The following is a 72,089-nucleotide window of genomic DNA, read 5'->3' as shown; positions in this document are numbered from 1 at the left end:
GGTTGTCAAGATGTTCCGACAGCTCACTTTGAGGCACTCTTATTGAGCCGTCTGAATAAACAGTCGACCCATCCGAATGGTAGAAAACTCCATCGGAGCTACACTGCCTTGCCGTTCTTTTGGTTCTGGCCATAGTGTCCTGCACAAACACGGAAACGGTCGGATTCGGAGAAGTTCGCAAAGCAGGGTCGTTGGCCAAGCATTCGGCACTGCTAGTTCTAGATTCAGCCGTCCCCGGTGACCGGCTGATCACTATCCTACGCAGTGCCGCATGCAATTGGGGAGCCATTTTTCGAAAAACAAGAAAAAATGAAGAGTAAATGAAAAAACAGGCGTTACCTTTAGAAGAAGGGTGAAAGACGCTTGGTGTGCTGAAGAACAGTCGGACAACTGGCCGAGTGTCGAATGCTTGAAAAGTTAAAACACTTTGGGAATTTTGAGATTCTCTAAGTTAAAAAGTCCAAGATTCTCCAGAGATTCGCAAAGGTGTGAATCTAAGGGGGGGTCAAACCTCACTATTTATAGGGGGGTAAAACCCTAATTTTTCCCCCCAGTAATTTTTGAATCTGACCACTCAGATACCGACACCTGTCACAGTAGTCACATGCAATGCACGTGACCTAGTGAGGGGCAAATGATTTGGGTATTTTATACCCGGCCAGGTGGCCCAATCAGAAAGCGCCACGTGTCCTCCATATAGGTGCCATTTGGACCTTTGGAATGATGACACGTGGAGGGTGGACTCTTCTCCGTCCTACGTGGACTGAAGGTCCAGCAGGGACCATTCAGGTGGCGACACGTGTCACTCAACAGGCGCTTCAGAATCCTTCTGAGCACAGTGACACGTGTCACTCAGGCAATAGGCCCTGGGATGGCAGCCTTCTAAAGGCCCAAATCCCGAGGCACCGCAAAACGGCGTGACCTAATTCCTAGGTCACCAAGATCCTAGGAGGGGCACACTTTGGAAAAGGACCCTATAAATAGGGATATTCTGGCATTTATGGCAGACAAGTGGAAATACACCGAAAAAAGGAGAGAGAATATACACGCAATACGAGACAACACGTCACTTCCCACAAAGCTGTCGTTTTCAAGGAACACACAACACTTTACCTGAGCTTGGAATCCAAGCAGATAAACTTTACTTCCGCACGTTTTATTTCCGAACGTTTACTAACTTAATCTTCGGAGGCGGACCACCGACCATCCGGCGGTCCGTTTGCTTTGCAGGTACAGCCATCCTCAGTCGAATCCAGTTTTAGTGTTGTAACTCTCCCAAGGGACAAAAAACCCCCGAAACAGAATGTATAAAGTTGGATGTTCATGTTCATTTTTTGTGACGTGTTTACATTTTTATACTAAATGTTCAGTTTTTATAAAGTGTTCATATTCTTTTACTAAATGTTCATATTATAGTTGTAGTGCACTAGACCTGGCAATCTTGACTCAGACCCGATGACCCGACCCGAATGACCCGACCCATGACCCAAAATCAGTGACCCGAAATTGACCCAAAACCCGAATCAACCCGACCCGACCCGAAGTGGAACTGACCCGACCTTGACCCAAAACCCGAAATGACCAAACCCGAAACGACCCGACCCGAAGTTGACCCGAGACCCGAAACGACCCGACCCGAAGCTGACCCGAGACCCGAAGTTGACCCGACCTGAAAATGACCCGACCTTTAACTTCTTTTAGTAAATAATTGTATAAGTTATAAAAAGTTTATATTAGGAAATTATACATTAAAATTGACCCAGCAACATCTTACATGACTACATTGACTTTCATATAATAGCTAAAAAGACGGTCAAAGTGAGATGTGTAAATAGTGCAAAATGTCAAATCGTTAAGAGTAATTTGGGACGGAGAGAGTATAAGAATAATTCAAAGAAATTATTACAACAATGACAATGATAATAAGAGTACGTATTAAAACTAAGATCAATAAGAGAGTGAGGTATAACTCAATTAGTTAGAGCATCCCTCTTAGTTTCAGGAGATCCTAAAAGTGATTCTCAATCTAAACACACAAAAAAAAGGTAAATTAATATGTCCAATTTATATAGTGTTTTACCCCCGTCCCATGGTCATAATTAGTAGTGTTTTTGGCTCTTTAGGGCAACTTTTATTACTAATTTGTGTTTTCTAGTGTTTTTGTAGTTTTTCTTAAGTTTTGTAGGAAATTGCACACTTTGAGCGTTTTCCAGGTTTTTCACGAAGCAACTACGAGCGTTAGGAGGACACGACCATCCTTAAAGCCCAGGACCGGTGAGAGCCGGTGATTAAGGGCTCGGTATGTGATACCGGGGCAATAGGATCAAGTAATCAAGAGCCGATGAGGAAATCCGGATTGGGCTGAGGAATCGAGCCCAATCGAAATCCAAGCCTTGAAGAAGAAGCCGGGCCCGATCGGGCGGGCGCGCGCAAAGCAGCATCAAGGAAGAAGCTGCGCCCGATCGGGTGAGCATAGGCTCGATCGGGCGCAACACACCAGCAAGGGCGTAGTAAAAAAGGCGGGCCTTCGCCCGATCGGGCGCGTGTTTTTCTTAGGACCTGATTAGTTTTGTTTAAGGATTTGTTTTAGGGATGTTTAAGTACGAATTTTGTACGTAATTTTTTATTACCTTCTCTTTTAGATTTTCTCTCTCTACTTAGGATATTTTCTCTCTCTTAAACTCTCTCTCAACATTGTTCTTAATTACATTCGTTAATCCAGATTTCTTTTGGTAACAATTTCTCCTCTTTTAATTCCAATTATTTTATTTAATTCTTTCATTATGTCTTGATTTATTTATTTGATTAGTTTAGATTTAATTATGCTTGAGTAGTTTTATTTCTAGGGTTTATGGGGATCTAATAAATAATAGAAGGGATAAATTTGTGATTGTTGATTATCAATGCTTGGTTAATTTCCTATTGATTGATTTAATGCTATGCAATTAGGTTTGGCCAAATTTAATTGTATGAGTTTAGCAATATTAATTCGAGATTCGACAGATGAGAATTGATTTTTAGGCTTAGTTTCAATAGGCGAACTAATTTATAAATGGTTAAGTCGAGATTCGACAGATGAGATTTAATACCGGTAAATTAACTCTGTGATTATAATACGTAGCGAAAGCCCTTTATAATCTGATTAATCAATGCTTGATGATTGTTTACTATGATTTGCCCTGGAATATTGTTTATTAGTGAACCTATGCCCTAGGCCTTTTAATATTTAATTTCTCCCTACTTTATTTTCTCTGATCATATTTTTCGTAGTATAGTCTTTAATTACAACAACATTGGTTACCTTGATAATTTAGATTATAATAATTAATTAGGAGTAGAAAGACTTGTTTCCCTGTGGATTCGACCCTACTTCCCTATCTGCATTAGTTAGAGGATTTAGGTAATACTTTTGATTAGGGGATACTTCTGACCCTTAGGTGCGTGCCTATTTTCCGGAGGATTATATCCTCCTTCTCCCCCTTTCTTTTCTTTTTCTTTCTTACTTCTTCTTCTCTATTCACACTTTCTCTCTCTAAAACCTCCATTTTCAAACCTTCAACCTCATTTTCTTTCCAAGATCTTCTCAAATTCATCCATCAAAACCTTAAAATTTTTACATATTCTTAATCCTTACACCTTCCTCTACATTTTCCACCCACTTTCTCCCACTTTCTCTCATAATTTCTTAAAATCCTTAGAGAGAGAAAGCTTTAATACCCAAATTTCTATCTACAAATGGATTCAAAACGTTCTAGACAACAAAAGGGGCGAAAGTTCGAGGCAACAACAACCAATGGTCGACCCGGAGCTTCAAATACCGGGATGGGAGGAGGTTGTTATCACCTCGACGGAACAACGGGCAAGGATGCTCAATCTCATCGAGAGGCAAGTAATCTTTACCCGTTTTGTTCATCATCATACATTATCTAGATTAGGTCTTGATAAATATGTACAGAAATTATTTAAGGGTATAGGCATGAGTGGTTTCTTCCAAATGCATCATGATACTTATGATTACTTGACATTAGAATTTATTTCTAGTTTTAATGTTATTAAAATGAATGCTTTGATCACTCATGTACAATTCCGATTACTAAACAACGATGTGCGATTAACTCTAAAAGAATTTGGGAGGTTGTTTGAGCTAAAATCGAACAAACCTATCGTACCCTCTCAAGACCAAATTGTCGTGGTCTACAAGAAACTCACCGGGGAGAGTTTGGTTAACCTCCAACACGCCAAAGGGACGTGGATTCAACATCCCGTCCTAAAGTTTTGGCAAAGGTTTGCCGGCCTCACAATTTTCGGGAGGCATGAACCGGCAAACGTGAGGAGGGATGAACTAGAATTATTGGCATCCTACATGATCCCTAATGATGAGAAACATACCCCATAGGATTGCCAACCACTTTCAAAGGGCGGCCAATGCGGCCGAAACGGGTAGGTCTAGGGTGCCTATCTATTTTGGGGGGTTGGTGACCCATATCGCTATTAAACACCTAGGATGGAACCCAAATGGGCATAGGAAAGTAGTGGGCTCAACCCTCATGGACCTAGCTTACTTAGGGAGCCTAAATTGGGTGCAAACCATGGGCGGTGAGACTTGGTGGATAGTCCACCGGGAATCAGGTAGGAGAGACCAAGCTTTTACCCTACCCAACCCCGCCTTGACCAAATTTGAGAAGGGGAAGCCTTATTACACTTCGAGATAAACGGTCAAGGCGAGGTTCTTCACCTTTCACCACAACCCCACCAATCACCCCAAGACCATTCACCACACTAACCCCAACCACCACCTCAACCCTTTACTTATAGCATGCCCACCTCCTCCGTCGATTATAACATCGACCCCAATGCCCCTTATGACTTTTCGGCTTTTCAGAGCCAACTAGACCGTATAGAGATAGGGCAAGGGAGAGTAGAGGGCATGGTGAAAAACCTAGATTCTAGGTTAGGCACTTTGGATAGTCGGGTGGGTCATATAGAGAGGAACCTCAGGAGGGGTTTATACCCGATGTACGGTGACTATGCACGCCGAGGGGCTATTCCCCCCGAGGCCTTAGTTCCCAATTGGTTCCAATACCCCCAAGGTGGGTATTCCACCCCGGAGCTTTTGGTACTTATGTGGACTACTCTTCAGTCCATGGATATGGGGGTGATGCTCCTTTTGGGGGTATGGGGGGAAATGTGAACCCTAACTACTTTGCAGGTGGTTCGGGTTTTGGTGGTGCTGGAATGAGCCAGGGTGGTGCCGGCTTGAGCTACGGAGGAGGGTACGAGAGGATGGATGATGATGAGGAGTAGCTTCTCCTAGCTACCTTCCCAAGTCAATGAGGGCATTGCTTAATTTGGCTTGGGGGGAGATTTCTTGTATATATGGTAACTCTCTTTCTCTTTTCTCTATTTATTGCTTTCCTAGTGTAGTTTTTATTGCTTTCCTTTATGAAAAAAATACAAAAAAATTTGAAAAAACAAAAAAAAAATCAAAAATACGTTCCAATGAATTGTAAATCATGCTTCCCTGTGTCCCATACTTAGAAAATATTGTTTTGATTCTTGGTATATGATAATGAGCTTTGTGAATTTGTTGATCATGATTTGAAGTTTAATTGTTTGGATTCCTAAACATGCGTCATGTTTAGGGTAAAAATACCCTAGACACGTGGACCAATGAGAGGAGGCCACGTGTCGAGTTCAGGATGGCCCACGTGGCTTAATATCCTCTTGACACATGGCCCCCTTAGATACATCCCTGAAATGGCGGCCTTCAAGGACCCAAATCCCAGGAAGCGCCGTAAAACGGCGCAGCCCACTGAAATCTAGGTCAAGTGACCTAGATAGGGACACGTCCTCCAATGACCCTATAAATAGGGAGATATTTCCCCATTTTGGGGACACATTCAATCATTTATTACACCTACATTCTCTCTCATTAGAAAAACACCTGAGCTTGGAATCCAAGCAGATCCCCACCTAAATTTCCGTACTCTTTATTCCCTTTCAAGTTACTAACTTGATCTTCGGAGGCGGAGCTCCAACCACCCGGAGTCTCCGTTGTTTTGCAGGTACTACTCAGCCGGACCAGACTTCGTGACGTAACTCTCCCGAGGGACAAAAACACCCAAAACATTTGGCGCCGTCTGTGGGGAGACACATCTGTAATGGCACAACGGTAGTGGATCACCGACTCAAGAGGGGAGTCTCCTTTGGGAGGCAGCAGGCGTCATGAGGCCTGATGTCTAGAACATCAGTCGTCGTGAGGTTGAATGTCAAGAGTCAGGCGGCCAAAAAGGCCGATCAAACTAAGTCATGCATTTTTGAAGGTTAAAGGGCAATGCCGTTTAATCTAAATTTTATTAGGGGTGAGACAGCTAAATTGGCCAAATCCCCTATTTAAATCCAACTCATATAATGAGTCGGCGGCATGCTACACAGCCGGATGCATACAGCCGGCATTCTACTCTATCTATAGATTCCACTAGTTTTGACAACTAGTGGAACAAGCTTATTTATCTATTGTAAAAAGGAGAAATAAAAGAGTACAGGTTTTTAATTAAACCAATAAAGTGTTGTTAAGCATTATCCTATGCATGCGGCAAAACCTGAACAATCCTCCTTCATTATCCATGAATGATGGGGAAGCTGCAACTTGTATAAATACAAGTGGCAATCTTTTTACACTCAAGTAGCTGCCAAACGGCATTCTCATGTGCCGCATGAGTACAAGCCCACCAAAGCACAATTTTAAATTCATATTACTTATATTATAATCATAAAAGTCTTACTTTTATAATTATAAAGGTAAGAACAAGTTTAAACTCCACTCAAGCGGCATTTTATCATAATAATTTGCATGAGAGCTTGGTGGAAAAAGTTGCCAGGCGGCAACAAACTATCAAATGGGGATTAGCTACGTACTCCACTTGTTTTAATAAGGGTAGCCGGCACTATAAGCTACTCCACCATTTATGTAGTAAGCTTCTCTCTATGAACGCAAGCGGCCAATATTTTTTCTTGTGTTAGCATACACAAGCGACCAAGCTTTCTTTCTTGTGTTAGCATACACAAGCGGCACCATTGAGCTGCTCCGCCATTATTATACAAGCGGCTTGGAAAATGTTTTGACAAACAAGTCAGCCGGTCACCATCATCAATGATGTCAGCCGGCAACGGTGCCCGGATGACCATGTCTTTAGCAAGCTAGCTCACCTTAGGAGAGCAGCCTCACTTACCAGCCGTAGGGGCTGCTTGATTCATCTTCAAAGGGGTTGCAAACGCTACCATCATCATGTACTTGAGTGCATACAACCATAATCAGCCCAACATTGTTGTAATGGAGGCGGCATGGGGCAGCATTGCTCGTCAATTTAGCCGGCTGAAGGGGCTTCTTTGTTCTTCAATAAAGTCCGGCTGCAGGACTACTTTTCTCCCAAGATAAGGCTAGTCGCAGGGCTGTTTTGTTTATCAATCAAGCCGGCTGTGATGGCTGCTCTATTCTTTAATCAAAAGTCGGTTGCCGTAGTTGCTTTGTTCAACCTTAAAGTCGGCTGCTGCTATATTATTCATCGTTATTATGATATAGCTGCTCCATTTCTTCTTCTTGCCTTAACATGTCAGACTCGGCAATTATAGCTAACCAGCAGAGGTGGTTAGCAAAGATGGATCTGGTCAGCATCATTAAACATAGTCGGTCAGCGTTATTAAAAATGTCAGCCCGCCTGTGTTCGATTTAAATCTTGTACAAGCGGCAAGAAGCGTTTGGTGTGTGCTTGGCCTCAAACTCCTGTGAGTATCAATAGGGTCAGCCGGTTACAATCATCAAGTTATTAACCCGGCTGCAGCATTGGCTCATTGAGCTCGAACTTACTCCAAGCCGTTGGGGTCGTAATCAATCAATTTGTAATTTTTGCACTCCATACCGCCTGGGTTGTAGACAACTAAATCCGACTGTAGGAGTTGCTTTATTCATCTTCAAAAAGGGTTGTGAAGTGAGCTAGCAAGAGCTCGATTGTAAGCTTGTTCAAGCGGCAGCCAACCTAAGCAAGGGTCAGGCGGCATAGTAAGCCGCATGTGTAATCAGAGCAAACCCACATCTCGAGCTCTAAATTTTTTACATCTCATGCCCGCTTATCACAACTTGAAGAGCTCATTCTCATAAATCAAGCAAGGGGCAGCTTCCCTCGCCACTTTACCCCGGCTGTAGTGGCAGCTTTGCTCGTCACATAAGCCGGCTGTGTGGGCATCCATGCTTATCAAATTATCCCGGTTGTATGGGCACCCAGGCTCATCAACTAATTCCGACTGTAGGGGTTGTTTCTTGCCTCAACAAAGCTGGCTATGTGGCTTCTTTATGCCTCAACCAAGCCCGGCTACGGGGCTGCTTTGTTTATCCTCAAAAGCCGACTGAAAGGGCTGTCTATGGTCATATTTTTACCCAAAAATTTAAGGGTGAGCAAGGTAGTGAGTCGTGCCTCAATACCGGTTGTATTATCATTGAAGAACTTCAATAATGTTAGCTGCCTTAGGCGGTATCCAATACCGTATCAGCCTTGAGCCTCACTACCTTGCAAAAATTGGAAATCATTATTATGATTTTATAATAAAAATTTTAAAAAAAAAAGTGATTTACCCGTCTAACTGCTCTTTCATTTGTATGTACATACATATTTTGGTGGAAAAATCATGCAGCATTTAGTATATAATATACATAAGTAGCATACTAAAAGATTATTAGCCACATTCGACACTTTGACAGCAAGACAAAGCTCCTTTTGATAGCATTAGGTGGCAATCCAATATTAAACCTCTCATTAATTATTCTCAGGTACGAGAATAATATACAATTCACTCAAAAAGCATTCTTAGCTAGAAGTTCTCTTGAGACGGGCAGCTGCTTCAAGGGGATTATTTTGAGGTTGTTCATCAAAGCTATTTCCCTGTATAAATTGTCGCATGTATAACTAGCTTGAAGGAGAACATGGAAAACAAAAATGTCGGGTCCTTTCCTAACCGACTAGCATACGGCAAAGCTTCATTTGAGGGCATGCAAACGACTATCAAGCCGGTTGTAGGGGCTGCTTTGTTCAAGCGGCTGACATTGCAAATTACTCGATGTATGCGGCTGTGGCTATATGTATGTCGTCTAAGTAGTGAGCAAGCAATCTCTAATTATTTACTTGAGTTCGAGAGCTTGGTTTTCAAGATTGTTCTAGCAGCAAACTTCAATTCCATATCTCATTAGTTGAGCTCACTCATTCGGTAATCATGGAGCCGCTCGACCTCAAATATAGCAAGAAGCTCACCTTGAGAGAGCAGCCACACCTACCGACTGTAGGGGCTGCTTTGCTCATATATCCATCCCGGCTGTAGTGGCTTCTTTGTGCATCCTCAAAACCGGTTGTAGTGGTTTTATTGTTCACCAATTAAAGCCGGCTGCAGGGACAGCTTTGTTCCTCGATCGAGCCCGACTGCCCTCAAACGGCTCTAAAGCCAAATTGAATGTGTTCGCCTGTGTTCGCAGGGGCTTCTTTGTTCATCACTGTTAAGCAAAATAACCGACTGTGTAATCAGTGATCAAAGTCATTCTTCAAGCTCAGTTGCTTGACATCCCAAAGCCGGCCAACCTTCAAGAACTTGTGTTCAAGAGTGTATAAGCTAGCACAGGTGGCAAGCTAAGTTCAAGGCAAGCGACATGAAATGACAAATGCTGCCTGGCACTACAATAAGGAGCTTGCAATATCTCAAGTTCCAATTCTTAAGCTTTCAAAGCAATTCAAAGTTGTATCAAGCATTTGAATATTGGAGGTAACCATATAATATGATTTTATTCCCTCCAGTAATATTAATGCATTAAGATAGTAATGATAGTCTTCATTATTATTATTATTATTGTTATTATTGATTCATTGATTGAATTTCAATATAATCTGACGGACCGTCCAAACTCCAATATTAAACTAAGTTTGAAACTTAGTAGCTAAACTAACGTCCAAGTGACGTGAGGCCAATGGTCAGATAATAAACTAAGTTTGAAACTTAGTAGCTAAACTAACATCCAAGTGACGTGAGGCCAATGGCCGAATAATGAACTAAGTTTGAAACTTAGTAGCAAATTCAACGTCCAAGTGACATGCGACCAATGGCCAGATAACTAAACTAGGCACAAAACCGCTTATTGGCTATACATCCGGTCTCAACCTAGACCATAGGTCAATGGCCGGACGGTTGTTTTTTCATAAAATCGCCTGTCCCAACATGGACAATGGCGTCCGGCGACACCCCTCCAGGTGCAGTCGTCGCAGAGAGCAGCCTACCTGTTTGCTCAACGGACCTATGTAGACGGCAAAAAGTTGAATGACCAAATTGGTCAACTCATAGTCGTTTGACCAGAACAGTCTAAAGACCGACTAAGTTTTCGGAACACCGGATGTCCTAAGACATCAGTCGGTGACCGACCGAAGTTCTTACTTAGGCTTTTCATTCCAAAATTGCACAGACTCTCCCATTGGGGGAAAAAGAGTTGTGCAATGGCTATACAACCATCTTGAAAAAGACATGAGGCCAATGGCCGGATGGTTATACATTTTTGTAAATTCGCCTGCTCCAATGTGAAATATGGCGTCCGTCGATACCCCTTCAGGTGCAATCGTCGTAGAAAGCACTCTATCATTTGCTTTACGTACGCATGCAGGCGGCAAAAATCGAACGACCTCATTGGTTAACTCATAGTTGTCTGACCTGGGTAATCTAAAGAGCGGCCAAGTCTTCGGGAACCGGATGTCAAAAAGACATCAGCCGGTGACCGACCGAAGTTCTAACCTAGATTACCTTCCGAAATTATACAAGTCCTCCCAATGGGGTAAAAGGACATTGAAAGTATAATTGGATTACAAACACCCCAGGCGGCCATTTGCCTCCTGCCCTATGAAGAGTCAGGCGGTTTGCCTCCTGCCCCCAGGTGGCCATTTGCCTCCTGCCTAATCAGGCGACCGTTTTCCTCCTGCCTTATGGGATGTCAAACGTCTCAAAAATATTCTAAGTCACCCCAAGGTCATATGACCACCATAGTGGGGCTAAAAGAAATAAAAGTCGTCATCTGTCTAGTTCAGGTGGCAATCATTATTATGATTGATTAACTTAGAAAATATCATACCCTTTAAGGTATCAAATTTTCCAAGTTAATCTAATCTCTCTCTTTTATTGAACTAGACATATGCCGCCCATAGAGCTTTCAAACAAGCGGAAAAGAAAGCCTTGATTTCAAAAGGAGTAATTCCTCTTAAAAGAGAAATTACCCCTTCCGAGGGGCTAATGTTTGGGGTAAAAAATACCCCCTATATATGGACCAATGCCACCGCGACACGTGTCCGCAAGCTCAGCGCTCAATGAGCCAATTAGAGCATGACACGTGTCACTCAATGATAGAAGGGTGAAAATGGGCTCTAAGCCCACAACCCTAAAGACCGTAAAACGGTGGGAAGCCAATCTACTTAGGTTAAATAACCTAAGAGGCACATATCCCAATGCTCTATAAATACTGATCATTACATCAGTTTCAAGGGATCGAATTCTCTCTAAAGGGCAATGCCCCCCACATTTACTCTCTCTTCTCTCTACTTTCTCTCTCTAAAATACATTATTCCGGTCACTGACTTGATCGTCGGAGGCGGACCTCCGGCCCCCCAGGGTCCGTTGTTTTGCAGGTGATCGGGCCATTGGAGTGTTGCATTGCAGATCTGTCTCCCGAGGGACGTACACACCCTCCATTCCGGGGGACCTGCTGAGTGACCCTTCGCCGGCCTCAGCATCGCCGGCTTCATTAGAGGAGGCGGCTCCCTCGTCGTCTACCTCTCATACCCTCGAGCTCCCGGAAGTAGAGGGAGCCTCTTCATCAGAACCACTCTTCTCCAAATCCCTCTGTTCCCCGTTGGGAACAACCTCATCGGCTGGCACTTCTATAGTGCGCCGGCTCCTAGACCTTCTGGTCGTCTGTTTCGTTCTGGCCATTGTGTCCTGCACAGAAACAAAGAGGGAGGAATTCGGAGATGAGCATATCGGTTCCGACAATCCAGAAAAGGCACCCCCTGTTCTAGACTCAACCGTTCCGGGGGACCGGCTGAGTGTCCTAGGCAGTGCCAAGTGAGTGGATTGAGAACTCATCTATATTTTTCTAAAAAACTATGTATACAAGTTGAAAAAGAGGAAAGCTAAAATGGTACAGGCGGTTACCTTACTTTTACTCTGAAAAATCTGAAAACCGCTACAACCGGTAAACCGGGTGTTGAACTTCTAGCACACGAAAACTTGAAACTGCTTTGATGTAGATGGAGGCAAAGAATCTCTCTCTAGAATATCTCTTTTTCTCTCTCTAAAAAGTCAAATGTGAATAAGGTGAAGAAAAAGGGGGAGGTAAACTTCTATTTATAGAAGGTGAAAACGGGGGAAATCCTTGTTTGAAATTCAAATTTTACTACCCGTTACCGTTCACCTTTGATAGGTGGACACGTGTCACATGCCTCACGTGAGCCCTGTGAAGGGCAAATGTTTAGGGTAAAAATACCCTAGACACGTGGACCAATGAGAGGAGGCCACGTGTCGAGTTCAGGATGGCCCATGTGGCTTAATATCCTCTTGATACATGGCCCCCTTGGATACATCCCTGAAATGGCGGCCTTCAGGCAGCGCCGTAAAACGGCGCAGCCCACTGAAATCTAGGTCAAGTGACCTAGATAGGGGCACGTCCTCTAATGACCTTATAAATAGGGAGATATTTCCCCATTTTGGGGACACATTCAATTATTTATTACACCTACGTTCTCTCTCATCAGAAAAACACCTGAGCTTGGAATCCAAGCAGGTCCCCACCTAAATTTCCGTACTCTTTATTCCCTTTCAGTTACTAACTTGATCTTCGGAGGCGGAGCTCCAACCACCCGGAGTCTCCGTTGTTTTGCAGGTACTACTCAGTCGGACCAGACTTCATGACGTAACTCTCCCGAGGGACAAAAACACCCAAAACACGTCAATTTTGCCAACTATTTGTGAATATAGTGCTTGACTAGTTGATTTGGTTAGGAATGTGTGATAGTTCCTGGTATGTCAATGAATTTGAGTATTGGTTTGCAACTATTAGTAATGTTTATATAGCTCAATATTATGCACATTGAGGAGGACGAAGGCATTTGTTCTCTTAGGAAGCCTTCAGACGATATTAGATACATTTGTTCCCTTCTTGTTACCCATGTTGTTGCTTGTGCCCTTTTATTGTTTATTTAGCCACATTACAAGCCTATATGAGCCCCATTGGTTACTAATCCCAAGCTTGGCTTGGGGGAGCTATTAGTTAGTGAGGTGAGGGAGTTGTGGTGTGCATATCATTTGCACAATGTGGGAATAAAAGAAGAGTGATTGTTCTTTGATATTATGATTGGAAAATATTGATGTTTTGTGTTACAAAGTTGAAAATTTCCAATATGAGGTAAAAAAGAAAAAAAAAAAGCATAGAAAAAAAGTTGTTTCATATGTTCAAATGTTCTATTTGAAGGTTGCTCAAGAAAAAAAAAAAGAAAAAAAATTCAAAAGAAAAAAAAAGTTCAAGATTGAAAAAAAAAAAGAAAGAAAAAGAATAAGTAGTTCAAAGTTTGTTTTAATTCGCTCTATTTCATATTATCATATTTTGTGAGTGAATATGTAAATGTTGGGATTGTGTTGTGTATATGATTGTTTGGTGAACTTTTGTGGAGTTGAGTTGTGATTGGAGATGTTTTGGTCATCACTTGTTGTGACCTTGGGTTTTATTAGGATATGGCTCCCTTAAGCATGGCTCTACTCTCACATTTTCCTAAATTTATCCTACCCTTTACCCTAGCCTTACATTACAAGCTTTAAAGACCTTCCGACCTTTGTGCATAAGAGTTGTATGAATGTGAAAGTGTTGTTTATCAATGCAAGTTATGATTTGACATATTTCGAGTCGACTAGTAGGTTGAGCGTTCATTGTTTTAAACACACGAGAGTGTGAGTTGGGAGGGTATTGTTCACAAATAAAGGGGTTGGTTGGAGAGCGATCGAGAACATCTTTTACTCGCCACATAAATGAGAGTTGAGTGTGTGAGCTCTAGTCTTGAATTCTATATGCTCATGTGGTTTGCTCTACTTGACAATTGTTGGGGATGAAGGATGATTAGATGAATGAGATTGATTGACATTGAAGCATATCATTAGATTTATCTTGAATCGTTTGTGCTTGATTTTGTTTATTGGGATGAGGCATGTTTTATATGTTCATTGATGAGCTCTTTGCTTAGGGACAAGCAAAGGTTTGGCTTGGGGGAGTTTGATATGTCCAATTTATATAGTGTTTTACCCCCGTCCCATGGTCATAATTAGTAGTTTTTTTTGGCTCTTTAGGGCCACTTTTATTACTAATTTGTGTTTTCTAGTGTTTTTGTAGTTTTGCTTGAGTTTTGTAGGAAATTGCACACTTGGAGCGTTTTCCGGGTTTTTCACGAAGCAACTACGAGCGTTAGGAGGAAACGACCATTCTTGAAGCCCAGGACCGGTGATTAAGGGCTCGGTATGTGATACCGGGACAATTGGATCAAGTAATCAAGACCCGATGAGGAAATTCGGATTGGGCCGAGGAATCGAGCCCAACCGAAATCTAAGCCTTGAAGAAGAAGCCGGGCCCGATCGGGCAAGCATACGCCCAATCGGGCGGGCGTGTGCAAAGCAGCATCAAGGAAGAAGCCGCGCCCGATCGGGTGAGCATAGGCTCGATCGGGCGCAGCACACCAGCAAGGGCGTAGTTAAAAAAGGCGGGCCCGATCGGGCCGCCCTTCGCCCAATCGGGCGCGTGTTTTTCTAAGGAACTGATTAGTTTTGTTTAAGGATTTGTTTTAGGGATGTTTAAGTACGAATTTTGTACGTAATTTTTGATTACCTTCTTTTTAGATTTTCTCTCTCTACTTAGGATATTTTCTCTCTCTTAAACTCTCTCTCAACATTGTTCTTAATTACATTCGTTAATCCAGATTTCTTTTGGTAACAATTTCTCCTCTTTTAATTCCAGTTATTTTATTTAATTCTTTCATTATGTCTTACTTTATTTATTTGATTAGTTTAGATTTAATTATGCTTGAGTAGTTTTATTTCTAGGGTTTATGGGGATCTAATAAATAATATGAAGGGGTAAATTTGTGATTGTTGATTATCAATGCTTGGTTAATTTCCTATTGATTGATTTAATGCTATGCATTAGGTTTGGCCAGATTTAATTATATGAGGTTAGCAATATTAATTCGAGATTCGACAGATGAGAATTGATGTTTAGGCTTAGTTTCAATAGGCAGACTAATTTATAAATGGTTAAGTCGAGATTCGATAGATGAGATTTAATACCGGTAAATTAACTTTGTGATTATAATACGTAGCGAAAGCCCTTTATAATCAGATTAATCAATGCTTGATGATTGTTTACTATGATTTGCCCTAGAATATTGTTTATTAGTGAACCTATGCCCTAGGCCTTTTAATATTTAATTTCTCCCTACTTTATTTTCTCTGATCATATTCTTCGTAGTATAGTCTTTAATTACAACAACATTGGTTACCTTGATAATTTAGATTATAATAATTAATTAGGAGTAGAAAGACTTGTTTCCCTGTGGATTCGACCCTACTTCCCTATCTGCATTAGTTAGAGGACTTAGGTAATACTTTTGATTAAGGGATACGACTTTATCCTATCATTAATATAAGTCAAACAATTACTATATTCCATGAAAAAATAGCCTTAATAAATATAATGAGTTTTGCGTCAATAAATAAATAAATAAATATATATATACGGAGTTGAATTTAACCCAATGAATCACCCGAATATGACTCTACTCGAAGTTGACCCGATCCGAAGTTAACCCGAAAATTGACCCGACCCAAACTGACCCGACCCGAAAATTGACCCGACCCGAAATCGACCCGAAGTGTTGACCCGATACCCGACCCGACCCGATTATCAGCCGACTCGAAATCAACCCGAAATGACCCGACCCATACCCGACCTGAATGACCCATTTGCCAGGTCTAAAGTGCACCTTATGGTGCATACAATAACTATTTAGTACTAGGTCTGGCAAAAGCTGACTCGACCCGACAACCCGACCCGAACCCAACCCAAAATAAATGGGTTTTGAGAAGGATTTTCAACCCGTTTATGTAATTAGGTCAACCCGAACCTGACCTGAAGTTAAACGGGTCGGGTTCAGGTTGAAAATCCCAACCTGAAACCAACCCGCTTAAACCCGTTTAAGTAATTGGGTCAGTTTCTGTAACACCCCAATAATTCTCCCTTTTCCAAACCAATTACTTTAAATAAAAATAGAGGAGAACCATTGGCATGTTACCGCCACGTGTTAAAACGTTAAGGCTTTATCAAAGTATTGTAGCGGAAATCCAACTTACATCTTAAAATAATATAATTTAGAAACCCAATAAGTCAAAGCTTACAAATTGGAACCATAAAGGCCCTTATTAAAACCAAACCAATAATCAAAGTCCCAAAACATAATTAAAGTAGTAAAACATAAATAAGTTCAACACAAAGAACGAATACTCTCAATCACACCACTCCCTTGACAATGCATATGTCAAATCCCCGAACTTCACATCATCAAGCTAACCTGTGCAATACTGCTCCCCAATAATACAAGTGTAATAATTGGATCATCACAGGGTCATTGAAAGGCGAAGGTCATGACCAAAAGAAAACACACAAAAGCACGCAATCAACAAAGCTGAGTACAAACAAGCTACAACGTACCAAACATAGCATGCTCAACTAATTAAAGTAAATAAACATACAACACGAATTCATTAATCAAGACTCCACACTTAAACAATTCAATCGACTCAACATACTTGCTAATCAATTCCAAACATTTGACTCTTTATATTTAATTTAATTAATTTAATTTGGAGTAAGCAATAGACGAGGTTGTCCAATCCACCAAATCATTTTGGTCCCAAATGACCATTTGAAATAAAAGTTTAGCGCGATGCAAGAATGGGCGCGACTCCATTCTTACAAAGTTAGTCTAGGATCCCATCTAACTTTCATTATAAAATAAAAATGTAAATACCAAAAGAAAAGAGGACATGTTGATCACACAAGCCTCGGAAAGCCACGGGCTACCACCGTGTACCCCAACTCATAATTGTCAATACTCTAGAAGTGCACGCTTTCTAGAGTTTTATTGCTCATCCATGTTTCACTTTACGTGATTACAATTTTAATTAATAGCCGACTCAATCCAATAGACCATACATAAAAATCATACATCAATTTACTTTTAATCTTATTTAGGACAATGGTGATCACATCACAAATTGACCTTTAATTTCATTAAACCTCCAAATTATCCAAATTGTTGAACATAGTCAACTCACCTAGCCATTCGGCTTAATCCACCTTTACTCAACATACTAACGAGTCGTGATTGAGTAATAAATAAAATAAATAACAACCTTGTGGAATAATTAATAAATTCATTCCACTTAAACCATTCAATTCCAATCCTTTAATAAGCCAAATGTGGTTAACAAACCAATCCAATAAAATTATGCTTGTATCAACATTCCATAAAAACAATCAATTAATCAAATATAATTCAACATGTTTGCATCCATAATTCCATACAAACATAATCAATTCACCAAAACATGTCTCATAAACATAAGCACATGAATTAATTACATGTATAACCAAACAATTTTCATCCAAGTGTTCTCTAATCATGAAACTAAGTTCTTTTCTTTGGTACCTAAACATGATACTACTTACAACGAAGTAGACATGTACGTACCTCGTATAAACAATCCCTTGTGCCACTTTTAATCACTTAAAAGTCTCCTAAGAAATAATCACTTCCTAGAAAACAAGCAACAACAATAAATTAATACTTAACCAAATTTCCAGCAATATAATTTAGATTAAAACTCCTTAAAACTTCATTAAAAACATGTTTTTATGCTTAATTAATCAATAGAAATCCAATAGGAACAAAAGCCCCAATTTAATCAGTCATAAGAACCCTAAAATCCCAATTTAAATAAATTGAAACCCTAGGTTTTAAAATTATAAAATCTGAAAATTTATAACACAATTATAATCTGAAATTATTAGTTTAAAACATCAAAGACATGATTTTGATACTAAAAATATAATCTTTATACTACAAAAATCAAAACCCAAAACTAATACATTTATAATTAAACAAGTAGTAAAAGCAAAGGAGGAATAAGGGGAAGGAAGGCCACGGCTGGGCCGCTGGTGGGCCGGCAGGGTCGCCGGCGGCGGCGGCGGCAGAGGGGGTGCGCCGGAGGTGGCTGGGCGGCAGGTGGTGTGAGTGAGGGTTTCCTCACGTGAAGGAGGAGGAAAGGGAAAGAAGAAAAAAAAGAAAAGAAAAGAAAAAGGAAAAAGAAAAGAAAAAGAATAAAAGAACAGAAAAATAAAGGGAAAATAAGATAAATAAAATAAAGAGAAGAGAGTTTACTAACCTTTTTGTGTGGGGAAAAAATTTGGGGATGTATGGGGTATTTATAGGAGAGAGAGTGGTGTAGGGTAAGTAGTAAAATTGGGCCTCAAAAATTAATGGGCCAATCAAGTATGTAAAGTGAGATTGGCTTTGATTGTTTGGATATAAATATAGAATGAAGGTATGTATAAAAATTTGTACCAAAATAATTTTCGACCCAAAATTAAAAATTGAAACTTTTGAAATTAAATTCCGAAAAAATACAAATAAATATTATAAATAAAATATAATTTCATTTATAATATATTTAAAAATACGGGGGATTACAATATACCCCTCTTAAAAGAAGTTTCGTCCCGAAACTTAGCACAAAATCCGTTAAATTGCAAAACATTTGCATAAAATCCTTTCAAAATTTTCAAAATTATGTTGCTGGAATTCCAATTGTGTCATAATATTGACACTAATATCTTATCACCATCCCAATTTACGCACTTCACTAGATACGTAGATAATAAAATAGCTATGAAAAGCATGAAAACACCATAAAATAACATAAAATAGGGCAAAAAGCGCGAAATGATACGCGTTTCAGGTCGGGTCAACCCGAACCCAACCCGCCTAACCCTGTTATCAACCAATAAGTTTACATAACCTAATTTTTAAATATGGGCCAAGCCCAATTCATCAAATGACAAAAAGTAAAAAACCCTAGCTAATTTTACACCCTCATTCACGCCGCTTCAATGCTTCACCTCATTCTCTTTCTCTCTCCTCTCTTTTTCCAGTTCCAGCCTTTCCTCTCTCTTCTCCTCTTGTTTTTCATTTTTTTCATAAAAAATCCCTAATTTTACACCCTAATCTGCTAGTGAATCTTTATCTCCACATTATCTAAGGTAATTTACTTGCTAATCTATTCACTTTACCTAACTTTGCTTTGTATTTAGGCGTTTAAATTCTTTGATGTCATCTTAACTTGTTTGCGATTTGAGTTCTTGAATTTCATCTGATTTAATCTCGTGTTTTTGTTTGAAAAGATCTTATTTAAGTTCATTTGTTATTATATGTTTTGTGTATGCAATTATAATCTGAATTTTTCAATTTACTTCTTTTAATCCGAATTAATTATGCGTGAGATGTTTGCTTATGAGTTCATGAGTGCTTATGTGACCAAATGTGCACCAAATTTGCGTTTTGTTCTAATAAATCTGATTTTATGAGTGAGGTTATGCTAATTTATTTGATTTCTTCATCAATTACAACTTTCTAAGTCGCATAAACAACCCGAAAGTCTAATATATGGGTTTTATATATAATAAGTCTGATCTAATAAGTCGCATGTTAATTTTGTATATAATGTTTTGGTTGTAGCTAATTTATTTGATTTCTTCATCAATTACAACTTTCTAATATTTCTTCTATCATTACATACGTTTTATTTCTGCTTGTTTATGAGTTTATTTCATTATCTAATCTTTACTTAGTTTTGTTGTGTTTATGCGTTTTGTTTAGTTTCTGCAATTAGAAGATCTATGTGGAAAAATTATGGGGATGAAGATGAATAATGAAGCCACCGATACACCGGAGAGTGTACCTTAAGTCTAGCAGCATTGCAGCAGCCAAACCTGTTCTTTTAGTTTATATTTTTAAAATTAGTTGATGTTGGAACTTTTAGGAAGTATTCTAGACATTATTTTGAGTTTATCCTAGCTTAATTATTTATTTGACACCTAATTAGGACTATTGGAAGTATTTTGGACATGTTTCCTACTTTTTATTGTTGTATGAACTATGCAGTAGCATTCTACTTTGACTATGCTTTGATTTTGAAGTGGAAATATGTTTGCTAATGTTGATTATGCTTAAATATTCACAAGATTTAATGTTTGCAGAATTTAACAAATTACAAGTTTATTAATAAAAAAAAAAAAAAAAACCAGGTCAAATCAGGTCGGGTTCAGGTCAACCCGTTTAAAACCAGGTCGGTTTCAGGTTGAATTTTTTGACCTGTTTAAGTAAACAAGTCGGGTTCAGGTCAGGAGGGGGTCCTGACTTGTTTAAGTAAACAGGTCGACCTGAACCCGACCCGACCTGTTTGCCCTGATTTGGAAACCCATATAGGAAACGGTTGTTCAAAGACCCACCCTTTTATTTCTGACACGGATGTAACCCATATTATAACTTGGCGGGTCATGGCTTTAAAGGCCTCCATTCCTATTTTCTACCTCTCTGAGTTATTTCATTGAAGCGCACTCAACGTTCTCTATATTGAAGCATTCGCCGTTGAATCTAATTCTTGTATCCCCCATTGAATCAGCTTCTAAGGTAAGTTGTTTGTTGTTGTTATCATCACATTTGTGCTTTAAGTTTAGGGTTTGTAAATTCTTAGATTATGAAAAATCATATCCAAAAGAAAAGAAAATTATGAGCGTAATTTGATTATTGAATCAATTATCCCTAGAATAATGTATTTTTCGAGATAATTCAACATGAAATTAAATCTCCTCGTTTTTAAGATTGATATATAATTGAGATAATTCAACATGAAATTAAACCTCCTCGTTTTTAATTGATGATTGATATATAATTGATACATTTCAATTTATTTGTGTATATTGAAATTTTTTTGGAGTAAATTAAAATGTTAGATTATTTAGATAATTCATTAGTCGATGTCTTGATTGATTTTATGCAAGGTTTTCTGGTGTGGGAATTGCGATCAAAGAAAACGTAATGGCGACAGAGGGAGATACAAGAAAACGTAAAAGAAGAGGTGGAAAGGGTAGAGCCCGCAACAAATCTCACAAAAATAACACAGTTTCCTCTTCTTCTACAACCACTACCACTTCTCATTCTAAACAAATAATCCCAAACAAAACCTCTAATTCGTCTTGCTCTATTCCTATTAAATCATCTAATTTTCTTGACAAGGTATTATTTTCTTTTTTGCTTTCATCCCTTTTCATTCTAGTTTTAATTTTTAGAATTTTCAATTAATAATTTTTGTTTTTTGTTTTTGGGATTGTATAGATGAAGGCAAGGCTATCAGGTGGACATTTCAGGATGCTCAACGAAAAGCTCTACACTTGCACGTAAAATCTTAATTGCTTTCTATTTTATTTTTTTTTTTAATTTTTATGCATGATAATTTCTGAAATTTGATGTAGTTTGGCGTAATTTTTTTGTTTTGTGTTGTTGTTAAACTGACTGCTACTTGAATTGATTTACTTACTCCCTCCGTTTCCAATAAAAGTCTTGCACTAACTTTTAGGAAGGTGAATAAATAGGATTCGTGAGTCGGGTTGATTAAAGGCAACTACAATAGACAAGGTACTACTAATAGAGCTTGGTTGTTTAAAAATGAAAAACAAAAGAAAGTAATGGAGTTTGGTTGAATAAAAGTGGATAAATTACTTGTAATATATGAAGGTAGTAGTAAGGGAAGTTTAGGGGGTATTTTGTTAGCACTTGGATGAGAGAAGCCGAGTTCAGGGAAGTACTTACTGAATTTATTGGTTTTAATTCATCTTGTTGGGTTATAATGGTATTGGGACAAGGTTTTTGGTGATCACTTGGTTCGTAACATATGATCAAGTCCTTTGCTTTGTATTGTAAACTGAGTTTTGTGAAGGAACATGGAGATGTTGAAACAAGGTTCTTCCACTTGTTTGAGATTTTTATACAAATGTATATCTTTATTTTATGGTGATGAGGAATTAGTTATGGAATTTTTGAGAGCTAATACCTCATGAGCACGCCCAAGTTGATCTCGCGTAAACCTTTGACATTTATCAAGGGTCAATTTCGTCAAATTGGCTAGCGAAACTAGGGTAAATCTGTAATTTAATACAGACCAAGAATCTTTCCTTTTAACTTCCTACAAACGACGTTACCCAAAAGTTAGTTAACCATGGTTAACGGGAGTTACCTCCCATGGCCACAACAACAACCTTCTTCGCGACCTTCGCCGCTTCGCGACTATACCGGCCGGCCGACCTAACAATAAGACACCCTAGTAACAAAATATGTAAAGTGGGGCCATATTAACCCTATAGGGGAGCGTATGACAAAGAGGGTGGTGGTTAATCGCCATTATCGTGGTTGTGACTTGTGAGGTGGGTTGAATATGGTAGGAACAGTGGGTAGATCTGGTAGCAGCGGCGGGGTCGATCTAAAGGAAGAAGAAGACTAGGTTTGTAGAGGAGAAAGAAGGAAGTGTAGTACTGTTTTTGGGGTTGATTATGGCTTATGGTGAAGATTAGAGCCAAAGTTAGCCAAAGTTCAAGATTCATAGCAACCAAAAATTTAAAAAGTCAAGCATCGAAAAAAAGACAAAAGTACCTTAACTCTAGTTGAGCAAGTTGAGTTAACTCCTAACAGACCTCGCAAAATCGTTTGCTGCTCCGTTTGTTTACTTTTCACGTGGGTTTTCAGAAAAAGTTCCACAACTTAGTTGCTCTCAATTTTTTATTGTTTGTTTTCGCTTCCCAAATCCCAATGGCATTTTATTACAAGAATGTTTATCAAAAAATGTTTATCAAGCGGATCAACTTGTATTTCCTCATACCTCATGAACTCACTTATGGTGATTAAATATCTCAAGAAGTTATTCAAGCTATTGTGTTTAACTATGTATGGTTGCTTACAATTTTCTTGCATATTTGCATAATCATTGTACATAAAGCTTTGGTGATTTCCTGATGTAGTTAACTAAGCCATAAAGTATAGTATCAATTTTGATTGTTGAAGGGTTTGAGCCTTTAAGCTGGTCCAATATCATGTAATTCTAACCCATATTAATAAAGATGGGTAAAGTGGCAGATTTAATCAGTGAGTGTTTGTAAAATTAAATGTTTATGGATAAGATTAGTCACTATATTATTCTGTCATGGCAAATTTTCCCCATACTAATACAAACTGGTACTGGTGCGGAATAGAGGCGGAATAGAGGCTGGGTACGAAAGATTTTGCTCAATTATGACTCTCCATACAAACCTAAATTAGAGTAAGGAAGGGAGATCTTGCACGAATCAGTCTTTAAGGATTATAAAAATGGTCTAATAGTTTTCTTCAATGCATGTGTTTGTGCATCTTTCTCCTGTCTTTGTGCAGCTGGTGGAGTATATTTTCTACTCTCACCTTCAAATTATCGACACGAAAGATCTGGCCTATATCTGAGCTAGTTCCGGGTATTTGTATCCATAGCTCATCCTTGATTTATCTTTTCGACACAGAACATTAAAAGAAAGAGTGATGCAAGGAGGGGAGAACAATTAAAGAATATTTTTGATCTTATGATTGGGGGAGGGGGGGGGGGGAGGTGTAATTTACCTTTTTTTGCTTAGTAGAATGGGGCGTTTGCTAAGAGTATAAATCTCATCACCTTGAAGAGATTTTTACCCCAATAACGAGTGCTCCGCTATGGCGGGAGGTGGGTACTAAGCTTTTCAATTGCGTACAACTTATTTACTTTTGTTTTTTCATCTTGGTGTTGGTAGGAGAAGGGGTACAACATAATATGAACTCTGTGAAAGAAATTAAAAATCATGTGATACTTTGACATTTGACTTTGGCAGTACTTCCCATTTTCCAATTCTCATTGTCATATTTATTTATATTCTCTCTTTGTTTCAAATTTTTATTTTATTTTATTTTATTTCTAAAATTTCAAATATTTTGATAATTTGAGTAAGATTGAAGATATGTTTACTTTAAGTTATCTCCGTTTTTTCTTCATGTCCTTATGCATGCTTTCAATTAGGACAAAGCTCTTGTATTCTTGAAATTTGAACTCTGTATCCATACTTTTATCCGACACTTGTACTCAAGTCCGAGTAAGATAGGGTATAGCTAATAGAAGTGGTCTTTGTTTGGGCCTTATGATAGGCCATAATAATAATCTCTCTTATTTGTGGGTTGGTAACTTGAGGCTGCAATCTGCCTACAACTTTGGAGCCCAAATATAGTACAATTATGTAAAGAACACTATATTTTATTTTGGAATTTTTTTTTCTGTTTTTTATAAATGTGATTTAACATTCAGTATAAATACTTTTAAGTTTTAAATATAGAATATTTTATTGATGTTGTTTCATTGTATAGGACAATGTCCCCATCCATAATGTTTAGAAATGCCTAATGGGGATCTACACTTATATTCGATTCTCATGCCCATGTCCATGTAACATGGAGGAATTATAATACATTGTTATGCATTAGGCATAGGGAAGAAGTAATATTGGAAGTGCAACATAATTAGTTTAGCTTGGCAGAAAGCAAGGGAGTTGGCTCTTAAACTAAAAGAGTTCAGTTAGAGGGTAAGCATGAAAAAAAACATGTAAGAGTTCAATTACTTTTAAAATAAATGTTCCGTTGCCAACGTAGAAATTTGACCAATAATATCAAACAAGTACCCATGTGACTATGTTTAATCTTATGTAAATTGCACAAACATGGGTCAAAGTTGTGTAGCAGATTATTGCAAAAGTCAACTAGGGCTTATATTTTGAAATAGAGGTGTGGTTTGGGAGAGAACAAGCCCTCTTGAAAGCTTGCACTATTACTCTGTTTTTTATAATTCTCATTTCATAACCCAAACTGCAACATCCAACCAAACACCTATCCCAACTACCCACCTTTTGATACTCATCTAGATCAGATTCATTTTTTTTCTAAATGTGGTATCCACTTCGCAACATCACAATAAGATATATAATGTGGAGCTGCTACTCAATCTTGGGAGAAAGCAAGCCTCTTGAAAGCTTGCACTTTCGTTTTATTTCCAGTAAATATTCTCATTTTGTAAATCAAATTCATCTTCTTCCTTTAGTTTTTTTTGTCCATAATCCAACTCATTATATAAACAAGCTTTGGTTATCTTGTGGGTATACTTCTATTCTTTTCTTTTCTTTCTTCTTTAGGTACTAGAAGCCATCTCATTCATAGCTTTTTTGGTAGAGCACTTGCCTATATTTCTCCTAAAACCTCCCACGTGGTCATAGTTATTAGTTATAGTTGACAAAGTTGCTTTCTTGGTGGGTCCTTTGAATTTGTTTAAATTATTAATTGGATTTTCCATAAAATGGATCATCTCCTTTCATAGTTGAAATAAGGCATTTTTATTGATTGTGGTAAAAAAAAAAAAAAATCATAATTTCAGAAATTATTTAAAGCTCTATTCAATATGAGGTTAAAATCATTAATTTTGTGTTTTTATTTACAAAGGGTTTTAAACAACGTTACAAGGAACGCGGTACGGTGCCACTAATCGCAAACTGATTCGTGCGAACCGGAACGCGGAACAAACGCGTCCTGTGGTCGCGAACCAGAACGCTGAAGGTGGCGACTCCTAGTTGTGGCTGATCAAAGACGGTTTTTCGTCCTCAGCAACTTTTAATGGGTTGTTTAATTGGTGAATGGGTTGTTCGTCCTCTGCAACTTCTTTCACGTGCATTTGCTTATTTAATATCTGAAATTTTCTTACTTTTTTCTCTCTCCTCATGTTTTACATAGCAGTAACATTATACTAGGGTGGCGGCTAGGGTTTTGTTTCAACTGGTGAATGGGCTTAAACCTCTACAGGGCCTTTTTTTTTTAATGAGCAACTTGGCTTTTTATTTTATATAATCTATTTTTACTCACCTAAATACATATTTTATGGAAGAGATATTATATACTTGTATTTATTTTAATTTCTAATATAAAATCTATTAATAAAAATCACCTACATATTTTTTTTAATAATTTACTATTTCGTACCCAATCGTACCGGATTCACCACGTGTAGCGTTCCGCGTATTCGTTTCTGTACCACGTTTTGAATCGAATCTCGTCCCTTGTAACATTGGTTTTAAATTTGTCGCTTGTGAGGAATACTGGGCCTAAGGGAGTCCAATGGAGAGGGAGAAAGTGAGCTCAAAGCACGGCTTGTGTTTGTGGGTTATGGAGGTAAATTCACGAATTTAAAGAGGTAGGGTGATTAGGGTAAAGGTGATTTGAATATTATTTTCGTAGGTGCAATTGGGGTAGTGTTTAGTAAGATATTTAAGAACTGTCATTGATTTTGATTGAGAATGTCAACTTTTTTCCCCATTTTTCGGGGGGGGGGGGGGGGGTTGATGGTGATGATGTGTGATATGACTGTATGAGATCTTTAATATTTTTTTAAATATTTCTTTCATTTATATTTAGGAAAATTTGATTCTAATAATCCAACCTTTCGCCGGTCTTAGTTTATTAATCCCACCTTTCGATTATAGCTGATTAATCCCATCTTTACACCCCATTCTATTTTATCAGGCCCCAACAGGTCATCCACCTTCTATAATATGTTGCCAGTTCACGTGTCGTGCTATGATTGGTCTAAAAATAATTTTAATTTTTTTTTATCACTTTCATTTCCTTTTTCCTTTCCCCTACCCTTACCCTTTTTCCTTTCCCCTACCCTTACCCTCTTTCCTTTCCCCTACCCTTACCCTCTTTCCTGCCCCTTACCTCCATGAAATCCGGCTAAGCTGCCAAACTACCATTCACCTCTACCGCCTGTCCCAAACGACCGTAGCCACCACCACTTCACTTTCCTACAGTCACTCCACTCCATCGCAAAAACCTCCCTTGAAATCGGGCACCACCCACCCCAAAACCCACCACTTACCTCAAAATAAACCACGAAAAATCCTCTTTTACCACCCACAAAACCCCCCAATCTACGACAACCAATAGTTCACCACCAACCAAAACCCACCCACGAAATTGGCAGCCCATGAAAAACCAACCAATCGAAGATATATAGGTCTTTTAAGGCAGATTTGTGGTGTGTTTTTGTGGAATTTCAGAATTTGATGATGGGTTTTGGAGCTTGAATTCCATAGGAATGGAGGTTGAGAGGAATTGGGGAAGAGAGACATTGTTATTAATGGCAAATTTTCGATTTTTAATTTAGGGAAATGAGGACAACATTTAGGAGAGAGCAAGAGGTGTTGAAATTAAAATCAGAGGTTGAATTGAGGGGTAATGGTGGTAATGGGGGGAATGAAAATAAAGATGATGATGATAAGGTTAATCGAGCTTTCATGGTGGTTGTTAGGATTGATTTTAACGGCGAAAGGAGGTGGATTTGGAGAGACTAGAGTAAGAGTGAGAAAGAGTGAGGCAAATTTGTGGGAGTTAGGGAAGTGGCTAAGGGGGTGGTCGGAATCGGAAAACGGATGGGAAGGGCGGCAGGGAGGTGGTGGTCGGGGAAGAGGGGAAAGTGGGTGGCTGTTCCTTATTTAAAAAATAGAAAATGAAAAAAAAATTAAAAAATAAAAGTTACCTGAACAATAGGTAGCAAGTCAACTTAGCCTAATAAAATAGAATGAGGTGTAAAGGTGGGATTAATCAGCTATAATCGAAAGGTGGGATTAATAAATTAAGACCGGTGAAAGGTTGGATTATTAAAATCAAATTTTCCTTATATTTATTTTATTCTTTAAAATTCTTATATTTTGATTTGAGGGTGAATTGAAGAGAGGTTGAGAGGAAAGGAAAGTTAGGTTGGAACTTTAAATTGTAAATTGTAAATTGTAAGCTAGTTATATTTTCTGTTTCTATCTTCGTAAATTTTTAAGGCTTCATCATCATTCATAAACCTTGGTTGCAATGCTAGTTTAATGTGTATGGGACCTTGGGGGAGGATTTCTTGACCTTTTAAGTTAAAATCACCGATATCAAGATTAGATTAAGGATATTTTGGACAACCAAAAGAGGAACGATATATGGACAATACTGGATTAGCGAAGTAATGAAGCTATATTGCATTTTCGGTTCCGGTACTTTAAACTTAAGAGCATTGGTGCCTTTGTGCATCAATGTTTCTGGTGATGTATGTTATCATAGTTTTCCATTAATAGCTCTAATTTGTTGCTTGGCTGTTCTTAGTATTATTTCCTTCAGCATGGGTGTTCACTAGTGCATCCAGCATCACCATTCTTGTGTTGGGTAAAAATACCCTATTCATGTGGACCGGTGCATCCAGCATCACCATTCTTGTGTTGGGTAAAAATACCCTATTCATGTGGACCAATCAGAGAGGGCCACGTGTCAAGCATAGATAGGTCCATTTAGGCCATGTCATGATGCTTACTAGAATTGCGGCCTTTAAGACCCAATTCCCAAAAATGCCGTAAAACAGTGCAACCCACCAAATCTAGGTCAAGTGACCTAAGAGAGGGCACATTCTCCAATGATTCTATAAATAGGGAGATATCCCCTAATTTTGGGAAACATTCAATCATTTATTACACCTACCCTACATTCGGTTACATCAGAGAACACCTGATCTCGGAATTCGAGAAGATCTCATCTCTTTTTCCGTACTTTCTCCTACTCATACTCAAGTACTAACTTGATCGTCAGAGGCGGAGCTCCAAACACCCGGAGTCTCCGTTGTTGTGTAGCTACAAGCCGCGTGCAACCAGTCTTCGAGCTGTAACTCTCCCGAGGGACAAAAATACCCAAAACATTTGGCGCCGTCTGTGGGGAGAGTACCTTAAGGATGGTTCAAGTCTGTGCCGCCTCCTAACCCTAAGGCTGGTCTTTACAGACCACGAGGAGGATGATCCCTAGGTCGAAACATACATGGCTAGAGACGAGCTCATGAAATATAAAAAACTGAATAATAATGCAAGCTTTCAAGAGGCCTTTTCTCTCCCAAACCATACCTCTGTTTTGCCAATCAGGTAAGATCGAATGGGGACGGTAAATTGCAAACTTTGTCTAGCGCCCTCAATTCAAGCCTTGTTCTTCCTCCGGGCTCGAGATTCTAAAGGAAAGGAGTTTTCGGTACCAGCAAGAAAACGACTTTAGTGACTAACTAAAACGGTTTTCGCGTCACCCGTGCTTGTTCAAGGCTGTGGTTGTGGTGAGGTTGACAACTTAAGCTTCCTGTTTGCCTCTAACTTCTCAATGAACATCCTTGCCAAGAATATAAGTCTTGACTTGAGCACCATTCGGTAGGGAGAGAGAGGACTCCGCTCCTATGTTAAGCGGTTCAACACGGTGAGTATCCAAATCCAGGGGCTATCTTACGAGGTAGCATATACAGACTTCTTCAGGACGGGTCGACCTTTAAGTTCGACCTTGTCCGAAAGAGGGTATTCACCCTTACAGAGGCGTTAATAGATGCGAAGAGCTTTATTCAGGCTATCAACCTCTGCTCGTCCAGCCATACTCTAAGAAGTCCAACAAGCAAAAGGAGAGTCGGTCTACTCAGCCGGCTCAAAAATCTGAAGACAGCAAAAAGAAAAAAGAAGTTTGGGCGGTTAAGGAACCTAATTAGCCGTCCAAAAAGAAAAAGAAAGAGTTCAAACCGTATGTCTCACGGTATGAATTCAATAGACTGTTACACCATCTTTACAGAGGTGAAGGATCGGCTAACTAATGAGAAGCCGAATCCTATGAAGAGTTCCATTCAGTCGCGGAACAAGAGTAAATTTTGTCACTTCCATGATGAAGTGGGCCACGACACCAACGAGTGCTATAGCCTCAAGCGCACGTTGGGCTTGCTGAAGTCCTATGTCTTAGAAGTCCAAAGCGACTTCTAAGACGAATCCGAGACAGTCGTCAAAAACTGTCCAGCCTACTAGTAGCTCAGATATCGATAAGGATCCGGTCTACACTATAGTAGGCGGATTCGCAAGCAGTGGCCTGACCATTCGGGGCATAAGGATCATCTAAAGAAGATGATCCATTTAATTGATTATGGACAGGCGTTTTCCAACAGGACATTCCCAAGACGTCCCCATCATTGAGAAGGATCGAGGCAAAGTACGCCGACCGCATGACGACCCTGTCGTCATTGAATGCAAGGTCGCCAACCAACTGGTTGGCCGGATCCTGATAGACACGGGTAGCTCATCTGATCTCATAAGCTACAAGTGTCTGTCTAAGCTTAATTACAAGTTGGACAATCTTCCCGACGTCTCCCATCCATTAGTTGGCTTTGGTGGAGGGGTCGTACACCCAGTCGGACAAATTGACCTACCCATTCGGCTCGGGCGAAGGAAAAGGGTGGCACATGGTCGTTTGAAGAGCTGACCGCCTACAACATTATTCTAGGCCGACCCACTTTGAACGAGTGCAAGGCCGTCGTCATCCCAGCTCTCATGCTTGTTAAGTATAAGAAGGATGATGGCTTTGTTGGCTCCCTCAATGGGGACCAAAAGACGGCAAGGTAGTGTTATTTCTCAAACGTCAAGCCGACTGCTGCTGCAGCCGGTCAGCTAAAGAAGCCAATAGATTTTGACGAAGTCAAGGGGTGAAGAAGGAGAAGAAATGGCAATCACCGAGGTCAGATAATCTTCGTCCCCAGCCGCCTAGTGAGCACATTGATATTCCTCTATATGACAGCTGTCCGGAGCAAACTGTTAAGGTGGGGACGGCTGCCTTCGAAAGGTTGGGTGCAGACTTGCACCTCGTGTAGAAAGAATTCAAAGATATCTTTGCCTTTGAAGTGGAAGAGATGCCAGGAATCAGCCCGGATCTTGCTGTCAAACTCGCCGTGGATCCTGAAAAGAAGCCCATCCGGCAAAAGAAAAGAAACCACGGCAAGGAAAGAAGTCAGGCGGCAGCTGCTAAGGTAAAAAAACTGTTAGACGTCAGGTTCATTTGGCCATGTAACTTCCCTGATTAGTTGAGAATGTGGTGCTTGTAAAGAAGCCTAATGGTACTGGGTGCATGTGTGTTGACTATACTAACTTAAACAAGGCATGTCCAAAGGACAATTACCCGCTTTCAAAGATCGACAGCTGGTCGACTCTCCAGCCGGGCATGCCTTGATGAGCTTTATGGATGCCTACTCCGGCTTCCACCAGACACCCTTTGTGGAAAAAAGATAAGAGAAGATGGCCTTCGTCATTGATCAGGGGTTATTCTGTTATATGGTGATGCCGTTTGGCTTGAAGAATGTGCCGGCTACTTTCCAACGGATGATTAATACAGTCTTTATTAATTAGATTGGGAGGAATGTAGAGGCGTATATTGATGACATGATAGTTAAATCAAAGCTACAAACGGATCACCTTGTCGATACCCCATGGTTGAAAATTTTGGCCTTGAACTTTACATGGCTGTTAAGAAGTTGAAACCATACTTCTTTGCACAACCCCTCAAACAGCCAAACCCCGGAGTCATCCGGTAGAATGCTCAAATGGGCTATTGAAATGCAAAGTCTTGAAATCACTTACGAACCAAGAAAGGTAGTGAAGAGTTAGGCGTTTGCCGATTTCATTGTCGAGATGACAAGGCCGATTGCTGTGGACAACCTTCATCAGGAAGGTGCATGTAGACGGGAGCTCTACTATGAATGGTTGTGGTGCAGGCATAATCTCCGGAAGGAGATAATTATGAATATGCACTACGGTTCAAGTTCTAAGCCTCAAATAATGAGGCTGAATATGAAGCCTTGCTAGCCAGCATCCGCATGTGCAAGGCGACAAGGGCAACAAAAATTGACGCCTGCTGTGATTCTCAGTTGGTCGTTAGCAAATGCTATGGTGAGTATGAAGCCACCCATCCGGCAATGATTAAATATTTGCAGGCCGTTAAAGTTGAAGCCGGGACACTTGAACAATTTCATCTAAGTCAAGTGCCCAGGTCTGAAAACAATCAGGTGGATACTCTGTCAAAATTAGCATCCTCCGCCCCATGTGATACGCCTCGGTCACTCTGGCAAGTGATTGAAAAACGAAGTATATTTGATGACGAGCCCATTGGAGTACTGGTCCGAAGTTCTGCTTGGATGGATGGCATCCGGGCGTATCCGACACACGGCACGCTCCCTGATTTAGGAGGCGGCCGTACTGAAGAAGCGTGCTGTAAATTTCAAGATAAGGGAAGGAGAATTCTTCAAAGCGGGGTTTTTGAAGCCTCTATTGAAGTGAGTTACCCCAGAAAGGGGAGAGAAGTTTTCGAAGAGTTGCATGCGGGATACTGGGACTTTCATGCAGGCGGCAGGTCTTTAGCCGTCAGAGAGCGCAGGTGGCATTATTTTTGGCCCACTCTTGAGTCAGATGCCATAGAGTTTGTCAGAAAAATGTGATAAGTGTCAAAGATTTGGCAAGCTAATCCATCGCCGGCTCTAACCTAATACACCTGCACCTAATGAAAAGCGCTATATTTTGGTGGTTGTGAATTATTTAACCAAGTGGGTTGAAGCCGAGGCGGTCAAGGTGACAAGTTTATGGTGTTTGACAATGGACCTCAATTTGAGACGTCTCAAAAAACTTGGTTGGGAGATCAAGGGATCTCACATTGCTTTGCATCAGTCGGCAGACCCCAAGCTAACGGCCAAGTTAAAGCCTTCAATAAACTCATCTGAGACGGTATCAAAAAGAAAATCGAAAGAGCGGTTATGGGCTGAAGAGTTAATTCATGTCCTATGGGCCATCCGAACAATTTAAAAAGGGGTAACTGGTGAAACCCCATTTCTCATGGTTTACGGTGTTGAAGCCGTCTTGCCCTTCGAGCATTATGAGCCGACTCTACGAGTCATGTTATACGATGAAGAGGTAAATTGGGAGGCCATGCGGCGAGCATTGGACTCAATCCCATAGCGCAGGGGCAATGCTGCCTTGAGTCATGAGATTTACCGTTTGAGAATAACTTGTGCCTATAACAAGAGAGTGCACAAACTGCCCTTAAAAGTTGGGGACTTTGTGTTACGTTTGATGGAGGCAACCGGTAGGGCCAATAAGCAAGGAAAGCTAACTCCTAATTGGGAAGGCCCCTACCGGATCTATGAAGAAGTGAGAAACGACACTGACCGGAAACCTAGACGGTAGGCGGCTGCCTAAGACTTGGAATGTTGACAACTTGAAAAAGTACTAATTCTAAGATTTGTAAATTTTTGTAAATAAAAAGCCTATCAATGAAAAATTGCTTTTTGTTTTCAAATCGCTTTGATTGCTTACTTTGTATATATATACATGCGTAATGGTAGACCATCATCTGTGCAATATACAAACGGTCCATAGAATGAATTAAATTAAGTTAAAAACTTAGTGGCTAAAATGATATTTAATTTAGAGGCCAAAGGCCGGATGCAAATTTATAAATTCGTCTACTCCCATATGAGTATGGCGTCCAGCGACGCCCCTCTGGGTGTTATGGGTGTTATCGTCGCAGAGGGCATTTTATCGTTTGCTCTACCAGCATATGCAGACAGTAAAGATTGAACGACCTATTTGGTTAAATGATAGTTGTCTGACTAAAATAGTCTAATAGAAGGATTAAGTGTAAAAATCGGATGTCAAAAGACATCAGCCGGTGGATAACTAAAAGTTCTCTGTTACACTATTCGACGAAATTATACTAGTCACCTCAATGGGGCAGACGAACCAGGTGCAATGGATTGCAGGCACCCCAGATGGCCTTTAAGTTTACTGGCGGCAAGTTCTCGCCTGGTTCATTAAAAGACAGTTTATACTAGATTATGAATACCCCACGGTTGGGTAAAATGGCTACTTACTGGTTATGTGGACGACTGTGTACTTGGTTTGGGGCAATCACTACTGTGATTAATTGACTTAGGAACATCCCATACTCTTGAAAGTATCAAACATTCCCAAGTCAATCAATTAAAGAAGTACTGAAACCAACCACACAGTCGCCGGGGCCAAGAGTAGTCGGTATACTATTTGCCGCATGCTGAAAAAAGTTGGGAAAAATTGCAGAATTTAAGTGCAAAAATTTAAACAAAATTAACAAATTCATCACGCCGATCCAGGCGGCAAATTTCATTCAAAGCCGGTCAAAACCTGATAATAATGTTAACCGGATAATATTCGGGACAAAAGAAAATAAAATTGTCACCTGACTTCTTAGTCGGTAAAAAACACAGAAATACTCAGCTCACAGGCCGGAAAGATTGCATTGGCATACTGCCGCAGAAGAAGGGAGGCTGAATTAAGGCTGCCAGCCTGCTCCAACTCATCTTGGCTTGCTGGGAGGCTTGCTTCATATTGCGTATCCAGGACCTAACCATCCTGGACTTGATAAGTTTGAGCTTCATTAGCCTAGACCTGATTATCGACTCTTCCTCATCATCGGAGACCTCAAAGCCTTGTTCAAGGGTCCATGCCTTAAAGGGAGATGGAGCCTGCTCATCGAGCGCCTGAGCGTCGTGGCGTAATCATACCTCATTTTGAGTACATCAAACTCAATTTTAGGGTGGAGTAGACCCCATGCAATATGCAGCCGGGCTTCAGTGTCCCGCTCATTTTTAGCCACCGGCCGCTTTTGCTCTTTGGCAATCTCGTCTTTGTGTTGGTTTCTTTGCTGGACGAGCTCGACACCCATGGCAGTTGGGAATTCTCCTTGTCAGCTCCCTCCAAGGCCTTGAGATCTGATTGGGCAATCTTCAGATGGCCCTAGATCCGGTCAAAATCCACCACGTGCCAGGCATAGAGTGTTTTGGTCCGCACCATCCTCTTGGCAAACACCTGCATGTCAGAGGAGGGGGGGGGGAGATCTTCACAAAAAAAAAAGTACTTGGTGAGAAAGCAACATATGCAGCACCCGAACTCATGCCGACTGCTCATCGAACCTTCAAACGGGTTGACTAGAGTCTTGACTTGCAGATAGTTAACCAATGTGTGAGGAGGGTCCTTCCTTGCCGTTTTAGAAGAGGTCTTGGCCATCTCATCCCCCGGCCATTTGAATAACTTTGTAATTGAGCGGGGAATTGATTTGCTTCCATTCTGCAAATGGAAAATGAGTTACAAACGGAAAATTTGTATATCGAAGGAAAGGGGTACAACCGGTAAATAACTAAGTTGGTATAAAAGCTAGAAAGTCTAGTAGGTGGGCTTACCCTTCCTTTCTTGGCCTCTTTGGCTTTTTAAGGTAGCTCAAGCTGCTCTTTAGAGGAACCATGTTCTTTGCTTTTTTAGCAAAAAGAAAGGAAACAGTCGGTTAAAAAGATCAACAAAGGCAATTAAGGCATCAATACAACATGGTGCTTAGCCCACGGGCAGTTTTGGATGGGGTATCCTACAAGGGTTCTTCCAAAATCTTGATTGTACCGGCGTAGAAACCGATTGTGTCCCAGGGAGAGAAGATCAAGTTAAACCTCTCCCTCCAGCCCCACCACTTGGACGGCTTGTCCAACATCAGGTATTGTGGGTGTGTGGTTAGAGTGTACCACGCCACGTACCCGCTTGGGGCCCGACTCATATAATGCATGTGAGCAAACGCCGCAAAACTAGGTTCTATGTCTTGAAACTCGCAGGCGGCGATATAGCTCAGAATGTTTATCCACGAGTTGGGGGCCCTTTAAAATTTTCTTAATCCCTTTGTGAAGGGGAAAGCAGAGGCCGACTTTGATCACGGCTTCGTAGTAGCCGAAACAGTTGTCGGCGTTTTCAATGTCATCCTCTGAGGCAATCAGGCGGCTTAACCTCTATCCTCCAGGATGAGCCTCCGCAAAGGCTCGAAAGCTACCCTTAATAACCGCCAAGTCCCTAGGAAGTATCTTAGCTACCCTTAATAAGCCGCCATATTCTCTTGGCAGAGCCCGATGCCTCTAACCCAGATCTTTCGACGGCTTCCTCATCGCCTGACCCATCTTCATCAGACCTTCGGGAAGAGGCATCATCCTCGCCGTCTGCCTCTTCCAAGATTGTGTCACTGGGGTCATAGAATAAAATCTCGGCCGTGTCGTCGCGTTTCGCCCGAGATGTAACGGAATTTGAAGTTGCTGAATTGCGATTTAGCGTTTTGTAATGGGGTTTTCAAAACCACCGCATTTTTGACCGATACGGCCGATACACCGCCGGACTCCATTGTTAGCCTGTGAAATTCCACATAACAGAAAGAGAAATAGGAAGTAAAAGAAAGGCTAAAATAGTGGGGTAGGTAAAGGAAGTGTTGGTGGGACAGCTGTCCACCTTTTGCGGTTCATTTATTTACACCTTTTATTTATTTTTGGATTTTTAACTCCCCCTTTACGTTATTGATAGACTTAGGAGTTAGGAGACTTCAAATTTTATTTTTTACTTTTTAAATTCCACTACATCACTCTTTTTATCGGTTACTTTTACTGTTTTACCATTTTATTTTTAGTTTAATATTTTTTATCATTACTTTATTACTAGTATATAAGTGCATAAAATAATTCTATAGATCAGTTTAGAATTTAAATAATTTTTTAAAAATTAAAAATTCTACCGCGATAACCGATACTCGGTCCGTGATCACGGCACCATCTCTGTTACTGAACACCGTGACCGTTCCCGCGATCGCGACCGAATCCGCATTTGGGGTTGATGGGGTGCCATCCGGGGGAGAACCCGCCTCCTCCTCCTCCTCCGAACCCTCATATTCCTTATTAGGAATAACTTCATCAGGGGGCACTCTCCTAGCGCGCCGCTTCCTAGGCTTGACTGCCGTTTGTTTAACTTTGGCCATTGTGTCGTGCATAGACACGGAGGAGTTCAGGGATGAGCAAAGCAGGTCCAAATGTCCAGAAAAGGCACCCCCGGTTCTAGATTCACCCGTACCAGGATCGGCTGAATGACATAGGCGGTGCCGTGTGGGTCGATGGAGAGTCCATTTTAATTTTGAAGCTTAACTACACAAGTGAAAGAGTATATAAAGCTTAAAATCTTGGAGGGAGTAGAGGCGGTTAGCTTTACACTTAGCTCTGAAAATCTGAAAATTGCTACACGCGGTGACCGGATGTACTCCTCGAAACGTAGGCGGAAATCTCAAATTCGCGGATGCAGAGCCTCTTTCTTTAGAAATTCTCTCTTTCTCTCTCTAAAAAGTTAAATGCTTTGTTGGAAATGAGAGGGTAGAAACTGCTATTTATAGAGGGGTAAAATGAGGGCATCCCCGTCGTACCCTAGAAGGTGAACAGTAAATACTGTTCACCGAGGCACCACGTGGCCCCACGTGGCCCGCCGCGTGCTACCTGTGAGGGGCAAATGTTTGGGTAAAAATGCCCTATCCATGTGCACCAATTAGAGAGGGCCACGTGTCAAGCATAGGCAGGTCCATTTGGTAGCCTCATATGCTTTCTAGAATTGCGGTCTTTAAGGCCCAATTCCCCAAAACGCCGTAAAATGGCGCAGCCCACCAAATCTAGGTCAAGTGACCTAAGAGAGGGCACATTCTCCAATGATCCTATAAATAGGGAGATATCCCCTAATCTTGGGACACATTCAATCATTTATTACACATACCCTACATTCTCTTACATCAGGTGATCTCGGAATTCGAGAAGATTTTATCTCTTTTTTCGCACTTTTTCCTACTTATACTCAAGTACTAACTTGATCGTCGGAGGCGGAACTCCAAACACCCGGGTTCTCCGTTGTTTTGCAGGTATAGGCCGCGTGCAACCAGTCTTCGAGTTGTAACTCTCCCGAGGGACAAAAACACCCAAAACAATTCTAGCAAAAGACTAATTTTTCTTCGGTCTCCTTTTGGCTTCAAAGAGTCTGAACGTATACCATTGCCCGAAAACACTACTACTTTTGAGAACCAATCCAAATCATGCAAGGAATGCCATAAGAGAGAAATTAATCTAAAACCAAGCTCAAGGAATGCCATAAGAGAGAAATTAATCTAAAATCAAGCTATTAATACCTTGAATGCCGCTGCGAGAGTATCAAGGGAATTAACATCATTGTGAAATTGGAGGGATCTAGCTTCTGCATTAATAAAGCTATTAAGTCATAAACTCATAATAGGACTTATATGTTATAACCATAAAATAGTAAGGGATTTAATCCCATGTCAATGACCACTGACTAGTCCTTTATGTAACGTTAGTCAAGAGGATGCAAATCACAGCCTAGATGATTGTAAATCGCAATTATGGGTTATGTCAATGACTAGTCATATATGTATGCCGATGATTGTAAATCACAATTATGGGTTATGTCAATGACTAGTAATATATGTGTGCTATTAATCAAGAGGATGCAGCTTAGTGTTTGCTAATAAGGTTGTAAAATGGATGACATAATTTTTGATAGCATATGTATGGATGTTGATGTTTTAATTTCTTATCATTTTTAAAGATGGTTTCAATTGATAGGCACATTTATAGTTGTACTCTTTCTTCCTTTTTCATTTTCCGTTCTATATATTTCCTTTTTTCACTGTGATTGAGTGGGGCATCATATACCTGAGATTTGAATGGCCCTTGGCTAAAAATTATTTGTTGTTCACATAGCAACATAGTGAATATATTTATTTTGTGAATGTAGCAATCTCTATTTGTGTCATGGTACTCAATTAGAGCATCTGTGGCCCGGAAAAAAAAAAAAGCTAAAACTAGAAGGTGGCATTGTGTAATGTTATTTGTTGTGATAGAACAAGTGCAATGAGGCTTGAGAGGCACATTTTTTTCAGACTCCTGCGGTTGATCAGTGTGTACTTTAGGGGCTTCATATTATATGACTTATTTAGTTTTATAGACATTATGGTACCCTACTTCTCTTTTTGGGAATCTTTCATATTTTGGTACTTGTGATCTTAAGGCTATTGGATCTGTTGTAGTCCCAGAAAATAAGGTACCTGTAATATATATATATTTAAAAAAAAAAAAAAAAAAAGATCTTGGGACTCATTGTAGAGTATCACTAATTTGTTTTAATATAAAGGTAAAAAAAAAAAAGAAAAACAATAGGAAACCCTTCTCACGAGGGGAGTTCCTAATGTATCTGAAGAAGGTATAGGAATTAACCTAGATACAAGGAATAATATCCATATTATCACTAACTAAATGACCATCAATTAATTAGTGTATTGTCCAATACCAATGTATGAGAATTGTTGATACTTGTATAGTTTCCTTTCTCTTCACTTAATGTTTCCCTTTTCTGCGTCTCTTCTATTAGGATTGTGGATGACAGATATCAGCCACTTCATTGTTTGTTGGATGTTTTAAATGTTCATCTTTAAGAATCTTTGGAATTCATGAATTACTGGACCCACCCCTAGAATAGAGTGAAAGTATGAGTATTGAGTTTAGAATTGTTTGACAGTTGAATTTTGTTTTGTTATAATCTTTTACTTGCGGGCTTGTGGGGGCATGATTGGGTATAGCATGTTATAAACTTTTTATTGATGTATTGTTAGCCATTTTATTTTGCTAAATTGAATACACATATATCCTTCTTTTGTTTTGCAGTGGAAATGAAGCTCTAAAGTTTTTCAAGGAGGACCCTTCGTTGTTCAGTATGGTGAGTTTCTACTTTTATGGTTACTATATCCAAGTTGTATGACTTATCCTAGATATATTATTGACAAAATGGGTAAAGTTAGGGGAATGTTCTGCGTTAAACAGTACATATGTATAAATTACCGCCTATGATGTAATGGATATTAAGTCATCTAGTACTTGGAAGTTTTGGATGACTTTTAATTACTAACCGGTGTGTGGCCCAGGATGCTCTGGTGTGTGTTTTTTTTTTTTTTTTTTTTTTTTTTTTTTTTTTTTTTTTTTAACACTTGTAATTGAATAGATAGGTTCATTCTTTATTATTTATTTATTCATATTGTTTATAATTTATAATAATTTTTCATTAAACCTTTGAATAAATTATTTATGGAACAACTATTGATTAAATATATAAATGTGTTCTTGTAAAAAAAAATTATATAAACATGTCCTTTGTTTATAAGTTATAACATAATGAAAATAAAGACATAATTATTATCAAAATAAGTAAATTTAGATCAATAGTTAATTTTTCTTGTTTGTATGTATTACCGCGATTAGCATAACTAGCAAATAATAGGATCGATTTTTTTTTTTTTTAATAAAGAATTACAGCTATTAAATGTTCAGATTTTCATCCAATCTATATAGTTATATATTTATGAGTTGAGTATAAAAGCATGATTAATATATGGATGAGATGGTAAGACACCTAATGCATATTTTTGTGGTTATGAGTTCGAATCTTATGATAGACATTTTTATTAGAATATGCTCATAGTTGAAAAATGACATAGCGAGGGTGCCACATGACACATAAATGTTTTTAGGAACGCTTTTTAATATATAGTATAGAAGTATAGATAGATTTGTAAGTGCACTCTAGAATCTAGTGTTCTTGGTGGCTGTGGCAGCCACCTATTGGAGTAGCTAAACTATTATATGCATATCTAAATCCTAGATTCCTTATTACATATATGTTAACTTGCCATTCTCGCGAGCCCTACCATCTAGTAATTTTTTGAAAATTATATTCCCTTTAATAAATGTGTCCAGTGGTTAAAAGTTCTTTCATACAATGTTTGTGCTGGATTTTGTACTTGTAATTCTGTTTTGAAATAATATAATGTCTCATGCTGGAGATTTTTTGTAAACAATGGCGGATACAGGGGTGCATATCCTCATTCCAGAAAACAAAATATTGATCAAAGAGACTGATTATTATATAAAACTGATCTCTTAGGTTTTGTCATAGAGTCAGCATTAATAGTCTTTGCCGCACTCTTCTACAAAGGAAATGAAAAGAGTGGCAATGTCTAGAACTGTTTTCTTTAGTTATATAAGTACGCTTCTGCCAGAATGAGTTTTTTACTTTAATATATGTTTTAAAGTTTTTTTCTTTTATATTTTTTATCGAAAACACTTGTGGAGTATATTAATTCTCTTAAAAATGGGTCCTTATTTTTACTTTTCAAGTATGAGAGAGAAAGTTGTTTAAAAACAAAAGTATTACTTCCTCCGTTTTCTTTTAGATGCAACACACCCTTTAGCGCGGTAATTAAGAAAGGTGGGGTTTACATGATATAATAAACTTTAAAGTAGGATGAGTGGTTCTTAGGAGTGTAATTTAGTGGGCCATGTGCTTTAAATAAGAAAAATAGTATAGTATTTCCCTAAAGTAACTTTCCTTTTATAGTGTGTTGCAAGTATTGTGACATTTCCTTTTTAGGAAAGTGTTGAAACTTAGTTTTAAAAAGCGCGAGGCGCACGCCTCTTGGATATGAGGCGCAAATTTGTTTTTATTTAAATTTATTTTTATTTTACTTCTTTTTTGGTTTAAAAAACAAAAAAAGGGTGGTCACGTCGCGTGACTGAAGGAGAAGGCTTTTGTATATTAAAAAAAAAAGTATATAACTGAAAAAGTAATAGAGTTAAAAAAAATTTACGTTATTTTAGTTGGGTAGAGGAGAGAGAAAAAATAAGCAGAAAAAGAAAAGCGTGGAGAAGAGCAGAGATCAAAGAGAGAGAATAAAGGGAAAAAAGAAGCCTACCTGGTTTGCTTCAGCGGTGCCGGCCGCCGGTATATTTGCTCCCGGGGATAGATCCTCGGCCATGTCTGCCGTAGCATACCTCACCAATTTTTCAATTGCAAAGCAACCCGTAAATTAGGGTTTTAAAATTAGGGGTCAAATTGCAGTGATATTGTTCAATTAACAAGGGGCTTTTGCTCGAATTATCACTCTAAATACTGGGTAAGTTTGGAAAAAAAATGTGTTTTTTTTTTACAAAAACTAATCCAAAGCCCCTTTTCTCACGCTTTAAAACCTAAGGCGGCTCAGGCAATGCGCCTTACGCGTTGGTTGAGGTGGTTTGTGGCGCTCGCCTTCTGAAATGTGCGACGCCTAGTCGCCTTACGCCTCAACAGCGCCTAGGCGTGCTTTTTAAAACTAAGTGTTACAAGTAAAAGAAAACGAAGGAAGTATTATATATTCTTATGTGGACCATGTGGTGGGGTAAGTAGTGATAAAAGTGGATAATTTCTTTACCATAAAAGGAATAAGTTAAAGTGGGAAGATACAACAGAAACATTTCAAAACGGAAAGTAGGAAGATAAAAACTGAACGGAGGGAGTAAATTTTTTCTTGTCCTCTTCACGTTTATATTACGATGAAGTACGAAGTATCATTTATATACTTAAACATATAACACTAATATCAAATATCAGTCATTTTAATATTATTCTTACATTAATATATTTGTTAATATTTAATGGATGTCTAATGATTTCTTATATATATAAATAAAAGAGTTTTCGAACCGTTTGGTTCTAAACTTAGGGCTTGTTTGGTTGGGGGTACTCATCAAAGGGAATTTGTTGTTGTTTTTTTAAGCCTTTTTTCCCATTCCTTTTACCCTCTCCATTCCCCCAAATCCTTCCAACTTCATCCCCACCCCCTAGGTATTTCCATTCCCATTCCCTAGCCACCCCAACAACACCATACCACCATCCTACTTCCTACCGAAACCACCGGAAAACTAGCGCCCTCACCATCGGTCATCCCCCCGCCCTTCGCCGCACCTCCCTTGCTCCTCGGTGCCGCTCACCGCGATCTCACAGCTCTCCTCTCCCCCGAAAAAACCTCCCCCAGCCCCGCAAAAACCTAGAAACAACTTCTATCTCCCCATAAAACCATCAGTCGTCGTTCCCACCATCCTCGAAACCTTAGACGCTAGGGTTTTGATGGTGGTGGGGGAGCCGCCAACGATTTTACGGGGAGAGAAAATAAATCTAGGGTTTTGCAGGCTGGGGGAGGTTTTTTCGGGGGAGAAGATAGTTGTGCGGTCGCGGAGAACGGCGGCGAGGGGAGGGGCGGGGGAGATGCGGAGAAGGGCGGCGAGTGGTGGAGGAGGTGCGGCGAGTGGTGGAGTGGCTAGGTGGTGGCTGGAAATGGTGGGAAGTTAAGCAATGTGGTGGTGGTGTGGTGGTTGGATCGGTGGAAGTGTTTCCTTTGTTATTCAAAACAAACAACACAACAAAATTGGGGATTTTCATTCCATTCCAATTCATTCCATTCCAATTACCCCGTTCCAACCAAACGACCCATTAGTATGTTCATCGATATAGTTAACTTTTTTTTTTTCCCTCTGATTTCATATATAAGTGTGCCTCAATTTGTACCACTGTATATTAGATTATGGCAATTTATAAAACTAAGTGTGATTAGTTATACTAGATTAAATTATTACAAGTACTCTATTTCTTTCCTAAAAAAAAAAAGTACTCTATTTCTAGTGTATATATATGGTCTTTAGATTAAGCTAAAGTTCTATAAAACCTTTAATAAAATTATTGGTTTCATATATTTGGTTATTTAATTATGAATGACTAATAAGATAGTGGAAACAATAAATATTTTAGTTTGTCAAGTTTGTAGTTTATTAGTTTTATTTTAACAAGCCGAATTTGTACCCCCATCTCTAAATTCCTAGATTCGCCACTATCTGTGATGAAATATTGATGTTCCAGATGTAAATCATTGGAATCTATTAGTTGATTTCTACTCGTTTAATTACAAGATAGGTATGGGAGTGGCTTCTTTGGTTCATTATCAAGGGTGTATATTCCAAAAATACTTTTTGTTTGCTTGAGAAATTTCTTGAGTACCAATACTAATGCTATGAAGTACTTATTACCGGCCCTTCAAGTTTGCTTTAAGAGATGTTTGTAGCACACCTCTTTCATATTACAACTATGCAAGACTTGGATTTGAAATATTTGTGAAGTATAGGGATAGCAATCCAATCCGGATCCAACCCTATTCCGTCCTGATCCGAGGTAAAAAAATCCACTTCGAATCCGAGAAAAAAGTAATCCGAGTTCGACTCCGTTAAAATAATCCGACTCCGAGTCGAATGAGGGTCGGAGTCGGATCCCACAAAAAAAACCGAGAAAAAAAATCCGACTCCGACAAATGTTCGACTCTGACGGGTTATTCGACTCCGACTCCAATAGATAGTGGATTTTTGTGTAGGTCATGGTGGCAATGGGTGTGGATTGTAAAGACCCAAATAGCCTAATTTCTCAAAGTATATTGAATAACGAAAAAAAACTAGGATTGGGGTTGGATCGGAGTCGGAGGTCGGATAATGAAGTCGGAGTCTCGGAGTCGGATGTCGGAGTCGGATTTAGCCTCCGCTTCCAGCTGGGTCGGAGTCTGATTTAACATAATCCGCTCTTAGTCCGACTTGTTGCCATCCCTAGTGAAGTAGTGTTAGTTGTAACTATAGGGATTTTGTCTTAAGTCCAAGTATTTAGTGGTTGTTTGATTCACACAGGAAGTATAAATTCCCATGAAGGTCGATTTTTATGGGAATTAAATTTCATAATCCAAATTTATTGGAATTTCCTAAAGTTGTTTGGTTATCAATAGGGGAAGTAACTTTCTATAAGAATTTCTACTTACCTTGGGAAATTACATAGGGAAACTCCTACATATTGTGGGAAGTGGAAATTCCTAATAAGTACTACTAACCTCATTTCACCAATTTTTTGTCAACTAAAAAACTTACCTACCTTGCATTTACTAGGAAGTCCCACTATATTTTGCGGAAACTGTACTCTTACATTGTAAACTTTTGCTTCAGCATCTGAATTATGTTCTTTTGTTTACATAATTTTGTATGTACGTGGCATGTGCCACAATTTTTTTTATTCTAATTTTTTGTTTTTTTCGTGTTTGTTTGGTTATTTTATTTTATTTTAAATTTTTTATTTATATTGTGTGTGTGTGTGTGTGTGTGTGTGTGTGTGTGTGTGTGTGTGTGTGGTTATATCCACTTCTATCATATATTCATAGGAATATGCTGCCAGGAAGTTGTTTGTGTCTGATATACTCATTGCCTGATACCTTGCTTGTTTTGAAATTTTCTTAACTTATATGCCAGTATCATGTAGGATATCAAGAACAAATGTCACATTGGCCTGAGCTGCCAGTTAACGTGATCATCAAATGGCTGAAGGATCATGATCCATCTTTTATTGTGGCTGATTTTGGTTGTGGTGAGGTCTTCTGCACCCTATTCAAACTAATGCCTATTTTGAAATGATGTCTGGTGTAACTGGAAGTCTCACTTATCACTTCTCATTATCACTTTTACTCTAATTGTGCCTGTTTTTGTCAAATGCAGGGGATGCACGGTTATCAAAGAATGTAAAAAACAAAGTATATTCTATTGATCTTCTTTCCAGTGATCCTTCTGTTATTTCTTGTGACATGTCCAAGGTATGCACCTTTGCAATCTATTATTTCATCCCATTTCATTGACCCAAGTGGATGCGGATGTTTCTTGTTTACTTTGTAGTCATTAGATCCATGATTTAGTGGGATGGTTGTTTGTATATATTTCGTTCAGTAAAACATATATACTGCTGGAAGCTTGGGTTTGATCCTTAATGATGTCTAAAGTTGCCACCTATGTCACCTGGGCCCTCCATTTACCGTAACTCCGTAAGTATTCAAGTCAGATTCTCAACACTCTAACACAAGTGTTAAAAGTAGTCACTTGTTTGTAAAATAGATTAGTTTTGAGTCTTAATACTTGGACCTATATTCGTGTTTGACACTGAGTAAAATAGTGCTTTGGTTGACAATTGACAAAAAAAAAACATGGGAAGTAATTTTGTAGGAAATAGATGTATGTGCTCACTTGGTTAGCATTAACATGGGAAGTGAGACTTCATAGGAAATTCTGCTTTCCACTAAATGGAGGAATTCACTTGCCTAGCCCCTAGTGGAAATTCCTTTGGGGATTTGGGTAATAGAAATTTCTACCATCCAGCCAAAATAATTTTTGGAAATAAAATTTCATGGACATTGAAAGTTCATAGAAGTTAATACTTTATCTAACCAAAGAAGCACTTATTTTGGGTAACATAATATATGAAATTGATGAGCTAGCACAAGGGTATCTCTTTTGGATTGGAATGTTTGATTAGAGTAAGCTCATACAATTTTCACCAAACATTTGGGGGATTGATCTAAAGTTGTGATCGTCGAAAGACTCTCTCAAGGTTTGTCTTCTTTCCATAGTTGACCCACATTCAATTTTATCAAGTTCCTTGTATTTGCTGTCTGTTACATTTTATTTTATTTATTTATTTATTTACTTAAAGGGAATGTGCTCGGTCATCAGGATTTATGTTTTTAAATCTCTTACATAAGAGCATTAGAATTTTATGAACAATATTTTGAAACTTGTAGTAATAAGACATTACTCTTAGGGGCCGTTTGGTTCGCAGAGGGGAATTGGAATGGAATGAAGAAAGGGAATGAAGGAGAAAGGAATGAATTCCCCTGATTTTTCCTAGTTGTTTGGTTGTGTCTAGGAAACGGAATGAGCTGCTCATTGATTCCCTTTGTGACTGTTTGGTTTAAGCCAGGGAATCAAATTTTGAGTTTTTAAATTCTTTAAATTTTTGCTCAAAAATAAAACATGTTTCTTCATGAAACTTGAACCTGTTTTTTTTTTTTTTTTTTTTTTTTTTTTTTTTTTTTATTATTATTATTTTTTTTTTTTTTATTTTTTAAATTTAAAAAAAAATAAATTTACCATCAACCTGTATCATCGTTTTTTCCTGTAATATGTTAAAAAAAAAATAAACTCCAAATAACATCTTTCTAGTTCCATAAATTACAAATCCAAATAATCACCTCTTGATGAAAATAATACCAATGCAAAGTACTTGTTCCTAGATAAAAGTTCATACCAAAAGTGTTCTAATAGGATTAACATTCAACCCAAGTCTTTGCTAATAGTCCTATCTAAATAAAGTTCATGCCAAAAGTAGTAGCTTGTGAATAACACCTAATTCAAAACCATACATGAAAAGCACCACACTAGATTTAAGCATTAAAATTTCCACTTCCTCCTAGAAGATTCTTAACATAAGCACTTTTCAAAGCGTCGGGACACTTTGAAAATACCATGAGCTTGATTGGTTGTGCAGTTAGAATGTTAGCCACTTCAAACCTTGGGCTTCTGTGACACCTTCTAAATTGAATAAGAGTAGTTCCTCTAGCACTTGCTCATTCTTTTCAACTAATTTTTGCTCTCTTTCATCCGCACGCTATTCACGATCATCCGTGCGTGCCATCACATTTGCCATAGTGGAAAGATGAACATTCATGTCTTTCATGAATGCTTGTAAGCTAGCCAACTCATTACTTCCAGCACCACCTTTTCCTTATTTCTTTTGGAACTTTTTTCAGTCTTCATCTTTTTTGAAGGAGGAAAAGTAACGGTCTGAGTGCCATTACCACTAGCAGCAACTCTCTCATCATCACTAGAATCGAGTGTAACCTGTGGGGGGGGGGGGGGGGCAACAGTTTGCAAATTGTTGATTGCTTCAACAAAATCTTCAAAGATTTTCCGGTTGCATAATCCTTGCCATAAACATTCATGAGTTCATGGAAGTGGGGAAATGAAACTCCATACAAGTTTTTGCAGCTCGGATGTTTCTGAAAAACACAAAAATTCCCAAAATGCTCAATATACAAACTGATGCAATCTGATTTTTACTAGATGCAAAATTTCCCAAAATGCTCAAATATTGGTTTCAGTTGTTTCTTGTTATACGTATTCATCGTTGTATGTTCTGCCTCTCTGATTTTGTTTGTGTTCATATACACTAAAAAGAACAAAATCTGAACTTATTTAGTTGTATATTCACTAAAAAAATAGTAAAGGCAGCATCATCTCTTGTATGGCAGAATCTAATTTTTACTTAATAACTGTTACAATATGATTTTTACTTATAAACTGATGCAATCTGATTTTTACTTAAAAACACATGAAATCTGATTTTTTTACTTAAAACCTGATGCACTCTAAGTCACACAATTGCTTAAAATCTTAAAAACTAATGCACTCCAAGACACACAGTCCTTTAATTCTTTATCAATAAATAGCAAAAATGCTAAATATCCACAACCATAGGAATATATATAAAAATAGCAAGTATTCAAAATAGCAAATGACCTTAAAAAAGTTATCATACCTTGCAAAACTCATCATAAACAGCCCTAAATTTGTATTTAACATAGTAGAAATAGCCCTAAACTTTGCTCCAAGTGTCTTCAGTCGAGAATCGATGTGTGGCATAGCCTTCAACCCACAACCAGGAAGAGCCTTACCTATGATCTCCTCTAAGCGAACCATGTAGCCGCTTCTAAACCCATTTTCACACTTCCAATGAGGATCAATAGCTAGCTCTGACAATGCTTCTAAAAGAACTTTATCTTCTTGAGCGGTCCAAAATCGTTTGTTTTTTTCCCTTCCACCTCTACTTGCACTACTTTCATCCATCCTACTAAAACATTTGAACCATATTAACATGTCAAAATAACATTGCATATATATAAAAATGAAATTAACAAACAAAATATTCAATTGAAATACATAAAGGAAATTATTATAAGTCCAACACAACATCCATGACTTAATACAACAATTAAAAAAAAAAAAAAAAAAAGAACACAAAATTGAAATAAAGATACAAGTCTCAAGTTCAAATAACAAATACAATGTTGTTTAATAAACAAGAATAATATCACAAATTAAGTCTGCGGTGTCTAGCCCTCCAATCATTGAACATATTTAGGGCCATTGTATTTCGAAAATTAGTCCATGGATCGGTTAAAGCAATGGAGGTTATGTACTCCACATCATCTTCATCACTAGCATCACCACCATCATCATCACTATCACTTTCATCAAACAAGTCATCATCATCAAATTCGTCAAGCAAGTATCTTTTTACCAAGTTATGTAATAAGGCACAAGCAAGCACAATTCGACCATGTGTTTGTAAACTAAACCAAGAAGGACTTCTAAGAATTCCCCATCTTCCCTTGATTAACCCAAAGCATCTCTCAATCACATTTCTAGCTTTTGCATGCCTTAAGTTGAAATATTCTTCGGCGGTTTGAGGTTGACAGGGGCCATTATTCCATTCTCTAAGATGATAAAGATGCCCCCTATATGGTGCAAGGAATTTTTCTCCATTAGTATATCCTCCGTTACATAGATAATATGACAAATTTTTTTTAAAAAATAAAAATTACTCTCTTACTAAGTCAATTTCAAATAAAGTATACTATGTCAATCAAATTACCTTTTGGAACTTTCAACCCATTAGGCCTAGAAATAGCATCTCGAAGAATCCGACCATTATGTGCCGATCCCTCCCAGGTAAGACATATATAAATTCCATTTCGGGTGAGCATACTCCTAGTACATTCATAGCAAGGGTACCTTTTCTAGTGCAATCTTTGGATTGATCTTCACAAGGAACGTTAACTAGAATCATTGTACCATCAAGGGCACCTAATGAGTTCTACAAAACAAACAATATCACTTTAAATTATGTAATTGTCTCTGTATTTTATCTCAAATTGAAGTGTTGGTTTTTTAATTTACCTTGAAATATTTCCACCTTTCATCGTCGCAATCCTCTTGTATTGGAGTTGGTTTCTTAAGAAGAATACCATGTAACTTTAAGATTGCTAACAAACAAGCATGAAATTGTCTACTAATAGTTTTACCACTTCTATAAAAACGTGCACCAATCATTCTATTTTTCTTATGGTGAGCTAATGTGTATAAGAAGCCCGCAACCATCTCTTCCAAATATGTGTTTCTTGTTTCATTTAATCCACCAATATCTCTAACCATCTCTAAAAGTACACCAAATGTGTATCGGTTTATACGAAGATAGTTCCTACACAAAGTGTCACTTTCTCTAATCATTCTATTCAAGTTGTGCAATCTCATTTTTCTTCTAGTTTTTTTTTATCTAGCTTAAGATAATGAGAATTATGTATAGTTTTTCTTATTGAATAACGCATCAAATGTAGCAACACAACACAATTAATCATAGTAATTATGAACCGAATAAAGTCCCAATTTCTCTTCCTTTTCAAAGAACTACCAATTCGAGCCATTTTCAGTTGAAAAGAACATCAACAACACCATATCATTGACCAGTTTACATATTATTTACACTCAAGGTATATAAAAATCTCAAGCAAAACAAATATATAAACATCAAATTAGCATAAAAATCTCAAGCTAAACAAACAAATATATACATATATATGAACATTAGATATATAAACATCAAATTAGCATTCATTCAAGAAAAAGAAAAAAAAAACAACCATCATCATCTACTGTCGTCATTCACAACCAGAAAAAAATAAAAAAAATAAAAAAAAAGAAGCATTCATGAAACCTTATTTAACGAAACGGTGAACAAACACATGAACAACAATTACTAGGGTCGCCGGTGGTCGACAACGTGAAAAATTCCTCAAAATTTAGGAATAAAGAATAAATTCCACAACAATTTATGAATAAAAAAAAAAAAGACATGATTAAGGTAGATAACGTGAAAAAAGAACAAGGACATGATAATTAGGGTCGACGGTGGTCGTACCTTGTCGCAACAGCTTGGATGTCGTCGCCGGTGTACAAACTCGGGTGGTTGCCGTGGTCGCTGGAGCTTCAATGAGGGGTGACGGGTAATGGAGATTTTAGGGTTTGAGAGGAGAGAGAAAGTGATGGGTAATGAAGGAGGGAATGGGAATGGAAAAGTCTTTGGGGGGGGGGGGTGGGTGGGTGGGGAATGAGTCTGAAGATATTTGGGTAAACACAAAAATAAAAAAGGGTAAAGGGAATGATAGATGATGACAAACAAACAACAACAAAGGGAATGGGGCCTGTACATTCCCTTTCCCTATGATGATACCCCCCAACCAAACGGCCCCTTATTGTAATTAGTGGTAAAAGCTATTGTCTTATAAAGTATAGGTCATATAGACTGTTTTTTATTTGTACGAGTCCTCCTTTGTTTTAGGCTGGATTACCTTGGCTTTCAAAAAGAAAAAGAAAAGGGCTGGATTACCTTGTGAATTACTATAACACATGGCCTTTTACATTCACCTCCTCTGTTACAAATAACTTAGAAAAATGTAAGATTCTATTAAGAGGCATCAGCTAAAGTAATTTTGTAGTGTAGAGACTGAGTTGGACTACATTTTTAAGCATGAGCAATTTTTGGAAGTCGGCTCTTGCAGATCTGTTCTAGTTAAAAATATTTGTGAGATATGTTAAGGAGTCCGCTGTGATTTCAACTTTCCATGTATTTTAGACTTTATTTCATGCTACACGCTCAAACTTTTTGCTGAGATCAGGTGCAGTATGCTCTTGTAATTAAACATCATTGATCAAGTGTATTGATATCTCAATGCTGTTTAAATCATAAAGTTTTGTTCTTGCAGACACCCCTTGAATCATCATCCGTAGATGTGTCTGTATTCTGCCTTTCGCTGATGGGAACTGATTTCCCTAGTTATCTTCAGGAAGCATACCGAGTTCTTAAGCCAAGGCAATATTTTTTTTTATTATTATTTTTTTTATTTTTTTTTTTAAGGCAGCCAAGGCAATATTTTTAGTTTGGTGGTTTACAAGTTATTGATATAAGTGGAATAATTTTTTATTATTATTTTTTAATTCTATTATTATTGTTATTGATATAAGTGGAATGTTTCTGATGATATTCTGATGATTTTAGGGGGTGGCTCTTGATAGCTGAAGTAAAGAGTAGGTTTGATCCAAACACTGGAGGAGCAGATCCCAATAAATTTTCCAAAGCCATATGTGAACTAGGATTTATTACTGTAAAAAAGGTATATGTGCTTTTTATTTCCCCAAAAATGGACAACCACATTGTGTTTCTTTCTTTTGTTTATTCTAGTTATTATTTGTTCTAATATTATAAATAATGTCTCTTCTGGACTCTTGCTTGCTTTACTGTAAAACTGTCTATTTATGAGTTCTTGTTTACAGGATTCCTCAAATAAAATGTTCATCCTGTTTTTCTTCAGGAAAAAGGTGTGAATTGCTTTCCTTTCAATTTTCCATTTTAGGGTATTAAGATTAAAGGCCCTCGTCATCTTTGTGTTTTTGCACATATGTGGGCCAATCAACCGTTCCTTGTCTATTTGTTTCTTATTTTGAATATGCATCACTTTAATTTGTGGTCAGGATGAGCAACTGAGAGATGTGAATGATATTGAATGGCCTGAGCTGAAGCCTTGTCTCTACAAGCGTCGATGAGCATTTGGGAAACTAGCATCTTCTTTAATTTAAGAGAATCATGCATCAAACATCTTCATAACCCAAGGAGTACTTAGATCAGAGAACACAATTGCATTGGTAAATGGTGATTATGGTGGGATTGCTGATGAAATTCGGAAAACAAGTTTTTTTTTTGGAGTTTCAGATAGAGAATGAAAGTATGGAACTCATTCATTTAGACCTGCTGTCAACTAGAAGTGGTGGCTGTAATTTGCTGCTAGCCTGAAAGTCCTAATTATCACGAGCAGTCCTTCAAATATGCCATAGTTATACAGTTCATTGTGCAATTGTTCTTGCCTTCTAACATTATGGGTCGAGAACTGTTGGTTGTACACCAGATCATTGAACAAGACCATCAATGTATATTCAAATGTTATTTTCTGTATTTTTGGTTGATTACCACTGGCACATATTTTTGGAAAAATATTTTTGCTGACTTTGGCTGTGATCGATCAACTAGTTTAATTAGGGAATTAAGTTCAGTTGAGCTTTGTTGTTCTATTGGTGTGACTTTGAGGATCGTGATTGTGTTTAATTAATTTGTCACTTTCTATGATTACCAATTTAATTACACATGACAAATGGTTTTAAAAAAATAATAATAATAATAATAAACCATTATAAATATGGGAGTTAAATTAATGGAACAATCAAGCAAATAGAGACAAAGGAAAGGAAAGGAAATGGAGGGATTGAATTTCTCTCATTTGGATAACAAATGAGGAAGATAATTGGAGGGCAGAAAAATGGAGTGGTTAAACTCTAAAAAATTGTTCTCTTCAACAATGAAAAATTTGGAATGAAAATTTAACCTCTCCGGTCTTAAATACATTTCTCATTCTTATTTTTTCTTAATTCCTTTTTTATCAGTTAATGTTTTTTTTGGAAATTACTCATTTACTTTAATCTTTCACAAAAGTTTAAAGAAAACGGGTTTACAATAATTTATTGAATGGCGGTAAGCCGGTAATTGAGACCCAGCTTACACCTGCGAAAGTTTTAAGTTTCTATTTTTCTCTCTCATCATGGGTTTTTTTTCTTCTCTACTTCTCTCTCCTCCGCTCTTCCCTCTCTTCTCTCTCCTCTGCTCTTCTTTATCTATCTTTCTCTCTCCTTTGTTCTTCAATTTCGCTCTTTTATTCAATTTAATCTTGAATTTTAACATAATTTTCTTGTTTTGATTAATAATTCATCTTCTACAACCAATTTTGAGGTATGTATGTTCATCAAAATTTGTATTTTTGGTTATTTTAAGGCATGTTCATCTAATTTCTATTTAAATTTTAGTTTTCGATTAAAAATTTATAATGGCAAATGTTAAGCTTCAAAAAAAGGAGACAATTGCTCCTCCTACTAGTTCAATCATAAAATTGAAGGTATATTTTCTTAATTTTGTGACCTAATATTTTTTTTTTAATTTTTCAAATTTGTTGTCCGTTTTTGTTGTTTTTCTATGTTTTTATGTGTTAATGTATTGTAATAAGCGATTTAATGAGTTGTTGATGTTTTTATGAGTTATTGGTGATTTTATATTTGTTATTTAATTGATTAGGCGTTTATGATATTTTTCGTTATTATAATCGATTTAAGAGGTATTGATAATTTTTTTTTCTATTTTTAATTATGTGTTAAGTTTTAAATTTCTTGTTCCTGATCTACTTTGTTTTTGTTTTGATGAATTGTTGTAAGAATTGTATGGCTTTATTAGTATACTTCGTATGTTTTTGTGGCGTTATAATAAGTCTTATGGTGATGGTTTAGCTTGGACCTTGAGCATGTTACGGGTTAGGGTTGGGATTGTGTGTGATTTTGTTTTTCATGTTCTTTCAATTACTTCAATTATCAATCTCTTCAGGAAACAATTGGTAGATATGTCAGGCACCCAGGACATTGCAGGAACTGGAGGTTAAATATATCTGTGAAAAGAAAAAAGTGTGTTGTGCAAAAGAAACCTCTTATATAGATTCTATAAAATTCTACGGCAATGCCACTTATGTAATGTATGCAAGTATATGTTTCTTATTCATTATTTGCCTTTAGCCATCCTTTTCATGATAATTAAATCAAACTACTCCGTATTGTTTAGCCGTGATGATCTGGGTTGGGACATTAAATAAACTCCCTGATCAGTGACTAGTTTTCTAACTAAGGGGATGGTGATAGTTTAGCTTGGACCTTGAGCATGTTAGGGGTTAGCTTGCTTCTTTTCACACTTTAATTATTTGTGATAGGATTACATTACTAGCTCAGATCCTAAAATACCTACCTTGGTCTTCCTATAGGCTTGCTCATAAATCTAGTAATGTATGATCGTGTAGCTTTTGTCTGTAAACTCTTGTTCCTCTTTTAGCTTTGTGGAATTTCTCTTAACATTATTGAGTTTCCTTGACCATGTGAATATGTGATTGTCTTGCCAAGGTTATGATAGAATGACAAAGTGTCCAATTTCAAGGCTATTAGCTCAAATGGTAGAGCGATGTACAATAGTGTGCATGGTGTGGGTTCAAGCCCCACATAGCCCATATAACATAAGTGTATTGGTATATTCCTATTGTTGGTGTAGTTATGGTCATTGTTATAGCTTATTTTGAGCATAGTTAGAGTCACTTAACTACTTTTGGTTAGGTTTGTTTTTGCCTTGGTTAGAGCCACTTTTGTATTTGGTTAGGGTCACTTTTTTCTTGAGTAAGGTCACTTTTATTGTTGGTTAGGGTAACTTTTTACCTTGAGTAAGGTCACTTTTGTTGTTAGTTTGGGTAACTTTTTTTCCTGAAAAGAGTCACTTTTTCCTTCGAGTAAGCTCACTTTTATTCTTGTTAGGGTAACTTTTGTCTATGGTTAGGGTCACTTTCGCATTAACTATGATCACTTTCACCCTTAAAAAAGGTCACTTTTTGTTCTTGTTAGGGTCACTTTTGTCTTTGGTTAGGTCACTTTCTCCTTGAGTAAGGTCTCTTTTGTGCTTGATTTTGGTAATTTTTACCCTTAAACAAGGTTACTTTTGCTATTGGTTATTAGGGTCATTTTTGACTCAGGGTAACTTTTACCCTTAAGAAATGTCACTTTTGCTATTAATTAGGGTGACTTTTGCTATTGGTTAGGGTCACTTTTTTCTTAATTAGGGTCACTTTTTTCTTAATTAGGGTCACTTAACCAAGGTTACTTTTACTATTGGTTAGGGTCACTTTTACTTTTAAATAAGGTCAATTGTGTCTTTGGTTACCGTAATTTTAACCATTGTTTATTACATTTTTTTTCTTTTCTCGTTAGGGTCACCTTAACTATATTTGCACTTTTTCTAATTAATAGGATGATGTTTTTCCTTAAGATAGTGTCACATTTAGGATTAGTTGATTAAAATATACATCAAAGACATTTATTTGGTATTGATTGGAAGCTGGTATTTGAAGTTAAATTGTTAAGTGTCAATTGTTATATAAAATACAATAGCCTATGTAGGATTCAAACTAACAGGCTTATATAGACACCACAATATAAAATAACTTTACGTCAAATATATACCTCCTATACAAGAAAGAAAACCCAGATTCAAATTCAAGTAGAAGATCATCCGTAAATCTACATATAAATCGACAATTGATGAGTGTTTACTAGTGTGCACAAATACAAGTATCAACTTTGGCAGGGACTTGTTTGTATGTTGTAGTGACATATTAGACGCTTAGAGCTCATTAGTAAATCATCATCATCATTGAGCAAATCTATAGCTTAATCGATGGAATTAGACATCTCTAGTTCTTGTTCCACAATTTGCAGCAATTTTCATTGTCTCTAGTCATTTGTCAAAAAGCAAGATACCCTTGTCAGTCATTCCCTATTTCCCTCCTATTATAGGGGCTTATTAACCTATTGTGAAAGGGTAACTTAGAGATATAAAACAGTAACTTTAGTGGGAAAAAAGGGTAACGTTTGCAAAAGAGGACATGAATACAATGAATTCATATCAGCATAACTCAGTGACGGAGTCAGAATTTTCTAACCGGGGGACAAATGGACATTTCTTAATTTGACAAAAACATTGAAGCAAAAATATATATATATACTTTAATAGTTAAATTTTACAACTTTAAAATATGAAATACGGAGTACTAAGGCAAAAAACAGGTCATATACCAAGTTTTCCTCCATAAATGTAGATTAATATTAATATTTAAATGTAGTACTTGTCATAATCATCTATTACAATTGTAATTTGGGGTAATTTTTTTTAAGGGTAAGAAAAAAAGAAAACATTAGGAACCCCTCCTCACGAGGGGAATCCTAATGCACAATCGTAATTGAATTAATATTCATGCAAAACTACAATTTCAACAATTCAAATATGTATATAGAATAATTGTCGAGAAATAAATTGAAATAATGCTATACTCTTTGATTCTATTGAAGTGCTTATATATGTATTCACAAGGGCGGATCCACAATTTATTTATAGACCGGGCTGAAGTTATAAAAAATTTTCAATTAATAAAGCTATAAGGAAACATGAGTATAAGAAAGTCACACGGAAAAAAAAAAGTGCAAACAAGGGGATTTGAACCCTTGACCTTCCCACATCTATACATCAAGTAACTAACCAACTACAAAACTTATATATTTTACACAAGATTTTTTTATTTATATGTATCAAAATCTGGACATAAGGGGGGGCCAAGGCCCGAGTAGGCCACCCCCTAGATCCGCTTATGTGTATTCAGAATACACCCAAGCAGTATCATACTACATTCGTTATAGAGAAATATATATGTTTCAAGATAAATTAGGATGGGCTACCTAAGAGTTACTTAGACGTAATTAAAAAAAAATGTGACTAAATAAGGGGGATGATGATGAAATTTCATAAGAAAATGTAGATTTCAAACTTGAGAAATATAGTATTCAGGTTAAGAAATATGTGGTTTGTAGTTCAACAATTATTCAAAGATATATCTCGTTGTTATTATTGTGATTAATAAAAAAAAAAAAAACTTGATGTAATAATAAACGTATAATCATTGTAATAATTAAGAAGAATCAATTCATCTGGTCTAAAGGCCAAAAAAGAATGTAAAATGTCCTGTTAAAAAAAATGTAAAATGCATGCTAGAAGATTCGAACTCTAGTCCATAAAAATTAGAGCTCTTAAGCTCATGCATCTTACCGCTGCACCAACTCCTTTGGTCCATTATATTTAGCACAAAATACTGTATTTAAACTTTTTTTTTTCGGGAAGTGGAGGGACAGCTGTCCCCCCTTGTCCCACGCTGGCTCCGCCAGTGGCATAACTTGTAATAATCATTTCAATCCAAAAAGATTGTAGATTAGCTTATTTTATTCATACATGTACAATTCATAAACCATATCACAATAATTCCCAACCAACATCATACACGCACGGACGCACCAACAATTTATAGTGAACTATCAATAAATTCATAAACTACGAAGTACCATGATAATTGTAATATAATACACTATAATAGAAGTTTGCTTAAAAAGGAAAAAAAAAATCCCTGATTCACCAGAACCATCATCATAAATGTTTGTGGGAAACACCACAGTGAAAACCAGCACCGTAGCGAAAAGAAACGAAGATTAATTTGCCATACCAAGTAGCCATTTTTGTGATGCTTTGGTAATGTTTTGAGATGAAGCCAATCATCTAATTTTTGTATCTGGAGGATCATAAATGTTGATAGAAACAATCGATTGAATTTCAATTATATAAATCAAAAACCCAATTTAAACAAAATTTTGAGAAAAAATCGCCATTTGAGAAATTGGTTTTAGGGTTCGAAATTTTTTGATCAACAAAAGATCAATTGTAGGTTGAAAAATTCAGAATAGAGGAAGTGATTTATTAGGAAAGATCGTGAAAATAATTTTTCATAGATCTAAAGTTCAATTTATAGGCTTTATTTCCTGGTTTGACTGAAAAGAGAGAGGTGAGAGAATGATTTTTTTTTTCTTTTTTTTTTGGAAATAGCATGTTTCAGCGTTGCTGCGTGGCACGTGTAGGAATCTGATGCACAGTAATAATTGGGGCATGTAAATATTTTTGTTAATTTTTTACTTATTGAAAAAGTAAATTACATTTCTCTCTCTTCGTTTTTGCAAATGATCATCAACTGGTTTCTCAATGTACTTTTAGTATTTCCTCCTATCATTTCATAATCCTGTGTTATTTTTCAAATGAGAACTATATTTTGAGACAGAGAAAGTATTATTTTTTTCTCCCCTCCCTTTCCAAATGAGAACTATATTTTGGGACAGAGAGAGTATTATTTTTTCTTTCTCTCCCTCATCTTCTTTTCCTTCCTTTTCTTTATCCAAACAAACTAGTGTTTGTTCCAAAGATGAATCTCAATTTTATGGCCTTGTCTTTTACTTTGAATTTGGTATATGTTTTATTGTATTTATGGAAGGAACCCTTTATCCAATCTAATAACATGATTCGAACCTGCTAAATTTATTGGGACAAATCTGAATCTATCTTGGTCCAAACATGAAAAATTAAATTTAACATAAACAATCAGATTGTTGTTGTGTCTTTCTCTTTGGTGCTGCTCGTGGGGTTCATACTTTCAGAACCATGTTGATAATATGAAAGAAAGAAAGAATCCATGTCTTAGATATATTTTTACAATTTAAGTGGTGGATGGAAGTGATCGACGGCGGGTTTAGTGTAGGGTTTGTGGAAAAATACCAGTAAATACTCCGTAAGAAGAGAATTAAATGAATACAGGTGATAGAGCGTCAGTGTCTCACTCATGAATAAAGGTGGCAGACCCATTAAATTAGACAACGGGTCTCCTGTCTCTCTCAATATATTTCTCCTATTAAAGTTGGGGGCCCAATACAATTAAGAGAACAATCATTTTTAATATTGGATCTCTTGCATCAAATAGACCCGTTATTTAAATAACGGGTCTATACATAATTGGTGGTTAGTTTTTCAAGTTTTGTAGTAGTGTAGTTTAAAATTGATAACCGACCTCACTAACCTAACACAACAAATAAGTAAAGAAGTTATCCTCGAAGAAGTTATAGGAAAGTTGAATCACCAAAGAAAGGAATAGATAATCATTTACAAAAGATGCATATGCTTTTCATTAATTAAAAGATAATGTCAATGCTATAATGTACTAGAAGAAGGAAGAATTACCTCCATTTTCATATACAATTGGAATAAACGGACGATATGAAATACATATTAAGTAAACTAAATTATTGTTTGGCTACTAATTCAAGGGAAAACTAAGAAAGCTAAAGAATTCATTTAAGAAAATGGAATGCTTTTGTTTGATGTCTTTCTTCTGAAATTACTCCTCTATTTATAGGCATTGAAAATTCCCCATGATCTCCTTATAGCTGTTAGTCGATTGATTCTTCTTGGCACCAACCACACACTTACTTTTGAATTTACTTCTAACTACATAAATGCCTCTTCTTCTTGACTTTGAATTGAGTTCGCTAAATTGGGCCTGGTATTATGGCAACATTTGTTTGGGACAATGATCCTTTTACCACTGGATAACCCTTTGGTACAATGTTTAAAGTCAGACATCTTAAATCTGGTTAACCCTTTGGCAAACTCTCCTAAACATGTTAAGGTCAACAAGGGTAATGAAATTTTTATTTTGGGTGGAACAAACGCCCCCCCTTAATTTGTATGGTTGATGGCATTTTGAAACCGTAAAAATTAACAACTTTAAGCAACCCTAAGAAGCATTGAGTCAATTATATGCGATAAAAAAGAAGGCATTCAAGTTACTTCATTAAAAATATACACACTTAAAAGAAAGGAACACTTCAAGAACATATATGCTAACCATATTAGATTAAAAATTTGTTATTTTCTCCACAATTATGATTACATCTATTTTTTTTTATCTTGATTAGAAAAAGTCTAATATATGCTTTTGAATTTTACTCTAATAATAAGATTAGATTAAACATAAGAAATAAAATTATATGGAAAAAAGATTTTATTAATACATAGTAAATTTGTAATTTTTATACATATAACACACATTAATTTGTAGTTTGTGTTTTGGGTAAAATTACCCATGCCACATGGCCCTATCAGGAGGTGACAAGTGTCACCATAGGAAAGGTTCCAAGTGGACCAACCCACCTTTGACACGAAAAGACGGTCTTGTTGGGTTTCGGAAAGTCTGACTATCCGCGAAAACAAAACTCGACCCCATGACCCGCTCACAATTAATATAACTAATAAGCATGATTAACAATATAAGGAGAAAGACAATATTACCCTTGATGCGCGCTTCGCTCGCTTTACGAGCTCTTACTTCGAAGGCTACGAGTCCCGCAAGCGCGTAGACCTCCAATGAAAATCCACCCGCAACACGACCCGTCCGATCCTTACTCGGAGTTTAGTCGAGTTAGACCAAAAATAAACTTACTCGAGTTTTATAAACTTAAAGGTTTTCTCTCTTTTGGAGATGCCTTATAGAGCTAACTCAAGTGAATAATCCCAACTCCTAAGGTTGGTATTTATAGGCAAAGGATCCCAAAAATTTCAATCATCTTTCCATGTGAGAGAAATGATATGGTGAGAAAAATAAGCTATTAATTTAATTCCAAATTAAATTAATTAGTTATGCAATAATCAAATGACAAGTGTCAACATGTGGGAGGTAGAAGGTAAGGATCACAAACCCATCCTTGGAGGGCAAGCATAAACCCACCAACCCCATGTGCATGGCACACTTGGTCATACAAGGGATGACAAACCACATGTGCATGGCACACCCTAAGCCTTGGGCCTTAAGGTATTCCATGTTGCATCCTTGGCCCATCGGCTAGGCTTGCAGCATGCCGCAAGCCCACGCGAGCTAGTGGGCTGCTGCTAGGCTCGCTTGTATGCTTGCGGGCTAGTGCTAGCACTTCTAGTATCGGCCTGCTTGCATGCTTGCGGGCTAACGCTAGCGTTGCTAGCTTAACTAGCAAGCTAAGCTTGCACAGCCTCGCTGCTAGATAGCTAGTGCGGCCTAGTCCTCGATTGGCTCTGTCAATCCGAGGCTAGGTCTAATGACTTGTCATTTGACTTATTTTCTCGTCTTCTCGATTCATAAAATCGACTCGACTTGCGATGCTCGATTTCGACACTCTAAATTCGGAATCTGACGTATTTGTTCATAATTGTAGGCGTCGTTTGAATCACACCTACGTTAGCATGTGTGAATATGCTTGGAACTCATAGGAAGTGAGAATTGACATATATGATTAGGGACAAGGAAAGTAGGGAGCTGCCAACAAGTTTGTAAGGAACTTGTAAACCTTTCACGGATCATAAAAGACAACCACGATTAAGGGACAACAAAAGGCATTAACGATTGCCTCGTGAAGGTTACACCCCATTCCTAATCCATGAAATTACTAATTCCATGTGGTTCAGAACCACTAAAGAAGGATCGGGGATGATGGTACGAAGTGAGTCATTGAGTCACATTCGCCCACATTGGCCTCTACTTGATCCTTATAGTAAAAAGTATTTACTGCGATTTTAAAGGCATACAAACAAAATATTCAATTCGCTCCAAACTATTATTATGCTAAATAAGTTGAATATTAATGCTACATATAATTCTAAAATATTGTGATCACTTCGATTAAATAAAAAGATTAAAAAGGAACCTAAACCAGTTGTCCAAATTATCATATTAGTCATGATTTTCAATTACATATTCTCATTAACATGCAATATGGTGATAATAAAAACAATAAAATTAACATTAACATTGGAAGCAATTTAGCCATAATATCGTTAGTTAAATCAAACAATGATAATCCTAATCATGATACTAGCAGTATTAAAATAAAATAAGTAATTAAATTATTTAATTACTCACATTTCAAACCCTCCTTTAAATTTCTATATCATGAATAAATTGTTAGTAACTTTAATCAAAATATAAATCAAATTGAAGTTAAATTAAATTAAAAGTAGAGTTGATTTGGTACAAACCCTCAGTTAAGTATACCTTTAACGCCTTGGTTTAAGGACGGAACCTCGGGTCAAGTATAGACTCCTTGTAGTGCTTAAGGGATGTATGGTGAAAGAATAGGGAAGGCTAGAAGTTAGGTATAAGCAAGGGAGAGAGAAGAGAGTAGGTTTTGATGTATAAGAGAGGAAGATAGAATGATTTTGTGTATAAGAGAGGAAGAGAGAATGATTTTTAATTTGGTGATCAAGCTTGTTAAAGATTGAAAAAGGGATGATATGACTTCTATTTATAAAGAAAAAAAGAAGGGTTGAAGAATCAAGAAAAGATCCGAATTCGAATCAGAATAAAACTCTTGCGATAGGCATCAATTTTTACGATTTTTTGTTTTTATCATATATTTTGATACTAAATTCAAATAAGATAAATAATATTTCGTTGGAAAGCTCTTGAATTCTACTTTATAATTCAATTAAAATCAAATTAAAATCGTTTGTAGAATAAAAGATATGGCCGAAATAGTGGGACAGTGTCAGTTTTGGATATTGTTTCGTATTTCTTTTATATCTTTTTTTCTTTATAGCTCGACATTTATATAATTGTAGGTGGAATCATTAAGAAAGACTACACCCGCAAACAAGAGCCGGCATGAGTGACCTTATACCATTTCTTGAGGGGCTAGTTGTATAGAATAGCTCTTGCTGAGTTATCACCCGACTCCCAGACTGGCCCATGGGGTGCGTACTTACCGCTGGAAGAATAATCGAAAGGGCTCACCTGCGCGACGGAGTTAGCCCGCAGGCTGACCAAGTAAGACTCTCTACAAAGGAGATCATACACCTATAAATAAGGGATAAAGTACAACGAAAAAGAGGTTAGACACATAAGTTATTACACTCTCTACATCTCTCTAAGTACGCTTTCTCTCTCTAAACACATTATAACTTAAGCATCGGTGGGGGGTTCCTCGAGCCACCCCTGAGGGCAGTTCACGTGTGTTGCCTTGCGCAGGTCAACGGAACTCAGCTCGTACTAATAGAACCCTTAGATCCACACTTGGAACAATTGGCGCTAGAAGGAGGGGTAGGAACATCTAACCTGAGGTTCACCAGCTAAGCAAGGGACCAGTTGACAGACCAACATGGCCGTAGAACAAACTATACAAACACCAATCTCTAAGGCTATCGAAACCAACCAAACACCACAAAAAACAACGTCAGTAACTCTGGATCCGAAAGGATCAACCGAAAAACCCAAATCCAATATCTCTCAAAAGTCTAAGCCAACTGATTGACGTCTGCTACAACCAAAGCGACAACAAAGTAAGTAGATTTGTTAGGTTCTAGTTCTCCTTTTAAGTTCGAATGCTATTGACAGGCGTGAACAATGAACCCATCATTTCAACACCCATAACCCAGAAACTGCAGCCCGTCAATATGCCAGCCTACAAAACCTCTCTAAGTGTTATAAAGAGCAGTTGGCAGCCATGACATCAGTCTTTTTCGGTAAACGAACAGGCTCCTCACCAGTAGTTACAGCTATTGAGCCAGCCATAAAGAAGGCGATGCCTATAACTCTCACCCTAGAGTAAAAAGAGCTGGTCTAGCTGAGGAAAAAGATGCTGGAACTAGAAGCTTGAAACCTGAATCAAGAGTGGAGTGTAGAAGAGGCAACCCAAGATAAGGGCAGCCCGGAGACTCGAGTCGCTCGCAGTAGGTCACCAACCTCTAAGCGGGGACTGAGCTTGGACCGGGAAAAACGAGAACGAATCCAGGTGATCTCAGATGATTCCCCATTTTACAGGGAGATTTTGGAAAAACTGATGGAGAAAGTAAAGATGCCCAACTGCAAGTATAATGGAACCTTCACAAAACCTAAGAACCATGTTTCAGTGCTTGAGAACCACATGGTGCTTTACACTATGATAGACTCAGTCTGGTGTAAGGCATTTCCACCAACCTTAGAACGGTTGGCAGCTGAGTGGGTACGGAGCCATCCAAAAAGGATCCGTTTATTCCTACAATTAGTTGAAGGGAATGTTCATGGAGCACTTTGTCACCTTGGTAGATCGTACAAAAATGACCATTGAGTTAATGTCATTGGTTCAAGGAAAAGATGAGCCCCTAAAAGAGTTCATCACCAGATTCAACAAAGAAGAGACAAATGTCCCAAATATGAGCCAGGAGGTAGCACTGCTGGCAATGTAGACAGGCTTGTTACCGGGCTCACCATTCAGAGCGTAAAAGGGGCAAAAAAGCCTCAGAACGTTAGCCAAAGCGCTGGGCAAAGCACATGAGTTCATAAAAGCAGATGAGACTGACAAGGCAATGATGAACAGAAAAGAACCAAGTGACCCAAGTTAGCGGGCTGAAGCCGCCTGAGCAGAAAATACAACCTGGGTGGACCAGCTTAGCAAGGCTGAGCAAGGTCACAGGGATGCAGACAGGGCGGTAGGAGTAAGAAGATTAGAACAGAATTGGGGAGGCAGACCTGGAAGGTTTGATCAGTACACTCCGCTTAATCATTCTAGGTCCCATATCTTCAGTGTGAACCAAGCTGATGATAAATGGCAGAGACCACCCAGGATGGTGAAGAGAAACTGTGATCCTAGCAAGTGGTATGACTTCCATAAGGACCATGGATATACCACCGACGAATGCACACACTTGAAGGACAACATAGAGGACTTAGTCAGGAGAAGGGAAAAGGATAAGACTGGCCATGACCGTAGAGGAGGTCATAGAGGCCTAGCTGAGGGTAGAGACCGAGACAACAAGCTAGAAGGCAGGGTATATGTAATCAATGGTGGACCAATACATTGTGGAACTGTGGATAGAGCAAGGGCTGACTTGCGAGCAATGATCCAACATATAAATTACAATGAAAAACGCAGATGGCAGCCACTTCCTCACCACGAGCTACATTTGACGAGTATGACCAAAAAGGCATAATCTATACTCATGATGACCCTCTGGTAGTCACAATGAGAATTACAAACCGGGAGGTGGATAGAGTACTAATCAATGGTGGAAGCTCAACCAACATTATATATATATCAGCCCGTTCAAAGAGCTAAAGAAAAGACCTAAAAAGGGTGAGCTATGAATTCACCAGGTTAAATGGGTCCGAATTGAATCCTGAGGGTATAATCAAGCTTTCAATCTGAGTCGGAGAGAGGTCAAGGCGACAAGATGTTCAAGTTGAATTCTTAGTGATAGAGTCTCCATCACCCTACAACGTAATCATGGGAAGACTGCTAATTCACAAAATAGGCGGGGTGGTCTCTACTTATCACCTTGCCATGGCATGCACAACCAATGATGGGTAATCTGTAAAGCTCAAGGGAAGTCAAAAGATAGCCCAACAATGCTATATCACCGCCCTGAAGCAGCCATCTAGGACCAGGAAATAACTAGGCTCAAAGCTAAGGTCCGATGAGCATGCTAAAAGGAAATAAAGAAAAAGGAAGCGAAAAGAGTACCATAAGGGAAAAGATAAGCAAAAGTTAGTAATGGAAAACTTAGAGCCTGTGAAGAAAGAGGTAGCCAGACCGCTACTCAGCGGGGAGCATATAACCGTCGAGCTCAGAGAGGAAAGAAGGGGAACGTCGGGGAGAGAGAATGGAGTGAAAAGGGGGGGGGTGATTAAGGGTGAAAAGGGGCACGAAATCAGCCCCTTGTTGCTACGGCTGGTGCGTGCGCGCAGTTGAGGGGTGCGTGTGCACCACCTGCAGCAGGGGAGATTGTTTTGGATTGCAACGCACCAAAAACACCCTAAATCCCTAACCCCTGCAGTGCGCGCGCGCAGGTAGGGGGTGCGTGCGCACCAGGGGGGTGATTGGGTGGGTTCAAAATTTATCAAAAGTTCAATAAAAAGGGCCAAAATCTCTGACCCCCGTGGTGCGCGCGAGCAGATAGGGCGTACGTGCACATCGTAGGGTGCTTGAGAAATTCAAAATCCGCCAAAATTTCAACAAAAAGAGGGAAAAATCTCTGACCCCCGTGGTGCGTGCGCACAACCCACTGTCCCCGGCAACGACACCATTTTGACAAGAGGAAAATGTAGGTCATTATCTACCCTTTCCTAAAGCCAAACTAAATTTGTAAACATTCAACCAACCTAATACGAATATATGTTAAGTCAAGGGTGGAACCCAAAGGAATGAGTAGGTGCAAGCTATAGCCTATGTCAAGCTAGTTCGAAGAATGTAGATGGTTATGGGTGGTTCAAGAAACTAGACAAATCGAGAAATTCAATATGCTAAACACTAGGGATATAGGTTCCACATGCAAGCTCAATGATTATACTAATTGATATATCACTCAATCGATTCAAACATCACAAAGGACAAACAATAGTTGCAATCAAAGGAATCCAAAAGCTATCTCGTATAAGCCAAGCTAGGGTTCACTATGAATGGCTAACAAGGAAAAATCACAATCAAATTCAATCAATTAAAGCAATTCTCAAATCAAGGGTTCATGTCATCATAATTTGCAATGCAATCTAGATTAATCTTATAGGCTGATCACTCCTAATCTAATTAATCACATGCACAACTATGTCAACCAATTTAATTGCAACACTTCAATCAATTTAGGATCATCAACTAGCAACGCATGCTTCCCCTTCTCCCTAGAAACTAATCTACTCACTAATCATGGTGAAATTGAGAAGCAAAGCAAATTCTATCACAATCAACAAATTCTAGAGAAAAGAATGTAATCCAAATCAAAATTCAAGAAACTAGAAGAAATTGCAATAAAAGTAAATCAAAGTAAAAATTTCTCACAAATTTTCATTGAATTGAAGAAGGAATTCCAAGATCCAATTGAAATCTAAGACCAAATTCAAGTACAAATCAAGTAAATCTTAAGATTCTCTCTCCACTTTCTCTCTCTACTATTTCTAGAAAAATAATTCTCAAGTACAAAAAATTAAGTCGTCCCAAAAAAAGAATGTCAAAAGCTATAAATAAAAAAAAACAAGCGAAGGTGGCTAGACAGGGCTGTGTGTGCGCACCACCCAAGCCGCGTGCGCACATTTGGGTCTGCGCGCACACACCCTATGCCGCGCGCGCACCCCTGCTTGGTGCACGTGGCCTTAGCTCCTTTGCTTGCTTGACCAAACTCCGCGCTCCCGAGCATCCCTATCATTGGTGCACTCGAGGTGATGCTCGTGAGAAGGGTAGCTCCTTTATCTTCCAAGCATTTGAACATTCCAAGCTAAAGCGTTGCTTCCAAGGTCCTTGTGCTTGCAGAGCTAGCTTTAATTGCATGTTTGGATTCCCAAACTTAGCTCCATTAATCTCCTTGAAGGCACTAGAGCTTCATCCTTGATAATTAAATCCCGGGAAACTCGACACACCTACAAAACAAGTCAAGGAAGCAAAGAAGCGAGAGAAATAGTCGAGAAATGAACAAAATGACAAGAAAACCAATAAAAGCAGACATTACTCTAGACTAACACATAAACACGTAATTTAAGCATTGTTCCCTAAAAACAAGACATAAAAGACTAAAAATGAGAATAAAACTATAGAGAAAACCTAGCCTAAGAGTGTCATAAATGACACTCATCAAAGTGAGCCTAGCATGCGTCTATACGGCTCTGGTGACTTGCGAGGTCGTTTTGAGAGATCACCCGTCGTAGTGAGGGGTATAGTGGAGCTTTCAGAGATCGGCTCTTTGGGATCTATCGAGTTAGCCTTAGTCGTCAGCTTTCCTCCGTGAGTTGTTGGAGTTTTGGTGGGATTCCTCCAACACTTTCCACTTCCCATAGGGAGAGATGACGGTTACCCCTTACGGTTTCTCTATGATTACGGGCTCTCCTTTTGGAGGTGAGCCCGTAGCTATGGTGATTATAAAGGGGTCAAACAAAAGACTGTGTGACCTCGTGTGGGACCGTCTTGCGGAGACCCTTCAGATGTATGCGCAATCTTGTCCGTTCTTAGTTCTTGCTGATGAGTTATCGGCCAACGAGGTTGATCGACATTGTACACTTCAGTAGCTGGCTCGGATATACATTGCTCACGTTCTTTTGGTCACTATCTTGAGTGATCGGGGAGAGCGTTTGATGACTGTCATTTATGACACTCATTTGGTTCTTTTTAGGGTGAATTTCATGTTATTCTATAGCTCTTTTACTCAACTTTCCCTTATTTTTACTCTTTATTTCTTTTAGTTTGCATTTTCTTAGTTGAATTTCTTTCTTTATGCATTTCTTGGTTTATTTTCTCTTTTATTTGCTTGTTTTCCTTTATTTTTCAGGTTAAGGTTGTTATCCAAGTTTCTCGAGGCCTCTTCCCAAGTTTGGGATTGATTAGGATGTCTAATGTTCTCCATTTGAAGCTCAAGCATGGAGAAGTGCAAGTTCCTAAAGTCCTTGAGCTGTGCATTCAAGTCGTGGGGGCATGATTTCAAGTGTTGAACCCACAAACATGGAGTTTAGAAACTGCAAGGTCGCGTGTTTATCAAGAGCATTAAGTGGAACGCACGAGGAGCATCGGCATGATAGGGAAGAAGGATGCCCTGTTCTCAGGCGCGGGCGTGCACGGCTATGGCACGGCCGCGCCTCTCTCGGGCTCGGGCGCGCCTGTCTGGGTCTCTGTTTCGTACCTTGATTTGCGCGGCTGCGCTCTCCCTTACAGTTGGCCGCGCCTGTTTGGGTTTATTTGGGGACGATCTAACTAACGTCTTTTAGTTAGTTTTACTATATATAGATTTTCTTTCTATTTTAAGAAAAAAAAATAATTCTGAAATTAGAATAGAATTAGAATCAGTATTTTAGAGAGAGAAACTCTAGATTGTAGAGAGAGAAGTTCTTGATTGATGATTGAAGATTGGTAATTCTAGCATTTTCTACATTGAATTGAAGCAAGTTTGTAAGGATTTCTTTTACTTTAATGCAATCTTTAGCTTATTATTTCAATTGCTTTGTTGATTGCTCAAGTTTGAATTGAATTTGTGATTGAATTAGTTCTATTGATATGATGATGATGAAATTGTTGATTAGCTTAGTTTTTATTTTGACTTCAATGGATTGTGAGTAGTTCTCTTGCTAGGGGAATGGTGAAGCATGTATGAGTAATGGATTGATGTTAATTGGGGAAATTGATGGAGTTGATGTTGTGATTAAATTGGTTGATTGATTAAGTGCATGTGTGTGATTAATTGAAGAGTAGCTAACTTTGATTGTTACACTAGAATGCATTGTAAGCTTGCATTGATACGGAAAATTGATTTGTGGCTTGCTTTTGTCGATTGAGTAGGTTTGCAAGGTTCCTAGTTAGAGTCTCTCGTACTTGGCGCTAGCTTGACCTCTAGGAGATTAGGCTACCTTACTCTTTTGATTGCTTAATTTATTTTCCCTCGCAATACTCGACTTAATCTTCTCCAATCCCAATTAGCTATATCCATTCCGAGTATATGCGGATCCTAACCCTAGTGCTTGATAAATTTGATTTCATTTTGATTGTTTTGAATATACACACCTCATTTCATCGCTTCGAAATAGCTTAGCTTTGACATTAGCATTCAACTCCCATTCCTAGTGGTTCGACCCTCGACTTACTTTATGCTTTGTATAGGGGTGTGTTGAGAGATTACAAATTTTGTTTTTACCAAGGGTAGATTAGTTTTCAACGACCTAGTCTCGCCCTAGATCAAAAAATGGCGTCGTTGCTGGGGAATGGCGTAGATAATTGCTTTTGTTGTTAAGTCTATTTCACTTAATCTCAAAATAAAAAAAAAAAAGATTTTTCTCTTTAGGCTACCTTTGTAGCTGTGCTATTGATATTTGCTTTGAGTTTTTGTATGCGTAGGATAAGAGGAAGGACTTTAGTTCCATTTGATCCGGAAATCAAGAGAACAATAACAAGGATAAGGGTTGCTAATCGTTCTTTAAGTCAAAGCTCTCCAAGAGAAGAAATTCACCAAGAAAGAGAAGAGGAGGATCAAGTAAGCATGGGAGATAATCCAAGAGTTGCTTTGAAGGAGTTAGGAACTCCCGGTGCTTATAGGTTTGAATGTGGGATTTCATTGCCAACAACACCGACAAATGAATTTGAAATAAGATCGGCCATGATCACTTTGATCGAAAGGAGACAATTTAGTTGGGCTAAGATTGAGAGTCCGCTAAACCATCTCAAAGAGTTCGAGAAGTATTGTAACACTATTAAAGTGAATGGTGTTTCTCAAGAGTTTATCCGGCTCAAGTTGTTCCCCTTCTCTCTCATAGGTAGAGACTTGGAATGGTTAGACAAGGAGGTCAAGCCAAATTCTCTTAGAACATGGGATGAAGTTACCAAGGAATTCTTGTCTAGGTTATACCCCCAAAAGAAAATGGCGGAGGCAAGGACTTTGATCCAAAGTTTCAAGCAAAAACCTAGTGAGAGCTTGTATGAATCTTAGGAAAGGTATAAGGAGTATCAAAGAGAATGCCCCCATCATGGCATCCCAACCTATCAAATCATTCAAATTTTCTATGGAGGGTTGAGTCCTCAAGGCAAATCGTGTCTTGATGCGGGAGCCGGAGGCCCAATCATGAACAAAACCGAAGAAGAGGTTGTGGACATCATAGAATATGTGGTGCGCCATTATATGGATTGGCAAGAAGGAGAAAGAGAGTCTTCGAGCAAGAATAGATCAACGGTTTATTCGGTTGATCACCTTAATGCCATCAATAATCTATCCTCTCAAATTACAAGTTTAGGAAAGGAGATGACAACAATCAAGGCCAAGCTTGAGAGTGCAACTTCCAATGCACAAGTTCATCCCTCCCACATTAAAGGGAGAGGTACATCTTCTAACCCTACTCCTCCTTCTACCTCTAACAATATGCCCAATGGATGATTATTTTGTGATGTTTGTGGGTCTTATGACCATGATGCTTCTACTTGTTCAAATGGGTTTGAAAATCTTGATGATGGTGAGAGTAGTGAATGTGAACATGTGAATTTTGTCTCAAATAATAACAATGGTCAAAGGTTTGATGGACCAAGAAACTTTGGAAATAGAAATTCTCACCAATAAGGTGGATTTGATAACTATAACAATGGTACTTATAGGAACCAAGGAAACCAAGGTTTCCGAGGCAACTATAAAAACCAAGGTTATAGTAGTCAAAACCAAGGCCAAGGTTATGGAAATCAAAGCCAATCTCAAGGCTTTGGTGGCCAAAACCAAAATTTTGGCAACAATCAAAATCGAGGCCATTGGAACAATCAAAATAGGGGGAATTTTCAAAACAACCAAAGGGGACCCCCACCCGGATTCGGTCCAAAATCTCAAGGTGGTGGTGAAAATTCCTATTCTCAATCGTCCAAGTCCAATTTGGAGGAGATAATTGAAAATCAAACAAAAATCTTGAATACCTATATGGCGGTTAGCAATAAGAAATTTAATGAGATCATGACACATTACAAAATGCTTGAGACATAAATCACACAACTAGCAGCAAACACTTTGAAAGATTGTGCTAGTCCTTCTTCATTGCCTTCTCAAGGAGTTGATCCTAAGAAACCCGTTTATTCCATCACCACAAGGAGTAAAAGAGTTCTTGAAGAAAGAGTTTCTAGGGATTGTGAGGAGGATAAGAAGAAGAGTGTTTCAAGTGAGCAAAAATAGGAACATGTGTCAAAATATTTGAGCAAAGAAGAGATCCATGAGAAAAAGAGGAGTGTTG

At 38.2% G+C, this 72,089-nt stretch overlaps 1 protein-coding gene and 1 non-coding gene across 4 annotated transcripts; one reads left to right on the top strand and one right to left on the bottom strand.

The window, feature by feature from the left end:
• Positions 1–19,259: 19,259 nt before the first annotated feature.
• LOC145555831 (ribosomal RNA-processing protein 8-like) lies at positions 19,260–52,941 on the top strand. 3 transcript variants are annotated; one of them, XM_081617553.1, is made up of 11 exons: positions 19,260–19,429; positions 20,046–20,858; positions 21,230–21,464; positions 21,564–21,625; positions 39,712–39,763; positions 45,187–45,301; positions 45,430–45,524; positions 51,582–51,688; positions 51,875–51,989; positions 52,150–52,194; positions 52,348–52,941. In XM_081617553.1, the coding sequence occupies exons 3-11, from the start codon at positions 21,267–21,269 to the stop codon at positions 52,417–52,419; spliced, it is 861 nt and encodes a 286-aa protein (XP_081473679.1). In that variant the 5' UTR covers positions 19,260–19,429; positions 20,046–20,858; positions 21,230–21,266; the 3' UTR covers positions 52,420–52,941. The 3 variants fall into 3 exon arrangements, with proteins under 3 accessions (XP_081473679.1, XP_081473682.1, XP_081473690.1); XM_081617556.1 differs by having other exon boundaries at positions 20,018–20,858; XM_081617564.1 differs by lacking the exon at positions 20,046–20,858.
• A 17,813-nt stretch (positions 52,942–70,754) lies between these two features.
• LOC145565334 (small nucleolar RNA R71) lies at positions 70,755–70,860 on the bottom strand. Its single transcript, XR_014095013.1, has one exon. It is a non-coding gene; the product is annotated as a small nucleolar RNA R71 (small nucleolar RNA).
• Between the last annotated feature and the right edge of the window lie 1,229 nt (positions 70,861–72,089).

Source organism: Chenopodium album, chromosome 1 (genome assembly GCF_948465745.1).
Source record: "Chenopodium album chromosome 1, dcCheAlbu1.1, whole genome shotgun sequence".
In the NCBI taxonomy this organism is placed as follows: domain Eukaryota; kingdom Viridiplantae; phylum Streptophyta; class Magnoliopsida; order Caryophyllales; family Amaranthaceae; genus Chenopodium; species Chenopodium album.
The sequence above is the reverse complement of the archived record's forward strand: the minus strand, read 5'-3'. Positions and strand labels throughout refer to the sequence as shown.

Bases quoted from the DNA above. Each gene is read 5' to 3' on its own strand.
- LOC145555831 (XM_081617564.1), top strand. From the start codon at position 21,267: ATGGCGACAGAGGGAGATACAAGAAAACGTAAAAGAAGAGGTGGAAAG. The intron at 45,302-45,429 runs GTGAGGTCTTCT...TGTCAAATGCAG, and splicing joins TGTGGCTGATTTTGGTTGTG to GGGATGCACGGTTATCAAAG. The intron at 51,689-51,874 runs GCAATATTTTTT...TGATGATTTTAG, and splicing joins TACCGAGTTCTTAAGCCAAG to GGGGTGGCTCTTGATAGCTG.